This window comes from Battus philenor, unplaced genomic scaffold (genome assembly GCF_028537555.1).
Source record: "Battus philenor isolate CCGP_79_NKW_IND1 unplaced genomic scaffold, ilBatPhil1.0.hap1 SCAF_24, whole genome shotgun sequence".
Classification (NCBI taxonomy): domain Eukaryota; kingdom Metazoa; phylum Arthropoda; class Insecta; order Lepidoptera; family Papilionidae; genus Battus; species Battus philenor.
The window spans coordinates 4796148-4868236 of NW_027181687.1; the positions used below are offsets into that span (position 1 = coordinate 4796148).

General features: G+C 32.6%; 1 protein-coding gene and 2 non-coding genes across 3 annotated transcripts; 2 read left to right on the forward strand and 1 right to left on the reverse strand.

Moving 5' to 3' along the window:
- Nucleotides 1-18849: 18849 nt before the first annotated feature.
- LOC137924681 (cell adhesion molecule Dscam2-like) lies at nucleotides 18850-44945 on the forward strand. Its single transcript, XM_068768101.1, has 29 exons — nucleotides 18850-18900; nucleotides 19473-19564; nucleotides 20138-20289; nucleotides 21379-21469; nucleotides 21538-21958; nucleotides 22028-22163; nucleotides 22300-22419; nucleotides 23147-23323; nucleotides 23420-23564; nucleotides 23671-23819; nucleotides 23896-24061; nucleotides 24613-24749; nucleotides 25483-25635; nucleotides 26145-26235; nucleotides 26304-26386; nucleotides 28414-28548; nucleotides 30062-30214; nucleotides 31215-31344; nucleotides 32196-32380; nucleotides 34293-34472; nucleotides 35030-35227; nucleotides 36359-36559; nucleotides 37239-37399; nucleotides 37746-37938; nucleotides 42081-42198; nucleotides 42470-42624; nucleotides 42932-43045; nucleotides 43951-44028; nucleotides 44917-44945. The coding sequence occupies exons 1-29, from the start codon at nucleotides 18850-18852 to the stop codon at nucleotides 44943-44945; spliced, it is 4194 nt and encodes a 1397-aa protein (XP_068624202.1).
- Nucleotides 44946-66109: 21164 nt separating this feature from the next.
- Nucleotides 66110-66182, reverse strand: TRNAR-ACG (transfer RNA arginine (anticodon ACG)). Its single transcript has one exon. It is a non-coding gene; the product is annotated as a tRNA-Arg (tRNA).
- Nucleotides 66183-66790: 608 nt separating this feature from the next.
- TRNAR-ACG (transfer RNA arginine (anticodon ACG)) lies at nucleotides 66791-66863 on the forward strand. The gene has a single exon. It is a non-coding gene; the product is annotated as a tRNA-Arg (tRNA).
- The last annotated feature ends 5226 nt before the right edge of the window (nucleotides 66864-72089 follow it).

Genomic DNA, 72089 nt, shown 5'->3' on the forward strand with positions numbered 1-72089 from the left:
GCATGATTAGTTTGGATATTGCGTTCAACAGTTATAGACGTGTAAACATGGAGTTCACTAACGCCGAAATTCGCGCTATTTTAAAGTTTTCCTTCGTTAAAGGCAAATCCGCTAGAGAAACGTTCCGTGAGATTAATGGTGTTTTGGGGGATGGTACTCTATCACTTCGAACCGCGGAGGAATGGTTTCGACGATTCAGAGCCGGCGAAAACGACACCATGGATAAGCCAGCCGGCGGAAGACCTGTGACGACAAATACCGATCAAATCATGGACTACATCGAGTTAGACCGGCATGTGGCATCTCGTGACATCGCCCAGGAGATGGGAGTTAGTCACCAAACCATTTTAAACCATCTGCAGAAGGCTGGATACAAAAATAAGCTTGATGTTTGGGTGCCCGGACCGAATCAACGCCTGCGATATGCTGCTGAAACGGAACAAACTCGACCCATTCTTGAAGCGGATGGTGACTGGCGACGAAAAATGGATCACATACGACAATATCAAGCGAAAACGGTCGTGGTCGAAGGCCGGTGAATCGTCCCAAACAGTGGCCAAGCCGGGATTGACGGCCAGGAAGGTTTTGCTGTGTGTTTGGTGGGATTGGAAGGGAATCATCCACTATGAGCTGCTCCCATATGGCCAGACGCTTAATTCTACCATCTACCGCGAACAACTGGACCGCTTGAAGCCGGCGAACGACCAGAAGCGTCCAGAATTGCCCAACAGGAAGGGTGTAGTGTTCCACCAGGACAACGCCAGACCACACACTTCGTTGATGACTCGTCAGAAGGTACGGGAGCTCGGATGGGAGGTTTTATCACATCCACCATATAGCCCGGATATAGCGCCAAGTGATTACCACCTGTTCCTGTCCATGGCGAACGCCCTTGGTGGTGTAAAGTTGAACTCAAAAGAGGTTTGTGAAAAGTGGCTGTCCGAGTTCTTCGCAAATAAGGAGGGGGGCTTCTACGAGGGAGGTATTATGAAGTTGCCGTCTAGATGGAAACAGATTATCGAACAAAACGGCGCATATTTGAACTAAATCCGATCACTGTAACGCTTTTTATAAAGCATTGAATAAAGAGCAAAAAAGCGGAAGGGAGATATTTGACAACCTGTTATAATAAACTCCTTCCACGTGGACCAAATCTGTTCTGTGAAAAACAATCTGGCGTCTCCAGCTAGAAATATGCAGACGCGGCTGTCAAAACTTTTTGTAAACTAAGGAAGACGAAAGTAGTAGCGAAAACATTGTTTAGGTAATTTACAGTCAGTTGTTTAAAATACGAGTAAAACGACTACCCCAAGTACTTGTGAACAAAAAGTAATTAGTCTTTCCTTCTGCTTTTTACCTTCAATTCTTAGGTCATAACCCTTCTCTTACAAGGAACAGCTCAACATAGTTATTGAACAAGCGATCTTTAAAAAAACTTATACATTATTGACTCCGATAATATTAGTAAGGCTTCTTTGAAATCATTGACGTCGACACATTGTTTGTTGACCGCATTGTTTCCTATGCTCAATACAGTATTTAGCTTGTGTACTTTATATATTTTATTTGAAGTTATTTGTTTATATGTGTTAAACTACTCAGTGAAACTCACAGGGTTAGCGTAATAATTAAAATACTTTATAGTAATTATTAATTCAATATGACAAAAACATATATTTCTCTGTAGATAAATTGAATAACGGAACGTTCGTTTTAATGTTCGATGTCGAAACGAAAGCACGAGTGCATTCGAAAAAGTATACGATTTTAAAATAAGGTTAATTACGTTTTTATTTAAAGTCAAAATATGTAAGAAATTTTTTCCTTTTACTTATTTCATCATCATCATTATCATATCAAGACGTTTACGTCCGGAAGTAGACCTTCTCAACGATTTAAACAGGACCAGTTTAAAGCGGTCTGCATCTAGCGTCCCCTGACGACCTTTACAAGGCCGTAGGTCCACCTTGTGGTGTTCAACACTGCCCTTCCAGGCCAGTGGTCTCGACTTCAAAATTTTAAGGCATAACCTATATATAAAGTTTGTTATTTAATCAAACTCAATATACCACTTAAAAGACAAGTTTCGTAAAGATATACATATATGTATTCTAAACATTCTAAGTTTTTATATTTGTGTTATATCTATTATTTGTATTACTCGGTGACCACTCCCTCTATTTTTTCTTAGTAACTAGTCTATCTAGTTGTCCCAAAGAAATGGCTTTGTAAAAGGGCCGCCGATATACATGTATGTAGTGTTTTTTATCGTCGTTGTTATTTCCTTCCGATTTTTATATATCTTTTCTTCGTGTTTTATGATATTTACCTATTTCACCTACCTTCATTAATTTATCTCTGCACGGTCCAAGCGCGTAACTGGTTGAAAATGCCTTCGGAATTAAATTCGCCGTTATAAATGGACTGTATAAGAAGTGTTTAAATAAACAAAATAAATATATAATTTGGTATTGTAATAAACCATTAATTTTATTTAAATATTCTAAAATGTTTAAATACAAAACCATTATGATATATTTAATAACATATCAAGTATAATTTACTTAAACGGGGTTACGAATAAAAAGTGACTTAATAAGTGATGCGAATAATAATTGTAGCATAAACCCCATATATAATAAGAATTATTAGGAAAAATATTTAATATGTCTCTATTAGTCTATAGTCCTGCCACCTAAACTAAGATAAACTTATTCATAAGGAGAATAGTTCTTTGCCGCATAATTTACAAAATTATGTTATCATCGTTTTAGCTACAGGATGTCCTTTGCTGACATATGCCTCCCACATAGATTGCAAATAAGATCTGTTTCGAGTAGTCTGCTGCCTAGGCTGCACTGGTCGCTCCATGGTTTTCACTTACACACTTAAGGCTCTAGCAGCCATCTGTTCTGTCACTGCCACTTCAACTTGCAAGTCTGTCTGGCATTACTTTCGTTCGTGTATGGATCTCCTCATTCTTGATTCGATTTCGTAGAGAAATCTCAAGCTTGGCCGTCTCTAACTGTGAAGTTATTAGTGAAGCCAGAAGTGTGAGTACCACATAATTCGTAGACCTTAAAATAAAATTGTGTCTTATTCTAATGGAATATATAGATATATAAAAAAGAATATTATAAATAAAAGGAAGTAATCTAATGACAAAAATCCAAATGAATTAAACTCTGTTGTATAATATTAACTCTTTTCTTTATAAATCAAGAAGACTATATTTAAAAGATTAGGTTTAATCTCTATAAGAGTCAACTCGTTACGTACGACGCGTTAGCTAAGACATTAAAATTTTTTTGACACGCGTGTAAAGACGTTTCTCATTTCCCGTTGATTTCTTCTACTTGTCGAAGCTTATGATAGACATCCGTTTTCCACATATATGAGCTAAGTGAACGCCTTGGATAGTAAGTAATCGCTCCGTAGGAAATGACAGTCACAGGTGCGCCCCCAACGCGAACTGCTAATAGCTTTTAGACAGCAGCCTGTTTAAGTGATGTGTGGGTTTATCGATATTTTAATTATAATTAGCGGAATTATGACGACGCATGCGTGAAGCCGTTAAATTTAAAAATAAATAGACAGATGGAATTCTCGGGTGTTTAATTTTGGAATATAATAAAAATATTGCATCAATTTTTCAAAAAAAAAATTATTATTTTTTATTTTTAAGGCACATCAACAATTTAAACATGTACATTTACGTAAAAATGTCATTAAATCTTGAAACTAGTGATGCACATAATAATAAAATGTATAAACATCTTTATTTAAATATGAATTTTTCAATAAAATATGACAATAAGACAACAATAAAAGTCAAGGCAAAATAAAGAAAATAAAAGTAGGTTGAGAATAGTAGAAATTGTCCGTCATGAATGATGTGCTCCAGTCGTGAATTATTGACGAGAAATATCACACCCTGCCGTTAACAAACATTGATATTCAATTATTTTAAATAAAAACACACATAAACAAGTAAACATTTTTTTATTGTAACCGTCTAGTAAATAATTTAAAATTATGTTAAATCTTAAATACATGTGTTCCAAGTCTAGTTTTTTGTTGACAAAACTCTTGACGCTGATCGCTTCCAGACGGTCTTATTAGAATTCTTTGTGTGAGGTCTATGTTTTGTAGTGGGCATCTTACGACTGAAATGAAGATGAGGATGCGCTAATAATGAGCAATATTCGTACACGACAAATCCTGCAAATTTTTAATTCAAATTACCACAAAAAACTATTTATATCATATTTTATTATAACCGTCTACCTAACACTTTAACTCATCTTGATCCAAGATCAAGATATCTGTACGTATAGATGTAAGTATCCAACTTTTTATGGTATGGAAATGTATTCTCATCCCTTGATGTTACAACGATTATATCCAATCATCAGTATTAAACTCTATCAAGTTATTCATGAAGAAAATGTACAAGAAGTCAGATTTTTTTTTGTTATTACCTAACTTGTTTTATGTATAATTTATTTAATAACATCTCTATAGAAAATATTTTGGAGTTTGTTATAGATTTTATTGATGCTTTAAATTGCTAACCAACGAGCTTATCAAGATCGGCGCATCTATGGAAAATCTATAAGAGAGGCCTCTGTATGACAGTGGACGTCGTACGGCTCAAATATTGATGATAATATCTGTTCTAGATATGAGGAACCGTTCAAAAAATAGTAATTCAATTATATCGATATGTTCATTGAAGTATCGATAAATTTACATTGCGTTCGCATCCCTACATCGTTACAGAGATGACATACAATAATGGCCGCCTTGCAGCGCCATCTGCTACCAACGCAGTTGAATTAGCAGGCATGTGGCCGTCTTCAGCTAAAATTGGTACATATGATCTAACCATGGTGTAACTTACGTCAATGTGATTAAAATTCAAGCAATTTCAACTCTTATGTATTGACATAAGTTACCTGTGTTATACTGGGGCGGAGAGACATTTATTATTAAGATACATTATCTTATTAGTACCCTTTAGAACCTACAGGTGATTATGAAGGTTTTTGAAACCTATTAACGTCTTAAGCATGTACTCTAAGTTTAGGGTAAGTAATGTACACACATACATAGCATAAATATTTATAACTCACCACTATTGCGGCAATAAATATAAATATATCACGTTTCCGTAGGCGCGTGCGCAACTGTAAAACATATAAATAAGCCTAAGCTTGCTGAACAAATTTAGGAAACTTGCTTATATGGAGAGTAATTATCTTGACAAACTCAATATAAAAATAAATATTTTTTTTAAGTTTCGATGATCTCTAGTACCATAAAAAATAAACAGCATTTTAAAAAAAAGTTGCATTCTTATAATTATCAACTAAGTTTTATGTATAGTCATAGCTTGTTAACGTTGTGAGAAGAAAGTCGGATGAGCTCAATTTGATAAAAACTAGAATTATATTGGGTTCCCCTATAATCGAACCTTTCGATTTAAAGCTACGAGAGTTCCATACCAGAACTGAGTTGAGAATAGCCCACAAAAAACTTAGATGTGTTTTTTTTTGATGTTCACTTTTACAATATACTTAAAAGAGTAAATCATTCGTGCATCTTACATGCACTAACTACACGATTTTCGCTTTAGCACCATTTCCTATCTACTAATTTTTTTTTAACTATATGAAAATAAAATAAAATTTTTACAGCCTTAAAGTCAAAGTCACCCAGAGAGCAACAGAGAATATAATGCTCGGAGTTGCGCTACGAGCTACGAACGAGTCCGAAATTTGAAGATCTACAGCATAACTTAATCGAAATTTAAATAAGTTTAGTACATACTTTATATAATTCATTTTTTGATATACGTGATAAACTAAGTCTTTGGAAACCACAATCGCAATGTTATGTGGGAAGAATGGTCGTAAAATAAATAAATTGTCCTAAGGTATCATTGAACTTTACTGGTAATTAAAGTTATCTGTGAACAGTGGACGATCGCAAGGTTCAGTAGACAACTGAGACTTGCGATTATAGGTCGCGGATTCGATGCTAGGGAAGCGAGTTTATTTTGATTCACACTTTGTGCATTAATTACATGGCAATGCCACTGTTTAAAAAACAAGTTTCCTAAGTATAGGCAGCGTACCACAATACCACACTGCGATCGCCATCACGCCTGCCAAGTGGAGCGATTATAGTATATCCCAGTGTAAGATATCGTTTACAGGGGGAATCCCCTGTAAATATCTTTGGAAGAAACCTCTGTCTTGAGGAAGGCGTCTATGGGCTGAAACTACGACGACAAAAGTTTTCTTACATCCACATCCATTACTCTCGTTTTCTTACATCTTACATTCATTAATCCAGAAATTTGATCACGATGAAAAAAATCCAAAAATTTGACACTCAAATTTTCGATACAACAAAAACTTTAACCATATTTAAATTCTAATTAAAATAAGGGACAGTATATTTATTTATTAATCTAAAATTTATATATTACAAAATATCAAAGGTATCCATTTAACTTACAAATTGTAATAAACTGACAAATACAACATTATTTGGTTGACTGGTAGAGAATTCTCAAAAGGCAATAATTCCATCATTACATAATGTGTAATGGCGTACTTAAAACAAAGATGTGTATATATATATATATATGTGGATAAATAAAAATAAACATTATGACGTTACAAACCAGAACATGTTTTTTTTATTTATCACCATTTTATATTTAAGTAATCAATCAAGATATAAAATGAGTCCGTGCGGAAAAATCAATATATTTTAACAGAAGTCTAAAAGATGTTTTATTTTCTCTGCCCCAAACATTTTAATTACTTAACGTAAAAAAAACACACAAGGGAATATAAACAAAAATTCACGGATAAATGGTTAAAGAAGATACGGGCTAAATACGAGAATGGTTATAAAATATCTTGAGCTCGCTCGAGTTATAAAGATGATCTCTCGAAAAGCTGGTACTCGAGGGAGAGAAAATACTTAGACAGTTAAAATCTGATAACCCCTACCTTGGAATAATTTAATAATTTATTTAATTAATAAATTACTAAGACTTAAGACGTACGTAATTATATTTAATTTGTATTTCTACAAATTTGTATATTTTCACTTTTTTTCTCGCTTTCACTCACGCTTTTAATTGGGACCATATTTTACGCGGCTTGGACTTGAAAATATTTTTAAATGAGAAATAACTATAACCAATTACTAGCGACAGAGATTGGTGGATGTAGTAATGTAACCGATAAAGCCCAGTGGATTGGCAAAATGAAGTGGTAACAGACAGACGGTATACCGGTCACGTCAGATGTTTGCTAGAACGGTCAGTTTTTGGAATAGAGACCACGGATCGGCAAGCGTAGTGCCTTAAGACTGTAAGGCGCTGGTTGCAGGCTGTATGTATTCAATCCTATTGGAAATATTTGATATTAGACCCAACTCCAGAAGTGGATGTCCTAGTGCTAATGTGATGATGATGACGTTATCACATACATAATGTTAGCAAAACATACCTAAAACTAATGAATAATTTATACATGTTAATATTACAAACTAAAAGTATTATATCATTTTAAAGAGGCAGAATATTTTATCAATTTTCTTTTATTTCGATTTTCGATTAAACTGTTTTAAAAAAAATACAATTATGTATAAATAACAACATTCAGCAGTAAAACTGTAATAAAATTCAATGGAAAATATGAAAATATTTTCATTCAATTATCTTTTTATCTACGAAACCAACAGATAGGGTCATAAATCCTTATCCGTTGGCCGTTGTCTAGAAAACGAAAATCTGAAAGCGTCCCTCGCATAACGTCACCGATTTATCATTCCGGTCGAGCCATCTATCACTCCATTAAACGCGACGTAACGTTCGTAGGTCGCAGCGAAAACTTATGGTAGGGGACAAATACCCTGCTTCAGTTCGAGAGTCGACGTGTTGAGGGTCGCACGTGTGTTCGCTTCAAGAAGAGCGGGAAATCGCGGAGTTTCGTTCGAAACTTGCATTTTTTTTTTCATTTGCGGTCAACATGACAGGAAATGTTATTTTTGACAGTGAACTTTTTAAAAGTGTCTTCAAAATAAAATGCTAGATGAAAACTTTAAAGTTTTTTAGGTGTTTTAAACATGACTATTCGTTAGTGTTATAAGAATTAAAATGATTAGCTGCCGTTGGATTTTATTTTTCCTTTTAACATCATTATGCAGTAAGTATTTTATGTATAAAATACGAACGTTGACTAAATAATTTAAATTTGTAAAATCTTAACAAAAGATCGAAATTAGTCTTTTTAGTTTATATAAAATATTCAATAGTGTAAGTCATAATCATTCTCAAATATCTATTAAAATATATAAATATCAAACGATGCTTTCTTCAAAACTTTATTTTTATGGCCAAGATAATTTTAAATATAATTTGCTTGTTTTCGTCCAAGTATATTGTGATTACTACGAAGAAATACTGAAGAAGTTTCTAGAATAATATGATTCAACATCTAACACTAGATTTATATTATAAGGTATACAATAAACATTGTTCAAATTTCATTTAAAAAGATCAACTTCGACCTCCTTTTTTAACGCGTAAAAATTTATTTTGATTTTAACTGTGTTAAATTTACTTTTTTTTTAAAAAAAGTTCAGTTTCTGTTCGACCCTTCTTAGCTAACCCGCTAAGAAGGTTCGATTGCGTGCTGATAGTGGCTTACTACGAATAATTTTAAATTAATTGATGATTCAAAAATACGTGTACTTGCCTACTTTAATAAAGATATTTTGAATTTTAAATGATCAATCACAACCTAAATATATTTAAGCGAAGTCTAAGCATATCTGTACAGTAAGAGAAGTCACGGTTGATTATAATATAGTATATGTATTAAATACATTTACAATGTTGTTATAGTGAAAAGGTGCTTATATATTTTTGTTATAATATAAACATATACATACATATACAATAGAATAAAATAACATAAACATATCTTACAATGGTAATCTGGTAACAAGTTATATTAAAGCTGCTTTGCCGATTCAACTCGAAAATAACTTTTTTTATATTTTTATTTTGTGCTTGCATGTAATAATATAATTGAGCAGTCGACCATACGTCACGAGTTCACTTCCCGGAATAAAATTCTAAATAATTTTCCACTTTGATCATTAATTATTAAATAATTGCTACTGTTTACAAACAAGTGACCAGAGGATGGGCAGCAGTGACCTCTGCGAACCATAATACCACACTGCGATCGCTAATCCTGCTCAGCGTGGGTATTATGGTATATCACCCCATAGAAGCAATATATCACACGAAGATGTAATAAACAAAGACGAATAGTGTAAAGTAGGTTCAAATTTGGTAACGAAAACAATTTTTTAAGCATAATGTAACTCTAAAATTAAGGAAATTTAAACAAATTTAATTGAGAACATAAGATAGCGATATGGATTTCGAATTCATCATATCAGTTAAGAATCTGTATAAGGTTGCGGAACATATGTCTATAATGCATAAACAATAATAGCACTCAAAAATCCCGTACTAAAACTTAAAACCTGCAAGAATATACCACGAACTAAAAATTCAAATATAGAATTGGAAAAATAAGTATAATTAATTTAAAAAAAATTTAAAAAAAAAATTATAATGTAAACATTCTATCGTTTACATTTTATGGCACTGATATTAAATTAATACTAAAATAGCTTTATTTACTATTAATTTAAAAATACACAAGAAGTGATGGTCTAGTGTTTAAAAACATAATTTATAGATACCAGTAATAGTATTTACCTTGCTTCTTTACAATAATATATTATCGCCCATGATTACCAACAATGGAAGTAATTGTGGTTAAATCAACATAGAGATGTATCTTCTTTCTCATTAATTGGTATTGAGGGAGTAGTCTTCTCAATTGTCTGCCATCCTCACGCCCTCCAAGACAATTCGCGCTTAGAGATTTAGAAGCAATTCCGAGAGGATCCTCATGGAAGCAAAGCTAGGCTACTTCTGAATCTTGAGCCATTCTTGTAATGATTACTGATCCGAACCATACCTGCGTGGCGGTGTGCCCTGTCTCTGGGAAGATTTTAGTCTCAACCATCAACATCATCATTTTAGCCATAAGAAATCTATTGCAGCAGATAGGCTTTTTCCGAAGATTTTCCACAGGACTGTTTGTAAGCAACCTTCATCTAGCATCTTCTGATAATCTTAACAAGATCGCCTGTCCGCTTTGAGGGCGGACATCGTTTGTGGTCCCAATAGTAAACAACTTTATTGAAAAGACCTGGTATCAAAATCCGAAACCGTTTCTACTGCACCGGTCAACTGTAACATTACTGGACCAATAGCAAGTTAATTTTAGTTTTTATTACAGTCATCAGTAATTATAATATTAATCACAAATCGACAATTAATTCAGTGAAGGATGTTTAATTAAAATTTCAAACAGATTTATTACGATGCAAACTTCTGCCGTTATCTATGAAATATCGATGGCAAATATTAATGAATCAATGTATTGTGTGAAGTGAAATATGGGAAACGTATCAATTTATCCGCGAAATATGCGTGTGAATTATTTCCCTATAGTATCATGTTAACGTATTTTTAAATTTTTGCTATTTCCACCAAAAACAATTATCATTTCAGCCGTAGGACGTCGCGAGTTGGACCTAGGCCTCCCAGAAGATATCTAGAAGGAGCTATAAAAAGCGGCTAGTACGCCACGTCTTTTAACGACCTAAGCGAAGTCGTGTTTCCACCTCGTGGAATGGGTGGACATGGTCTCCACTCTAGAACTATAAAGCACAAGCGGCTATGTATTTTAAGCGCTATATGGCATGCCAACCATGTCAATGTAAATTCGTGGGTCTAAGACAGATTCATTCGTTCGGCTATATAAATATTCACTCCTGACTTAATATCGTAGATAAATGCCGAGTACCCAATGCCAGTTTAACAACTGCTTGCCAGTAAGGTGTAAAATGGGAGACCGCTTTTCAGTTGGTTCTGTTTTTGTTATCTCTGAAGGAATATTATTATTACCTCGAGTATGTCAAAGAGCGGATAACGATAGTTCAACCAAGCGGGCCTAAGCCCTTAGTGATCCTGTTTTCTTGTGATGTCTCCCTTCATCGTTCTAGTGGCGTCAAGCAATCTACAATAATATCTACCGGAATACTTATCCGCTTAAAACCGTAACTTATTTTATGTTAGTGAATAATAGTAATAATGTATTTTAAGTTGATGTAATTTAGGTTATTGTTAAATTATATTATATTAATAATATTTAGCTAATAATTTAAGTAAATGTCAGCACCAATACCAACAACTAGGTAATAAGATTGTAAATTTTTAATGATAAATAAATAAAAAAAAATTACAGAACGAATAGACATTCCTCTAGTACTATGGTGTATTAATACAATTTAGAAAAAAACACAAATGTTTTAATGCAAATTGAAAGTGTGAAAACTTGATCAAATAAAAGTTCCTTATTGAAACTATTAAGTCAAATTAATTTGTTATTAATTAATTATTTATATATATATAATTATATATATATATATATATATATATACATATATTTATTTATATACATATATATATATATATATATATATATATATATATACATATATTTATTTATATGTATATATGAATGTATACATATATGTATATATATATATATATTGCCTACCTTTGGCATTATCAACATCAAACTTAAACATTAAAAAGGCAGGTTTAATTTACCTACTTTATGTTACATCTCTGGATGAATGACTTTATTAATATGTCTTTAGGTTATTGTAATAAATAGGTAAACAATGGATAATTATATAAAAAAAGTTATAACTGTAAATCAATTTGTATAAATAAATTAAAAATAGGTAATGAGATATAAATAGACAGATAAATCTATTACAACTGAAATGTTTTAGTGTAAATCAAAATCGAACGAGCCTTTTTGTAAATGGTTAATAAAAATGCAACATGTCTTTTGTCCAAAATGTGAGTATTTATTATGAATATAAAATACAGTAAAATACGTTCTAAACTCTAAACGTTTTTTTTTTCAATTTTTTATTAATTATTAGCTTTAATCAGTATTTTTAAAAAAAATAAAAAAAAACTACTAGAGATTTCTATATGTTCGTTATAATAATACAACTTCAAAAAATTACATACGCAACCTTCATTGCAAATTAAAAATGTACAGAGATCTATGTAAAAGATTAAGCAATATGCTACTGTTTATTTTTATCGAGAGAAGAACATATATATCCGTCCCTACTTTATTTCTTGTTAATTTAATTTATAACATTATATGATTACGTAATTAAATTTAAAAATTAGCTCATTTTTGGTGGAAATAAAACTTTGTACACACTCTACGCTTTATTTTAGTGAATAGTGGTAACCCTATCTCGGTTATATCAAAGCGAGAACTTCTTAAGTGGAACACGTCTGAGTGACGCTGCAACATCGTTAAAACTTCAACAATTACACTCAAGTTACGTTTCAAAGTTACACGCCTCTGTACTCGTCCACACCCATTCTAACTTCAGTAAATAACGTCCTTTTTCTTCGCGCGAGAGAGGAATTCAAATTTAGGGATCCGTACATAACCAGAATTAAAAGGAAATATATTACAATAAGTAAATAGTAAACTTAAGCTAAAGGGATTGACAAGTTTAAAAGTCCGCTGGGGCAAGCCGTAGGATATCCGCCTATTAATTGAAAAGACGACCTTATTGCCCCAATCCAGTAAAATAGTAGAGCGGTCCGAACCGCGGCCGATGAAGCTATAAAAGCCAAAACGGCTAACAGCGCGCATCAACATTCGAATATAGCCAGGCTTCTCCGAGAGCCCACGGGCTACTTCAAAAAAGATTTTAGGCTAAGCGCTCTGCGCCCTGCCACCTCATACTCACGGAATCTGCAAATGCTATTCGGGCAGCAGTCGGGTCCAAAAAAAATATTGAAAATCTATGAGTGAGACCTATGTACAGCAGTGGACATCTTACGACATAAATCATCATCATTAATGTCGTATGATGTGTGTATGTGAATATTGGGTTGATATATTAAGCTAAGTGGTCGTATTTGAAGTAATATAGTCATCGTGTTATAAAACTGCTCAGATATGTAAACTGTAATTTAAGATGTATATGTGTTAACAGTATTTATGAATTAATCATTGTCGCTTTCTTATGGAATGTATTGTCAGAAATAATAAGATACGCAAAATCTCTGCTAGTTTTTTTAAACATCGATCTCCTGTTAAGTGTAGTTCCGTCTTTTACAAGACTAATATTGTCATTTCAGTTTAACTATTTTAATTTCCGGGAAAAATTTCCTAAACCGCATTTAATGCGTGTTGGTGCGTGTAATTGTGCCAGTAAGAGTTCTTGTGCGCTATCTAGTTATAAGAACACAAAAATGTGTGATGAGTGTGTGTTAGTCAGATAAAATAGTGGGTTTTTATTATACATATACATACCGTTGTTCTATATTGATGATCATTTGAACCAATATAAATGTGTAGGAAACACAAAATATGTCGACACTAAACTCTATGGTAATAAATGTTTGGTAACCTTTAGCTTTTTAAATGCGTATATATTTTAAATTTGTACTTACTACATACTTAATTTTAAACATTTTAATTTATCATTAAATTTTCCTCAAAATTTAAGTGAAATAACACCTTTTATTTTATTGCAGCAGTTATAGCATCTTCGCATAGCTTCAGAGCTGGGGAAGAGAAAAACAATGTTTATGTTTCTCTACAAAACAAGTAAGTAAGAATATATGTTGACTTAAAAGATATTATTAAAATTTTAGGTAGCACAGGTTGAGCAGAAAGTTCCTTCACATTTTACACAAATTACTTTTTCAATTTTTTTGAAAGAAAATAAAAAACATAAAAAATAACTCCTTACCAACTCTATTCTTGTTTATTGCCACCTTATTGATGTCATCAAAACTAAGCAGATACATATGATTTAACCAAAAATATTTTATTAAGTTTCCTTTTTCCTTGACTCCTACACATTCACGATTCTAATAATGCTAGAGTAAACAGTATAATTTGTCCCTCGTAAAGAATTACCAATAATAACAAGTTAAAATTAGACGGTAGAGTTGAAGTTTCAAACAAAGCACTACCATATGAGTAATTTTGTTTTGTTGATCGGATCAAGCTTCTTTCATATCTAAAACAAATTGTAGAATACCATTTCAAACTTATAACAACAAAGAGGACCGACTGGAGGATGCAATAAATCGCACGCTATTGTTCGAAAGTGTTGTGTTCTGAATAAACAAAGCGACATGCCAGATTGATATCTATTGTCTAGCCACAAGAGCTTATTTTGCATCCGTTACTCTAGAAAGTACTATGTGCATTACAATGTTTGAGAAGAAAATTTATCCCAGATATGCATAAACTCTTTTATATATACATACAAAAGAGAATATTCACAAACATATGAATCTAATTATTAAAGCATACTTTATTAAACTAATTTATAATAAAATAAAAAAATAGGTTACAATAGCTGATGAACCAAGCTTAGCGTTCACGCTCCGTATTCCTAGCCACCACGGCCACAATATTCTTCTGCTAAATTATCTTGCGCGTACAAACTCAATTTCGAACATGGACTTGAATTTGGTAGCCGTCAGTGATGCTATATGATGCAGCCGTGCTGAAATGCACGACAAGAGGAAGCTAATGGAAAAGGCGTAAGGAATTGCCCCCTCTTGTACGGGTGTGAGATAATATGAACATGTAAGATAAATGCGCCTACGCAGCCGCTGGCTGCGTATTGCTCAAAGAAAGCTGTCGATATCAGATCATGTTCAGGTCCCCAACACGCAATTAGCAGGTGGGCGTGACTTACAACCCGAGCAAGCAAAGTCCAGAACTTGAGGTGTGACAGGATTAAGATGTTTAATGGGAATATTGTTTAATGACTCTGTGTTTGGCACTAATCGGTGTAACATAACTCCTGAAGATGCCCGGTGGAGGGGTGAAACACGTGTTGAGTAATTTGGCGGTGGCGGTTGTGTGATTCGCATTGTTTGCCGCATACGCATTTATCAGCGGGCTGGCGGGCGGTGCATTTTATTGCACGACTACCACTGCATGTGCGGAGGTGGCTAAATATTGGTCCTTTTCTTACTTAGGATCGAGGCGGTGTATTCACATACTCATATTTACAAAGATTTTTAACAATTAATACAACACATAACCGTAGCCGCTACATGACTGACGCCTTCCAAATTCAAATACGCGTTCGAATTTGAATTCAAACGCAGGAATAATGTAACACAAAAGTGTTTTTGCCGCAGTAGTCAGCAATACAGAGTGTCAACGCCACATATGCATTTACAATATAAGACAGTGAATGTCCTACTTTATATAAAAGAATCAAGATTCACTCTATTCTCATTCACTACAAGAAAACTTGATTCACTCTTTAAAACATTTATGATTAAAAGACTGTCTTGATTTGTACTTGGATTATCGTAATAAGTGAAGAAAAACATTGATAAGTGAAATAATAGACTATATAAAGGTTTACTTTAACAGTCACAAATATGCACTGCAATTAGAATAATTTGTAAAAACTTTAAAGGGTTGAATGTATAGCAATGTATGGACAGTCTATCCAAAAACAAATGTTTCAGAAATAATAGCGTAATGACAAAATAGTAAGAAAAACCCAGATAGTTAAAATTATTTATTATTTACTATCTGCCTCTGACGAATTTGTAAAGTCAGAAGTTATAAGGCTATCGCAATTCAATTAAAAGAAAATAAAATAACATGTATCATACACATCAATTTGTACAGTGACTGGAAAAAGGTGTAAAATCTTTAAAGGCGCTTATCAACGAATGTGCTATTCATTAAACGTTTGAAAAATTTCACTACCTGTCTCCAATCAACCTGTTTGTGATAATAAAAAAAAGATTTTCTATTTATAGTATTTCAATTAATTTTTACCGCACTATTGTTCTCCATAATTAATATGAATAATCATGACGACTCATCAAAATATCATTGTTAAGTTTATAATTAATTAATGTTGTGATTTTCGTTCAGAGAATAACCGAAATAACGTCGGCGAATGCAAACGAAATTGCGTTGACTTTTCCACTGTTGGTTTTTCGATTGATTTCATTGAAACAACGTGATAACTACTGTATTGTTTGTGCCCACCGCAAAACCATTGATGCGTTTACATTTTCGATCAATCTTTTCTTCTTTTTTAATGTATTATTGGAGTTATTTGGTAATCAATATTTAAATATTTACAAAAAATACTCGCTTATGTACAGTATATTCTTTTGAACATTTTTGGAGTCGGCCATTGTTTAATGGCATTTTGTACTTGTCATCCCTAAGAGTGACACGATTTTGATAACTATAAGTTTAAGTTGTAATTATATCGTTTATTTATTTATACAAGTATACTGTTTTTTTGTGTAATACCACCCAATGTAATTTATTTATTTTAATACATCACTATTTTTCTTCCTCATTTGTTTAATAAATAAAAATACATTTGGTTTTTCGACCATTTCAAAATAACCATTTAATAAAAACTTCGACCTTTCCACAAAATTCCGATATTTATTTGTTATCATGTTACCGATTTTATGCTGTACAGCGGTTGTTTCCTTCCAAATTTAAAATCAAAACCAATAATAGTAAATATTTAGTTTGTTTAAAACTGAGTATAAATTTTTTTTTTTGATATACTTTTTAACCAATAAATGTTTACATGCTAATAAATTATGGAAGCGGTTTCAGTATCAACCTGTGTACAAGCAAATTTAACTTGACGCCTTATTCGCACAAGCAGTAATAATTTATTTTACTAGCCAGTTCGTCTATATGATTTTATTATATAGAAATGCTTTCCATGTAATTCCAACACATTGGTTTTATAAGCATGCAATAAAATTATTTTTCAAGTCATATTTTGAACTAAATAACGGTCAGTATTAAGACTTGATTTATTTAGAATTTTAATCAAATTTTGACTTAATTTTACTTATAGATATAAGTACCATCATAAAGTTATTGCTTAAGCCATATGAACGTTTCGCATATGAATACTTTAAACATGCTATAATACTAACTCTAAATAGCTTTATTAGAAGTAGTAAGATAGCTTTGCTAGAATTTTAACAGACGTTTAACAGTAGTAAAAGTTAACAAAGTCTTGTTTAGCGTATGTAGTGTATAACAATCCCTTTGACCCATCTAATGTTAAATATTGTGTTGATAATGTTCTAATTTAATTTAATTGGGCAAATGACCTGGAATCGCCGTAGTCAATTACACTTTATTCATTAAAAATAATTGCTGCCTCGGGTGTTCTACTTTCAGACTGACAACTGATACTGCGAAAAATACAACCGTGTACGGAAAAATAGACGTAAAACAAGTTTCGGGAAATAATGGTAAGAAAAACAGTAATTATTATTATTGTACTTTATTAATTCACTACTACTTCAAATATTTTTGTTAAACAAATTTTGATTGAACAAATGGTGTTATCCAGAAAAATAAGCTTTCAAAAAGCGAAGTTTTTCGAAATTGGTTATTGACAATCTCATCAATTAAATATCTTTAGTCGTAATAAAGTAATAAAAATTTATTACCGAAAAAAGAAAAAGAATTTTTTAAAATGTATTTATTGATTTATTTTGTTCAATGTAACTAAAAATTTGCATCACAAAAATATTGACATTTGTGATACAATTTTTTTTTCGGAAACGTTAAAAGTCTTAAGTTTCGCTGATCTAAATAGTTTTATAAATAAAAAAGTAAATAATGTCATAAATATAAAATCATTGTCAATTGAGTGACATTTTTATGGGTAACTTATTTATGTTTTTAACTAGTCTTTCCCCCATCTCCTTTTAAGGATAGGGATATACACCCCTCTTCTTTTTCAGCTTTCTTCTTTCATTCTTTACAATTTCTCTCTTTATTCCCTCTTTCATTCTTTTAATTTTCTATCATTCAGCAAATATTCAACATGCCCATGCCTTTGCCACACTTCCTGTTACACAGTTTTCTTTTGCCTAATTACGTGGCTCACCACTCTGTAACAAATCTGCAAGAAAGTGTGGCAGCTTTCCTTCTCTTCCAAAAGCATAGCGATGTTGCCGCAAGCAATGTTCCTGCCCATTTCCAGATCGCAAATTACTCTATGCCCTCCATATACGGGACAGCAAGTAAATGCGTGCAATACGGTCTGGTCCGTTGGGTCACAGATGCAGGACTCCCTTTGCGCTTAAACCTATACAGGTGCTCTGAGAATCCCCCGTGCCCCGTGAACATTTGGGCCAGACGTATGTCCAACTCCACTGTGCGAATTTATACATAATACTCTGCCGTATAATATCTTTGAATTATCATTGATATAAGGTATTGAAATAAATATCTGATTATTGTATTACAGATAATTGAGAAAGCGATTATAAATAGTCGTATGAAGGCGCACTTAGAATCCTCGTAGCTTTTAGTAAAAGGATACCCTTACAGAGAGACAAATTTTCTTCTGACATTCTTTTTACAAACACATTCATTATAGTGAATATTAATTTTTAGATATAAATAACAACGATGTTATAATCACATTTTAACTTAGATATTTGTAGGAGAAATTAATGCGCCAACTCCCTTATTTCATTATTTAGCTGTTTTGTACCAACTAAAGGTAGGATTTATTTTGACAGACTCTATCAGCTTAGGACGAGGACGGTACAAAAGAAGGCTTCAGATGGTGATTTCTCAACACTTTAGCGAAACGTCTGTTACCGTTGGTGTGGATGTAAGTTGGATTTCTTTTAGTAAATTAACTCATTATATACTGACGCAAAGCGATAATATAATTATAAAAATATCTGTGCTATAAACATTACATTATCATTAGAATCTGATAGATATAGTAGTCCTAATGGCTTTCAAATTATGTTTGTTGGAATTTTCGTATCACACATACAAACATATATATTTGTGGTGAAATTTATTTTCAAACTTCCAAATATTTAAATTTTTATACGCTAATGTTTGAGTTCATATTTTTGCCTTGCGTTTATATATTGTTAAACTGTATTGCTAAAAACTTTCCCACAAACGTAGATGTTGTGACTCACTTTAACGAGTGTTCTAATAATATTATATTTGTTCTTGATTCCTATTCTCATTTATCTGTAATAATTTTTACCACAAATAAATAATAAAATCATTTTAATTATTTCACGTGAATTCGAAATATAAAAACGTATATTTGTGTAAATTTATTTAGCGTTGTTTATTTGATTAGTTACGTGGTGTATACATTTACCTCAAAACAGGAATAGCACGTTAAATAAACTTAATTTAAATGTTTTGTTTTCGTAGGTTAGTTTACAATGTATTGTGAACGGACCGCATCCGGCAAGGTTTGTTTGGGAAAGAGACAATATAGTTATATCTTCTAATACTGATTCTAGGCAAGTATTTGTTATAAGTTAAATATGTTTAAAATAAATATTCAATTTTTACTTTGTGTTTTTGACAAAGAACTGCGTTTTTTTAAACGCCAAGCCTTCATACCAAATGAATAAATACTAATCACAAAACATCGCTTGTGCAACGGACGACTGGAGGCTGAAAGGTTGAGTAGCGATCACAAACCGGTAGACGTGATGTGGATAGGCCAGGCCCCCTATTAGATACATCGACGACATGAAGGTGGCGGGAAGTCGCTGATGTAAGCAGCGCAAAACCGGTCATGGTGACGATCTGAATAGGAGATCTTTTCCTTGCTTGATGATTCTCAGTACTATTCTTAAGACCTTTTTGTTTAACGAAAACATAAAAATAAAATTAATTTCATTATTATATTATTCTCCATAAACTATCCTTTATAATTATTCTAGTAAGTACATACATTTAGACGATGATCAGATACAATAGGTCTAGATTATCATAAGATATTGTGCAATCTACCATAAAACCTATATCAATCAATATACTGGTAATGGCACTAAGATTGTGATTATCATATTCTGATTTGATTTCAGATATACAATAGGTCAAACAATGTCACCCGAGGGAGGAGTTACAACTCAGCTAAATATATCACATATACGAGTTGATGACGGTGGTCTCTACGCGTGTGTAGCGCATCATGGAGATACAGTGGTAGCTCATGAAGATAGGGTTAACGTCTATGGTAGGCTTTATACTGCATATCATTTATTATTTAAAAAGTAATGCCATCATTTATAGTTATCAATGTTAAGTTAAACTCATAAAAACTCACATATCAGTATATTATAAATAATTTTGGAAGTACAAATATAAAAAAAACTTGCAAATGAATTGTTCCAACTATAGTGTTAAAGATATTTGTGAAACTAATTACAAAAAAACTTGGCTAAGTTAGCACTAATCTGTGTAACAACTCCTGAAGATGCCCCGTGGAGGGGTGAAACACGTGTTGAGTGAATTTACGGTGGCGGTTGTGTAGTTTGCATTGTCTGTCGCATGCGCATTTACGAGCGGGCTGGCGGGCGGTGCACTTTCATGCACGACAACCACTGCATGTGCGGAGGTGGCTAGATATTGGTCCTTTCTTATTTAGGATGGACTTCCGCAATGTAACGCCTGAATCCATTAAATATTTAAGATCAGATACTTGCTCGGGCGATAGCATACCTCCATCCGCTAATCGTCTAAATAGTTTTTAATGTATACAGCAACGTCAAACAGTTTTAGTTCATTAATATGTACGGCGTTTATCAATTCAAAATGAAAGTGATCTATTGTTATTAATAAATTTTTACGTTTTATTACTGAAGGCAGAAGTTTGAAATTGCATTAAGATATAACGTCACTGTTATGGAATATTTTTTTATGATTATTTTGAAATAAACGGTACCATATAAAGTACCGGGTGTAAGAGTATTAAAAAAGTCGCAAATTTAACAAAGGAGATTAGATTATGGAACAAAGAAAGTTTTTTAAAAGATATTCACGCTTAGACGATGACTGACACATTTTAATTTTGTGAATACTCTTAACATATTACAATTAATAATGTATATACATTAAAGCAAATATACACTAATGCTAATATACTTTACTAAATTTTATTACTACGCGTAATCCTAATACCAAATGTTGCATTTTTTTAATTATTTAAGGGATCCTCTGTCATAACTTAAAATAAATCAATGAATATTAAACCAGAGTTGATTTTTAAAAGCATAACTTGCTAATTTAACTAACAATACTTAAAAGTTTATTTTTGTTTCACTAGGTCCTCCCTATATTAGAACATTACCACCGTTTAAAGTTCAAAGTGGCCAAAGTGTAACACTCCGTTGCCCATACTATGGCTATCCTATAAGGTAAATTATAATACATACAATAACTTTGTAAAATACCTTAAATGTAATATTACTTACTTTTTATCTAGAGATATCTCTTGGGAGTATAAAGGTAAAGAAATTGAGAAGGACGGGTCACAATCTCATCGTTATAAAAGATTTATCAATGACACTGCGTATAGTATAGAAATATTCGGTCGCAAACCTAAATTAAGACAGAAAAGAGATGCAGCTAGCGTAACAAGAGATGGAGTACTGAGTATAGCTAAAGTTAGTAAAAGTGACAACGGAGCTTCTTACGCCTGCATAGTGAGAAGTCCTTCTGGAGAAATGGCGAAGAGATCTTTTGAACTGCTGGTGGTAGAAGCACCACAACTAGAAGAAATACTTCTAGCATCAGATCTACATGAAGGGCAAATAGTTCAAATACACTGTAACCTTAAAAGTGGTGACTCACCAGTATATTACTCTTGGTTAAAAGACGGGAAAAAGATACCAACACATTTGAAGGTATTCATAAAGGTCTTCATTTGTTTCTAAATATATACTGGCATTTTAACTAAATATTACAATTTTCAGATCGTGGAACGTAGCCTAGAAGTATTTAGTGTACTTATTATCAAAAACGTTTCATTGGAACATTGCGGAACTTACACCTGTGTTGCTGCTAATCATGTCGCAAAAGTAAACAAAACTGTTAATTTGTATATAAAAGGTAAAGTATTTTGTAGTGAACAGACCGAGTTCCTCATAAAGCTATTAAAACTTTCATTTCTTTTGTAAAGGTTATTATTGCAATTCATTATTGGTAATTAAGAGTAAATTTCTTAATGATTTGAGTAAATTTACAGTTGCTCCAAAATGGAGCGAAGAACCTCACAATACTTCATTACTACTGGGTAGAAGCGGTCATATATCCTGCAGTGCAAATGGTTATCCTCAACCTCAAACCCATTGGTTAAAAAAGGACGGTGAGTTTTAATTTTCAACTTTAACGAAAATATAATTTGTCTTGTTAAAAGCACCAAATATCGCGGTATACAAAATAGACATTGATAAGTGTTTTATTAGATATTTCCATAACCCGATTCACTAATTAAAAATTATTATAATAATAAATTGGAATATCCATGCGAACTTTGCTTACTGCAGTACTAGGAGTTTTTACCTTGTATAATAATAATAATAACAAATTTTATTTCAAAATCTAGTGAGTTTTATATATATATACATATATATATATATATATATATATATATATATATATTATGGATCACTACCTCGCTACTCACTACAGACCTCATTGACGTGTGTTGGATCGAAATGACTGTACTTGCGATTATTGGACAAAATAGAAATAGGAATGAGAAAATCTGTAGATAAACGAAAATGAAAGATGGCCCAATCGATTTGCAACTGGAATTAGATAGTGCATCGAACAAATTGCCGCTGGGGCGGTTCGGTAAGGCTCTATATTGGGCGCCACAGACCGACAATTGTAGCGTACGGACATCATTCGACGAGATGCACAGTTGACTTTGATGCTATGACGATACCATCGGGAGACATTGGATAAAGGCCGCGATGTGAATGTCCTACGACTGAAATAATAATGATGATTATGATAGACCCTTATGTAAGAAAATTGTAAAGTACTCAATTACTGTTTTCAATATTGCACATGTAATTTTGTTTAAGTGATATCCGACGCTTGGCGACCAGTGCTGGAAGTTGCGGGTGGTGGAGTTTTGAGTTTATCTAACGGATCTCTGATATTTGATGCGGTTGCTCTGTCGGACGCCGGTTTATATACGTGTCACGTCGAAAACGGAGTCGGCGAACCTTTGAGCAAAACTATTTGGATATCTGTGAATAGTAAGTAGTTTATTGAAAAGAAAAGTTAGTACTCTTTGAAAGGAGGATCATTAATCGACATTTTATTAAAAAAAACTCCAAAACTGTTTGTTACAGAACCAGTAACATTTGATATGGTGTCTAGAAATATGACCGCAAAACTTGGACAACATGTGACTATAGAATGTCAAGCTAGAGGTGATGATCCAATTAGAATAATGTGGACTCGTAATGGAAAACCTATTAATCCGTTAACTCAAAGGTGTTTATAATATATAATAAATGATTTACTTATTTATATAAGTCCAGATTTATTTGTCAAAATACTTTATGGTTAATAATAAACTCAAAATTTATCTGTCAACCAGGGTAAAGATATCTGAAACGAAAACGGATGAAGGTATGACTAACGTTCTAGAAATACTTCAAACCGAAACCACTGATGGCGCTATCTATCAATGCAGAGCAGGAAATCCATATGGTGCTGATGTATATAGTGTTTATTTAACTATATTAGGTATAAAATTATCACTGTTTTTGTATAACTTATTGTCAATTGTTAAAAATTATTTACAGTTGATATAATTTTTTAGAGCCACCAATACCACCATCTGACCTATCCGTAGATTCAATAAAAAGTCGTTCAGTGAAACTATCTTGGAGAGATATGGCTCGATCTTTAGCCCAATTTTATAATTTGCAAATTGCAACCAGCCAACGCCTATCATGGAGTAACGCTAAAACAATTAATGTTACTAGGTAATGCTTACTTTTACTAGTATTAAAAATATACTTTTTTATGTTTGTTTCTTCGCTGTGAGATCCAATCAGAATGAGGAGATGGCAGAAAAACCTAGGTCACCGACGTAGCTCGATGAATTGATCGTTGGAAGTGACAGAAGCACATCGCTCTTGTAACCGACGGTCGTTGGAGTTGGAAGGTTGTCGAGTAGTCACCACCAGCCGATAGATGCAGTATGGATCAGCTCACCGTTAGGGAGACCGAGGTCATGTGGTGGTGTACCCACAACGGGTTTACTGACTCGTGCTGTGTATGTCATATACGCATGGGAGAAAAAAATTATCGACGAAATTAAATGGTTACATAACTTATTTTATCTAATCACATTAAATCTGCCAATGTCACCTGGTGAAGCACTAATAACAAAGAAACAGACTTCTGACGATAATTCATGGACTTTTTCAAACTTTTGCGGACTATAAGCTAATACGATGATAATGAAGAACATTTATTTTGTAAGACATGATCTAAAAAGTCTTGTTACTTATGGATACTATCTCTTATCTAGGCTAGATGAGATACGTCACATGATAGAAATTGGAGATTTACTCCCAGCAACAAGTTATACAGCCAGAGTCGCTGGTGGTAACCAAGCTGATCTTAGCTCCTATTCCACACCTGTAAAGTTCACTACAACTGAAGAAGGTAATGATATGAGTGCAAATAATGTACTTGATAAAATTAATATTTATTTTTAATTACAGGTTAATGATTTTTTGGAAAGTTGTTTGCAACCTTACTAGCTATAAAACATTTAAACAGCTATTAGCGCTCGTCTTCCTAAATTAAAATAATTCAAACTTTAGCCATGACGTCACGGTGCGCTTGCACTGGGCGTCAGCTGATCCGCGTTAATTCCAAATATCTGCTCCGAACGTACGTTATATCAACGCGCTAGCCATCACTCTCGTTTACTTATTTATATAACTGCTATTCACCACCATTTTTATTTTAATAATGAGTTTAAGGCAATTACTTCGCGTATCTTTTCGCATCGTTCCATCGCCTGTTTCCATGTTTATAAAAAGACCTAACATTAGTAACCCTTGCTCAAAGAACCTGCAATCATACATGCAACTGATATTTATTAATACGTTAATTGTGTTTGTGTTTATGTGTATATGTTTGTAAAGTTTGTTTATGTGTATTTTAAGTGTTTAAACAGTTGCAATGCTACAATTTGCACATAATCACAGTGTCGTCATAATTTTTACTTAAGTAGCCAGGTTCAAAATTTTTCCTTACACTTATTTGTGGTAAGCGGTTAAATATTGCAGAGTATTTTCTGTTAAAATTTATCGTATTCTGTACTTAGATTAAATTATTATGCAAATTGTGCATAGTACGAGGTATTGATATTTAAAAAAAAATTATGCAGCTCCATCATCACCACCTCTTGGGGTACAAATAGAACAAACTGATGCACCAGGAGAACTTAGAGCGAAATGGCTGCCACCACCTGCCGATAAACACAACGGTTTAATACTAGGCTATAGATTGAGAACTGTACCACAACTGAATGGAGTTAAAGGTTAGATAATAAAATTTAGAAATGTATTATACTTTTTAAGATCAACTTTATTATTTGTTTTGTTTGTGAAATTGAAAACTGTAGATTTTTATTTGTCGATAAATACTGTAACAATATAAAAATTAACATAAATTACATTTCAATATGAAATTTCTCTATTATATGAACATTTAGTATATATTTTACGATAATTGAAGCAGTGTGAATGTTTATATTACTGTATATTACATGAATTGTATTTATATCTAACCTCTGTTCATACATAACATCAATTGCTCTCTTCGACAGTACGCTTGTATTCTCACGGTAAAAATATGACGATGATCGGCAATATTGATATTTTAATGTTAGTATTCAAGAATTTTTAGAAATTTTAAATTCAAATAGTTGATGTCGTACGTCCTATGTTTTACTGTACTATTAGTTTTAAAGCAAATTGAATACATAATACATAAGAAGGTAGGAAACGTACCTTACGAAAACTAATTCTATATATTTTCCACGAACAGAAAGTCAAGAAGTCAGTGACAAAATTGTTAAGACTTCATCGCTATATTCGAAACAAGAAACTATTATCACCGGTTTACTAAAAGGAGTAAGGTAAGAATATTCTATCATTTTAAAATAGCATACTTAAAATGATATTTTATTTGTAATATCTTTTCCAGGTATGCAGTTTCTATAGCGGCTTTTAATAGCGCTGGAGTGGGACCCTTTTCTATAACGATATTTCAAGATACTAGAGAAGGAGGTAATACCTGCATAGATTTATTATTCCTTAGTTCCTAAAATATGTTATTTTATTCATTAATAATATCATTATACATTAATATTACTTATACATACATTTATATATAATAGTGAGTAGTGATAGCACAGCGGTTGAAGACAGACTTGCGATCGCAAGTCGTAGGTTCAATTCCCGGTATACAATATATAATTCACGCTTCGTGCATTAATTTTATGGGATTACCGTTATTCATAAAGTTTCTAGGAAATCGGCAGTAGCGTCCTTTGTGTACCAACCCGTCTGCCAAGCTTGGCGATTGTGGTATATGCATCCATAAATATCCTTGGGGGAGCCCTATGCCTTGCAGTGGGCGTCTATGGGCTGAAGCGACGACGATATGTAAAAGCACTCCTGATATTACATGTCCTGGTCCACACTAGCTTAGCTACTTATATTACCTAGGTTATCTATCATTTACGGTCGTAACCACCAATGTTTATGTTGTGACCGTGTTGAATAATTTTTTATTATTACTTTCATTTAATATGTTTGTGCGAATTAAAATTCGAAGAATATGTATAAAAATTATTTCAAACATATTATTTAATCAAAAAAGACTACAGCCTTTATTTAAAGATTTATGCGATTATTTATTAATTTTATTTATTCTTTTTTAAATTATTACTGCTTATATTTTACTTTTTTCAATGAACTTCTTCGTATTTTGTATTCATTTATTTATTTTCGTTATAATACTTTATCTTTATTAATGTATCTACATCCGGTACACTGATTGCTTAAGTTAAACAAGTTTAAAAGTTTATGTAACTTCAAGCTACCAATTGTGACATGTAAATTTGCAAATGTAGCTCCCTTTGCTAGACTAAGTTCTCTCGTAAATTCTTATCACTTTCTCTAATGTTTCCAACCAAAATTATACTTCTGTTGTAAATTGTTACTTACTGTTATACGAGTATATATATATATATATATATATAACTGTGATTTAAAACTAAGTTTAGTAGGCTATTTTGGTAGGACTATAAAATTTGCCAAGCATGTGTCTAAAGTTGGAATATCATTTGGTTCAGCCCAAACCATTTTGAAAGATGTTCTGTGTCTTGACCGCTTCAATTCTCAATTGTCTCAAAAAATCGTCAAAAACTCGATTTATATCGTTTCGTATTCACCGTATTCGCCTGATTAGGTTCCGTGCGACTTTTGGCTTTTTGGCAAACTCAATTGAACAATGCGAGGTGAGGTCACTGTATTGTCACGGTTGAGGAGATAAAAACCGAATCCGAAAAAGTCTTAAAGGGTATATCGGAAAAAGACTACTCCGGCTGTTTCGAGGACTGGAAATAGCGTAGCCTTTTTACCAGCCCGGACAAGAAAGTCCGGAATAATGAATAGTGTATTACTTATTTTGTCCTATTTTTTATCTCATAAAGACTATATTACAATAAACTAGATTAAAATATTTGTATAATTGTACTGTAGGTTAGTTACACATTTCTATAACATTTTAATTATCTAATTTTGAGTCTTTTGCTGGGTGTTTTGATTTTTAATTTCAGCAGTTCACATATTTCAACAAGGTTTTTCATATATAATGAGATCCACAAAATAACCAGGGTTACATAAGTAGCTTGAAGAATTTGTTGACTGAAGTGGCAGGGGGCGGGGCAAATCGCTCATGCAACTGAAGGCCGTTATGAACATGAACTGAAGGGGATGAAAGGTTCTTGAGTGACGACTACCTTCGCTTAGTTACGGCTTGGGAAGGTTCCCCATTAGGTGGACCGACAGCTTAGTCAAGGTTGCTGAAAGTGTCTGGGTGCAGACAGCGCAAGACAGGAAGGCCTACCAGTTGATATAATGATGATGATGATGATAATAATAGATGTGATTTAATTAATATGGGCTGAACTTTGAGTGGTACACAATTCAATGATTTTCAAAAAGCACCCAATATTGATTCGTTTTATTCCGAACTTCTTTTTTTCTTCCTTTTTTATTTTAATTTTTCTGTCTCTCCTCGGCTTTAGCTCCAGAAGAAGGTCCTTCGTCAGTGGAATGTGGAGGTGTTACTTCAACTGCTCTCAGAGTGAGCTGGCAACCAATTCCGCCCCACAGACAAGCGGGTGCACTTATTGGTTACACTGTGCTTTACGCGGCTCAAGGTAAGGCATTATTGACGAAAATTAAAAGGGAATTAAACTAATAGATTTTTCAACAAGAAATTTGGTTTTAAAGCTAAAAGAAAACTGACTCTTTCGAAAACTGAAACCCTTTGAAAACGAGCAGTTTTTTTTTTTGTTTCATTACAAATAATTTTATTTTAAAAGTCAAAGTAATAGTGGACAAGTGTCCATCGTGATCACAAATACATTTGTCAAAACAATTATTAAAATATTTAATGGAATCAGGCGTTATTTCGCGGAAGTCCATCTTAAGTAAGAAAAGGACCAATATATAGCTACTTCCGCCATTCAGCAGAAGTCGTACAATAAAATCAGTGTAACATTATTTTACGTTTATTGCACGACTACTGCTGCATGACGGAAGTAGCAATATATTGGTCCTTTTCTTAATTATCAAAATATTTGAACACATTTTGCCAATTATGATTTGTAATATTTTTGTTATTTTTGGATTCGGTTATTGAATTTAAAACTGGAATCACATCAATTGGTTCTGTATGTATATACAAAGCCAATTGATGTGATTCCATCTATTCTTATGGTAAGTTGAAGTGATAATGAGTAGGCCACATAGTACGTAGAACAGATAACCGCTGGATATTTAACCAATTCGGTACGGTGATTGTCGGCCACAAAACCAAAACCCACAGCCGACTGACGACTTTAGTCGACGGTCATAATATGAACGCGCACGGTCGAGCATCTTTGCAATTACAGTTTATTATAATAACATCAGGTGAACGTAATGCGTCGTATCTGTATACGCTTGTAATGAAAAATAATCATCACAAATGTGTTAAAGATCAAGACAGGCTCTGTGTCGTGGCAGGTAGGAGCCGGCTGTGGGTATTCTCGTGTGCCCGTTGACTATAATCGACACTTGTAACGAAGTGGTTAAGGTTCAACAGTAAGACTATGGACCGGCAACCGCAGCATAAGATGTAGGACATTCACCTGTGCACAGTCCTGTTTTGAGACCTGTCTACGGTCTATTGTACAGACGACCTCGTTAAGTTCAGAAGACGCTTGAAGAACACTGCTTTCTGCTGGTCCTATTGGAAATCTATGGATGCTTATATTCACTAGTGGACATCATACGACTGAAATGACAATTTTTTATTAAAAAATCTTATGTAATTTTACATATGTCTACAAAAATAATACAAAGGTATTATATGTCATAATCAAGACTAACAGTTGAATTTCGTTATAAAGAAATACGAAAATTGGTATACAATAATTTCATTGTTTCAAGGCTTTGTAAAACCGCACGTCATAGATAGTCATATCTGATGTAAAACACTGTTTCTTTTGAAACACCGCGTACATCCAAAACGATACTTTGTCTCGCATTTGCGCACGGAGTATTCGATTTGATTATGAAAATGTATATAAGTTTTAACTAAAGCTGAGAACTGGCACCGACGTACTCTGAATCCTTTGAAATGCATTCTATAGTTGAAAATTTATGTAAACTAACAAAACTTTGTAGCACGACAATGGCAGAACGCCACGTCCCTCGTGACGGAGCTGCGTTTGCAAGGATTGCACAAATACACGAACTACACGGTCAAAGTCGCGGGCTTCTCAAACTACGGCACCGGACCGTTCTCTTTCCCCATTGTATGCGCAACTCTGCAAGACGGTAAGTTTTACCAAAGTTGTCTTTAATAAATTCTTTAGCACTTTTCTCTCTAATGTTATATGTAATTTTCTTCATGCATTTCAGTTATGTTCATCAAAAACTTAAAAGTATTTAAATTTCAATTTTGCGATCGCGTGTTGTAACAATTGTTTTCCGTTTCGAAAAAAAACTGTTTGTTGTTATTTAAAATATTGTAATTTACATTACCCGACATAACCTGTCAGCTAACATTATAAATGACTACTTCATATTTTGAATTTAGTCTAAATAGAATCATTTTTTTATTTTTTAAAAACAATGTATGACCTTTGGGGCCGAAAAAGCAATCAAGTTGCGACGATAAGCCGGTAGAAGCGGCCCGTATAGGCCCCCCTAAACTAGTTGGACCGACGACTTAGTCAAAGTCACAGAATGCAGGCTGTTTGCAGGCAGCGGAGGACCGATGGTCGTGGTAAACTTTGGATAAAGCCTATGCTTTGCAGTGGGCATCTATCGGATGACATGATTATGGTGATTATTAAAATATCAGCAGCATCACTCTTTACTTCGTATTCAATGATACTCTGGTCATAAAGTTAACTAATACATATACAAAATCCAACACACTAGGACTGTATATATACTTGGCTCTGCTCGCCCATAATACAGCGGTACTAAACCTAGTTAAAGTTCAGAAGTGGCGACTAATTACCAGCGCGCCCAGCGAAGAAAGTCGTCGGAAGACGGGATGTCAGCTGCTTCCAACCAGTTCTTACATTTTTTCACTGTTAATAAATAATAAACGTTGCATTTAGCACAGATTAAAAAAAAATACATAGATATGTCGAGACGACGAACTCAAATATTGAAGTTTGATTATTTGAATATAATTCATCTAAACTATTGTAACGTAAGTAACATAATGAGTAATCGTCAAATACTGTTTGTACATGTATGGTCAGATAGTCTTTAAGATCGCGTAAATATTTTAATTGTACTAAATTATTTATATTAATTTTAGTTCCCGAGGCCCCAGCTGAGATCAAATTATTATCTCAATCGTCTAACACCCTCTTGGTTAGCTGGAAGAAACCAAGACAACCGAATGGCAGATTACTACACTATACTGTTTATTGTAAACCCACTGCAAGGTACTTGCCCAATTATTTTATAAGTTTTTTTTTTTTTAATTAATATTGATATCAAGATGGAATACGAAAAATTTTACAAGAACAACCTACAAATTGACTATATTCTTGTTCTATTAAAATTAATATTTTCTTCAACGGATACCTTGATGAAAGACGTGACGTACGAGTATAGTTTATACCTGTTTTTTTATAATTAATTTATGTTTAGAAACTTAAAATTAGTCAATAAATTCTAATTAAACTAATTTTTAAAATTGATATTTTATTCATTGTCTATTTAAAATGGTTGCCGTTAGATTTACAAGATTTACATAACAAGGACATGCATCATAAATATAAAAAAGCAAAATTTAATATAATAACTTCAAGTGATATTAAAATATTAAAAGATAATAAAATGTTACAGTAGAACAGATATATAAATTTAAAACTAAACAGAATATTAAAAATATAAGCAAAGCATTACGTATGATTTTTATATCTAGTTAACTTACACATATAATAAGTTATTTGTGTAAGTTTTATGACAGTATTGACAGAGTTTAAAAATTATTAAAATTGTCGAACTGTTAGAATCTATTAAAGGTAAACAGTGGTAGTGGAGCGGTAGAGAACTAAGACTTATTATATTTGGTCGCAAGTACGATTTCCGAGTTACAATCGTATATATTATTCACAGTTTGAACATTAATTAAGATTGCCACTGCTCACAAATAAGTTTCCAAAGGATGGGCTGCTTCTATAATATCACATTGAGATCACAAACCCGTCTGCTTAACGTGGCGATTATGTTATATCCCCCATAGATGTCTATGTGCTAATACGACGACTAAGAATAATAAAATTTTTAGCAACGATGGTCCACAAATACTTCGAGTAGACGCCGAAGAAACTATTGACGTGTATGAAAAAACTCAAACTATGGAACTGAAAGCACTGTATGAAGGCCGACAGTATGATGTATGGGTCACCGCTAGCACTGCTGTCGGAGAAGGTCCTGAAAGTAAACATGTTACAAACACACCTTCACAAAGAGGTATGTATTAGTGCTATATTCTATCATTAAGAGCTATTAGGCAAAAACACCTATTATCGTGGTGAAATCAAAATCAATTACCTATGTGCGCGGGAGCATTGAAATGTTTGTTATAAAAATAAAGTTCCGCTGAACCGATAGCATGCTTCTACGATTCCACGCCACTTGAGATGTACCATGCCGTGCCATTTTTCAAATAACTTTTACTGTATTGCAATTTATGTGACATTTCATATGTTTATGTATATAAGAAAACGGACTAATATATAGTTACTTCCGCTATGTAGCAGTAGTTATGCAATAAAGTGCACCGCCCGCCAGCCCGCTGATAAATACGCATGCGGCAAACACAACTACCACCGTTAAATTACTCAACAAGTGTTTCACCCCTCCACGGGGCATCCTCAGGAGTAATGTAATATTACTACGTTACATTACTCCTGAGGATCTATTTATCAAGTAACTATATATTAGTCCTTTTCTTACTTAGGATGGACTTATGCAAAGTAACCCCTGAATCTATTAGGTGTTTATGTATATATTTTGTTAAGATTTTGATAACGTGCAACGTTACATCAGATACATTTTTATTCCGATTCACAAAAATAATCCTAAAAAGTCATATTGGAAGTGGAAGGAGGAATCCCACGTCCATCAGTGGGTCTCTAAATTTATAAGATAATTCTGTTTTCTTGATTATAAATTATAATTATGCAAAATTTCTCATAGACAACAAAGTTACAATAAGCGTTCCAGCAATTACTTTCGATCGCTTCAACGGCCCTCAGGGCACGTTCAATCGTTGGTCTACAATAATTACTTCGTCTCTGCCCATAAATCTCTCACCGGTCTATATTACAGGTACCCTTTATTGGAAAATGAAATGGTTTGATAAGGAAAATATAATCAATCTTTTGAATAGAAACATATTTTAGAAAAATGAGCTATGCGAGCTTTTTATAACTTAAAAACTAAAATTTTTTTGATAAATGTTTATACATAAATTGGAATTCTAACAGTAATTTTTCATACATATTGATTTACATATTATTTATGCGCTAAAATTTAAATTTTCATATAAAACAGACAGACATAGTTAACTAATCTTTCATGAGTATGTACGCATATATATATAATAAAGTTGTACAAGATATCTTAGATACTTTTTAATAGTTTTACGTCTAAAATTTAAAGTGCTTTATTAAAAAAAAATTATTATAGCATCAAAGAGTTTTAAGTTGATTGAAATGTATCGGACTTGGATCATAGAATTGTTTACATGGTTGATGAACCATGTATTCATTATAATGTATGAAAGATTGTTAATTTTTTTTTAAATAGAGCAACTGTTTAGTTTCTGGCTCTTCTCAGCAAATCAGTATTCTGAGCCAGTGGTAGTTTACTACTTATAATGTCAAAATAATTCTTGATTCAAAAGCTCATTTATATGCCCACTTGAATGAATATATTTGAATTTTGAAAAAGATTTAGACTACAGATAACTTTTTTATATTTAACAAGTTACATACATTGATATATCCACTATTCACTATACAATAAGGTTCGTTGTTAGTATTGTCTTTCTTATTCTAAATGGTACTATTTTAGTTTACGTGAACAATAAATATGAAAATACGAGTATCAATTAAAAATCAAAACAAATAACCTCCGTGTAATAAGTAAGTTATAGATATTACTAATTTTCAAAGCAAACAAAAATATTTCAAATTCTCATTAAAAATTACCGAATTTTAGCGAAATGTTTTTTATTACATAAATTTACTACGCCAGCCCCTTTTTTTTTCCTTCCGGCTTTTGTTTTCCGTCCGGGATTAATAACATTTTTTAATAAAATTGTAACGTAAAAAGTTTTCAATTTCCTTTGTTAAATAAAAATATAATCTATTACTAGTGGTAGCGGGAGTGGCATCATTGGATGGTGAAGTGACGGTGGCAGTACGTAACTCATTGTTGCTAGAATGTAGAAGTGTGGGTTCACCACCACCTAGAACTGTGTGGTATCACAACCAGAACATTATCACTCATCACCCGCGTTTCACGAGAAATAGAGACGACAGCTTATTGATCAAAAGTAAGTAATTTTTCACTTACTCTATTAGATTTACGCTATTAGACTCTATTAGATTTATAAAATATATTTCTACATTTTTTAACTTAATAAAACTTAATATGTATTTTATTTTTATTTATATTAATGGTATAAATAGATATAATGTTATATTTATGGAGCATTATATTTAGAAGTCATTTCCATATTTCGTCGTCTTTTCAAAGATATCTATAGGAAAATATCGTCTGCCAAGCGTGGCGATTATGGTAATCGCCACGCTTGGCAGACGGATTGCGATCGCAGTGTGGTATTATGGTACGCAGGGCACACAGCTGCCCAACCTCTGGAAACTTGTTTATGAGCAGCGGTAATCCCATATAATTAATGCACTAAGTGTGAATTATATAAGACTGTATTCGAAAAACGAACACGCGACCTACGATCGCAGCCCTAAATTCCCTACCGCTGAGCTACCACGGATCTATCTATAACCAATCACGTTGTATAGCTTTGCATTTGTCTAAATTAAAAACTAAAAAGTTTGTTCTACAAGTATTACAAATTATTTTTATTTTCAGGCATCGATCAGGCGTTGAGTGGAAATTTTACTTGTTTAGCTAAAAACCTTTACGGGTCCGATTCCGTAGTTTATACTGTTAGAGTATTACCCTTACCTGATCCTCCTACATTAAGAGCTACGCCGTATAAAGACTCAATCGTAGTGGAGTGGGATGAAATCAAAGTACCTGGAAACGATTCTTTTACGTATGGAATAAGTAAGTTATACATTTAAAATAGATAAATTTTTCTTATTATAACCTTTTTCTAATGTAAAGAGATTGAATTTTTTACACTATTACTGGATATTACCTTCCGTCAAGCTCAGTGTTAGACGTCCACCGATAAGATGGACAGTCGAAATTATTATGATAGACGGAAGACAGAGGATACAGACAGCGCGAACTATAGAGTAGGCTGATGTTCATGAGTAGACGACTGAATAATGATCATGATGATTTGTGATTAAGTGTTTGAATTGGGAATTATAGGCGCATCACTTCGTACTCTTACCAAATCGTCAATTGTGGTGAAAATGAAAAATATAAAGAAAATGTAAATCTATGAGGTAGGCATATGTCTAGTTGTCTGTGGACGTTCGATAGTTGAAATAATGATGAAGACAATGACTTTACCATTGAAAATAACTTCATGGAAAAACCGGGAACACCTACATTGCACACTTTGGGTCAATCACAATTCAAATCCCTTCAACCCGCTGTAAACTTTTTGATACTACTTTCATAATGCGCACAGTCAAGGTACGGAACAACCTACCGCCTTCGTTCTTTCCAGCTAACTGTAACTTGGAAGTTAAGAATGAATAAGTTTCTTCTAGGCGAGCATGTATAATCGTAGACTTCGTCATAACTTAACATCAGGCGAGACAGAGCTCGAAAGATTTGCCTATAGTCGATAAAAAAACATAAATGTTTACATAACACAATACACGTTTTATTGTTTAATTTATGATGATTTACACGGATCATATAATAGGTACACACACCATTATACTACACTGGACTATCCACAAGTACATATAACTCTTTCCACTGATCAGCCGGTGATGGTCTGCAAGGTGATGAAAGAAAATCACTTTTTCCTCCTCTGGGTGATTCTTGTCATATAACGAACTATTTCACACAACAGCACATCAATTTTACCTGCTAAAACATTTTTATTAACTACAAGTGTTTATTTTATCATTTTCTGTTTTAGTGTAGGTTTTGGTCTTTAGTTTCATCCTTTAGTAGTTATTTTACATGCGTAACTATTAGATGATTTGAAATTAATGTTTATCTTATGTTATTTACTTAAAAATTATAAATACGTGTTAAAAAAACTTGTAGGTTATAATTTAACTTGGCGCGAAGGTGACGGTCCTTGGCAAGAGGCTTGGCCGGTCGCAAGAGAAACACGTCTGCCGGGCATACAGCAACATGCTTTGGCTGGTTTAAAATGTGGAACGAAATATTCAATAAGAGTGACCGCAACTGATAGTGTTGGAACATCAGCACCTGCGCATGTTGACGTCACTACTTTGGGAGGAGGTATTCTTTTCTATTTACTCTTTTTTCTTTTTTTTTAATACATGGTCAACGTTAATATATAATTAAATATTAAAGTTGCTATATCTTTGATGGTATCTTTTCTTGTAATGTAAAACTTTAATGTAAGGGTAAGTGCTAATCACCTACTCGGGTATGTAAGCATCAGAACGGATAAGGCAAACGACAAGTCTGTTCTTAAATATCTCGTGTGCGTCTTGTCAATCAAATCCTCCCTAGTTTTACCGCTTACTTACCTCAGGCAGCGACGAGTACTTCCGCGTCCGCTTTAGTTGTAAATCAACATTAATATTTTGTGCCCATCTGTTCAAAACCTTTACATGTTTAGAAATCTAAATAGGCATTATAAATTTGATAAGGTTGATCATTACATCTTACAAAAACGGTGACGAATTCAATGTATGTTATTCTAAAAATAATTAAATAATTAAGTTAGTTTAAAATTATTATAGATTTTAACAAGTAAAGTTATGTTTTTAAAGTTCGTATGTTTTTTACTAGAATCAAAATGTCCAGCAGGTAATTAGATATTTTAATAAAAATGATCTAAAAAAAAACTTATGAACATTTATGACAGACAAAACGACAACTATCAAAGTCACTTTACATTTGTATACTTATTATCTTAACCATCCGTTACATTTTTTTTTATTCAATGTAGCACCTGTTTCACCACCAACTACTGACTGGCTTTGGAGTAACGCAACCCATATCTACATCCAGCTAAGCGGATGGGATGACGGTGGATGTGACGTCACAAAATGGGATGTAGAATATAGGTTGCTTGGATCCAACTTATGGCAAAAAGCGGAGAATAGAGCGGTAAATATATATAATGAAAACATTAATGACGGGCATTTTATGCCGCTTTTCTTTTTTATTGAAATTTGGAAGTCCGTAATTTTTTGTACTCCTTGCTTATCACTTTTTTGAATGAAGAATCAAAGTGAATTACTATTTTATCTTTTAAAACATAATGTCCTTGGAAATAAAACAACATTAAATAATTTTGGTTACAGGTTTTTTTTCAAACTCTTCTTTTTTTAATTAATTTACCTGTTCCTACAAAAAAGGTCTTAGTTATTGATTTTAATATCTGAGTATATATATATGTTCATATGAGTATGCGCAGCTATTGGTAAATTTCTAATTAAATATTATGTTCTAGCCTATGGAGTTAAATTTAGGTTGGGGTTTTATTGATGAACATTACCGAGCGCCTCCTCTGCGGTCTATACCAGCGTCTTACGCAGTTGGATCCCTCGCACCAGGCAGTTGGTATCAGCTAAAAGTTACAGCTGCCAACGATGCAGGAACTGCTTCCACAATATACACATACGCTACGAAAACAATAGATGGAGGTAAGTGTTTACGGCATTCAGTGTGAAGAACTTTGAGAGCTCTCTCGTTTATTTACTTCAAAACTACACAAAATTGTAACAAGGGGCGGAATCTCCTTAAGGCATTGTCTTCCGTATAAAAATAGGAAAGATAAAAAAGTTTCATGCGAAAAAAGTATTAGGTTTTAAAGTCTATAGTAATAAAGCCTATTCTGTTCAGTTGAGGCAATAAATTAAAGGCCTAACGGTTACATTGTAACGTAAAGTTTTCTGCAAAATCTGATATTTTTTTAAAATAATAAGTTTAAATATCATCCGAATTATTGAAAATAACTGAATATATATGGATGTGAAACGGATAGGTATTGAGGTTCCTCACCCCTGGGTCACGTTAGACCCACCGGTTTTTTTACATAGTGTATACTGAATATTTCCACTTAGGGACATGACAATATCTCTGGAACCATATGGCAGAACCATGAGACTTAATCTTTGGTAGAAATATATTTTTTGACAATTATATATATATATAAATATAGAATGATTTAAAGAATGGATTTTTCGAAATTCATATATTAATTAATAAATACATTACAAAATTAGTGTTTTCGAAGTATAGGTCTTTCTTATAGGTGTAAAATTCTGGCAAAATAGTAATATATATAAAATTATCACATCGTGGCGAAGATTGGGTGTAGTTTATGCCTCCGACCATGTCCTGCGCTGCTAAATCCACTGACTTTCTGCGATCTTGACTATGTAGTCGGTCCATTCGGTGAAGGGGCCGACCCACGCTTGTTAGTCCTAGTAGCCATCAGCTGCACGAGCGATATGCTCGACGCGTTAACTTGAGTTTAATATTTCGTATCTATACATTGTTTGAAATTTTTCGTAAATAAATTTAAGTAATGTCTAAGATTACGCGTGTCGTTATGTCAAAAAGGCATTAATAGAAAGATAAAAGAATGGAAACACTTTTAACATTGTTTATTCCCACTGAACTGAGCTACTTGGAATTTATACACAGCATAGGGCTTTATAATAATTTTCGGTTGAATATATTTTTAAGTTGAATAACTCTAAAATAATGTAACAAATGATCGTTGACATTTCATTAAAACTGTAAAAGCATAACAAACACGAATTTTGTTTATTAATATCTGTACAAAGCATAGCATTCTGTTCAAATAGCTTGAATAAATTTATTAAACGTTTTTATGTTTAAAAAATAGCTATGTGATTATAAATCGTCCGCATGTAACTTTGCCGCTTAAGAAAGCATCGTGTATCAAAAACATTTCAAATGTTACACGAAGACGCTTTTATTTCATTTTACTAAGTTAAAGTTTTTGCATGTTGAGGTAGGTTTTTATTTTGACTGCTACTATAATTAATTCATTTTTATATTATAAATATAAAAATGAATTAGAAAGCAAACCAGAAGCACATTTTATCGGTTTATTGATCATTAAAATGCTACAATAAACCGTTATAAAATTTAAATATCCTCCTACCTTTAATTATTTCAAGACAACATTGTCAATATAAAACAGTAATAAGTCAGCTTATACTTATATACTTATGTTTGGATATATACATTGATTAAAATTTACATACACCATATGTTACAAAACAAATTTAAAATCAAATCATTCAACTTTATAAGCCAATGTGTCAAAGCTTCTTTGCGGAATTTCCATACCAGTGACTTAGCGTTTTGTTTTGAATTCATGGTATATTCAGCAAATATTAATTATGAGAGAGTTTAATCCTTTTTGGTACAGTCAGATGACGATATAAAAGTTTTTTGTAGAAAAACTTATTATTTCTAGGTAACAAAACATAAAATATAACCACACGTAAACAAAGGATCCAAGAAGTCAAGTAACACAGTAAAGTTATATAATATTCAAAATTATTGCCAACATAGAAACGAGCGTAATTTTATACGAAGCCGCTAAATTTTAGTCAGCCATAAACAATTTTCACGCTATGACTCCTTCCCGCGATAAAGTTGTCGAAATTCTGACATCAAATGAATTCTGACAGACTTTATCATTGTTGATGGAGCAAAGTTGAGCGTTCTGCGCTCATCAAAACTTTTGTTATTACAATCTTTAAAAACTTCGTCGGCTTCTGACAGCGGCGCGGTTTTGGCGGCGGAGAAATTTGAGGCAATTGGCTTAATTTCTTTTAATAAGTTGTACCGTGTCGTGGCTTTAGATGAAACATTATTAAACATAAATGTAGTCATAAAACCATCAATATTATTTCTATATTGTTCTTCGTAAAACAAAGATAAATTATAGTGCGCGTATAGCGATCAATTTTAATTGACTACACCTATTTTTAAACGGTTTTATTTAGTTCGACCCGTACGGAATTTATTTGGGTCAAAATTAGAAATTGAAATTTAAGCACCTTCCCGTTATCAGATTAATCTGAAGTTTGGTACACTCATTTTATTTAGATGACAATACAATATAATAAAATCAATAACGTTATAAATCCAAGATGGCAGCCGATACAAAATGGCGGATTACATATTTTTCCTTAACCCCCTCAATATGGGTATCAAATGAAAGGGCTACACTAGTAAAACACGATGATTATGTCAAAAATTAAAATTCAAGATTGACGCCGTTCCAATATGGCGGACTAGGTACATATTTTTCCATAACCACCACAATATGGGTATCAAAAAACCGTTTAACTTAAAAGTTTTTTAAATGTATTTTTATCAAAGAACTCTACATCATGCGATACCAGAGGCTTTGCCTCATCTTCGAGAAAGACGATCAAAGAGTTTTACTTTTGGGCCTGAATATTAACACCTTGCACTGGTTAAATCATCAGTTGCTTTGGTCTTTTTCAACTTATATCGTTGCTATTTTATTTTTATTTTATGTAAAACGTCTACAATAATTAAAAAATACTTTAATAAAATTATAGTTTTTATGAAACAGTTTGTTCAAGCTTGGGTAGTGGCAATGACGAATGCTAAACGACGATGGCATAGAAATGTCATGTATATTTTATACGAATGAGTAATGTCACAGAGACAGCGTAAAGAGAAATAGATAATATCAAAACTCTTATTTTGTTTATTTCTTTCCCTCGCCGCTATTGATCCGTAGCAGAAAAATCGAATAAAGTAACGCTGTTAATTACCTATTCCAATTCCGCGCGCATTGTATTATAAAAGTTATGGATGTTTAGCTCTACGCAAGACACGAAATAAATGTTTATAATTTTGACAAAATGCGTTGAAAGAGTTCTATGAGGTTTTACATGGTAGAAGTTCGGAGTAACCTCTTCGATGCTCCATTATTTGAAAAGAACAAAACATCTATAAAAGAGCATTGAAGTTAAAACAAAAATGAATTGTTACAATGTAATTAAACGATAACTAAAAATCGTTATAAACTAAAATTATTTATTTATCTTTCTGTTCAAATCATCAATTACATTTTTATTACATAAATATATAATAGATTTGAACTGCAAAATCAGAATATTAAGTCGTAACTTGTGTTTATTATATCAAAAACTAAAATGTGAAATTTACTTGTGAATTATTCTAGTATAAATTTGTTAACAATAATTGCTGTAAAGCTAACAATGTAAACTTACCTTACGCTGCCAGCGTTTGTAGATCAAAGGCACTAGAGTTACCAAGATATTTATGTTTGAACATTGTTAGGATAACACGTACCCGTACCCTTCTAAAATATCTCGATAGGTAAACAAAGTGATGTACGTAAAGTTGATATTATTATTTATTATTAATAATAAAACCGAAAATAGTTTACTAGTGTCATAACCAAAGTCACCAAGAGAGTAATGAAGAGAGCATGTTTGAAATGACAGTGCGCTGAGCATATCGCTCGTGCAACCAACGGCGTTTTAGGTCGGAAGGTTCTAGACTTAAGACCACGAGCCGGTAGACGCGGCATGGGTAGGTGGACCCAGGTCATAGTTGTGGTCGCGGGAAGTCGACGAATGCCGGCAGCGCAGGATGGTACGATATACATGCACAAAAAGTTATTTTCAACGACTTTTAATTTAAAAATGGAAAATAATTAAATTAGTGCAAAAAAATAACAATGTATCAATGTTTAATGATAATTGTAAACCAATTCATAATTTTCTCCTTGTTACAGAAGAAATAGGTCCGCCTTCAGAATTGTTAGACCTTAATATGCTTGTGATCATCTGTAGCTCTATTCTTCTTGTTATATGTCTCCTGGCTTTCATTTGCATTTTGTTCCGTAAACACAGGTGGGTTTACCCAATCTTTATATTTTAAGAACACTGTATTATATGATTAGTTAATAAAGTGTTTGAAATTTAATAATTGTAGTCTGAAAAATGCAAGTTACGTTTTATTTGTGAAGTGTAACTTTCCTAAAGAACATTTCAAAGTTTCTTTGATGTCCGCCAAAGTAACCGAAACTGTTGTTTGAATCAATTGTATAAACTTTTGTATGGAACTAAAGAAGGAAACAAGAAAGACGTTGGAACTTTTCTATGCTTAATATTTTTATTTTAGACAAAGTTATTCCTCCCAATATCGCCACTCCATTGCGGATGAAGTAAAATCACGTAACGAAAGCATAGCCACACATACAGAACACAAAGAGCGGTACGCACATACACCGAGAATTTATACCTCGCCAATACATCCGAGGAAACCAACGAAGAATGGTAAGTAATACAAATTAGACTTTTTTAAGGCAAAAGCATGTCTTTTGTTTTGTAACTTTTGCCTTTTTTATTTAGTAATATTACCAAATTTGTACAAATTTGAACTGAAGATAGGTTTATTTATCAATATCCCTTTTTACAATTTGTGCAATGGCGGACTCAGTGCCTTATGCGCATTCTCTACCAATCAATCCAATTTTATCTACCATTTCATTTGTTGCATTGTCACTTATTGTATCTAGCTTCTTTTTAAACGTTGTTTGGATTACTGTAATTCGAGGACTTATAATAATATCATTTCTTGTAGAAATGTTCGAAATAAGCCCGTATGCAGAATTTGCATTAGGTTTCCGTACATTTGATCACGTAGAAAATCAAGACTTGCCAAGTCGGCTCCCAGGAAGGCCAAGGTTTGATACAGGTAACTTGATGTATTATTTATAATGTTATTAGTTAACAATACCTTTCATTAAAGCATTTATAAATACTAGATTACCTACAGATATTTTGTGAAATAGACATAGTGGACGGATCGTTCTAGGCGAAATGAATTAATTGCATGATTTGTGTCAAGATTCGTTTATCTTGACCAAAGATATATTTTGAAACAAATCTGCCAACATCATCCGGTGAAGCACTATTAGAAAAGAAACAGATTTGTGATAATACTTTATGGACTTTAGTAAATACTTTTTAAATAACAATGAAAAAATAAATTAAAAAGACACGCATAAAAATACCACCGTAGAATTTAACTTAAATACCATCTCGGAATATTGTTAAAGTGGGTAGGTCTCCATTTGTGGACCGACCACTTAATCAAGATCGCGAGAATTCGCTGAATACAGGCAGCGCAAAAACCATTCTTTGTGACTATAATAATTGATGTTTATCGTCTGATATAAATGAATAAGTAAAACATTACTACATAAGAATAGTTCGCTTCTATGTTTGAATATTAATAGATAGCATTCCATTAAATACTCAGGGACTTTTATATACAGCGCATACGAAAGCCGTATCATTCAAGAAGTTTATTGAACACTCGAATGGCAGACTTCGTCTACAAATATATTCGGTTTACGAGACCAATATAGTCTATGCTTATCACTAACTCTTCATTATAACAGCGTCAAAATCGCGTAGGTAAATGGGTAGATGGAAAAATTAGATGTTATTATTATATTCCTGAATTTAGATTAGTTAACAATAGTTCAAGAGTTCGTATTAAATATCCGTATAGGATTCTGTAGCTAAAACATATTAAATTAAAAAACGACTACATTTGGTTGTAGCCATGACGATATTAAAATAATTATTTTTCAGAAACCAGTTTCCAGAATCGCTCGGAGTCAGATGATAGTGACAGTACTTCAAAGGCGACAGTTACTGCCGCGCCAAGAAGTAAGTACTTTTTAGTACGGGCCAAATGTACGTAATAGATATTATAAATCATTATCCTTTTTTCACTGCTGAGGATCAAGGTTCCTTAAGTCTCAATCCACCAGATGCTTCCATTGCTTTATTTTTACTAGCAGTTCCAGATGCAGCTATACAAAGTCTGACTTTCGTTTAAACTTCATTTTTACGGTCTCTTTTCTTTAACTTTTTTGACCACTTTTAGGTGTACTTAGTTATAATATTCCCTACGAACAATGAGACCTTCGGTTTCTGATTTTAGTATCTGTTTCTGTTTTACAATATCCCTAAGTGGCTTAAGACGAAGGTCTACGACCAACCGTTTGTTACATGTTACTTTAAGCCATTGGTTCGTGGTACTTCAGACGTTATTCGTCAGCTCATAGTCGTTTGACACGCCATGGTGAGGGCTGAGCTTTCTGTGGGCTGTGCTTAGGATTTCTTCGCGAGATCAAATCAGTAACGAAGAGATCGGTAGACTAACTAAAGCAACTGATATAGCCCAGCAGATTGATAAGTTAAATTGCGTAAGCCACACCGGTGACTTGTATTCTTACGGTGCTGGAGTGTAAACCACATACTGGCAAACGCAGCGTAAGATTTTCATCCTTAAGGCGGAAAGACGACCTAGTTAAAGCTGTTGGCAAAGGCTGAATATAAGTCGCTTTCATCCAGTCTTTCTGGACAGCAATGGGAGAGGCCCATATTCAGAAGTGGAAGTACTACGGTTAAAATGATGATGACTATTGATGACATCACATACATTTTGAAAATTAGTATGGTCTTTTAAAGCCGGTGTGATCCGCGACAATCAAATAAACAGACAAGGAAATGTTGATTAATAGTAAAATAATGATTTAAAATTAATTACAGGACACTGCCGTACACCACATCATAGATAACAAGATATAAAAACATTGTGAGATATTGGAAGGTTTATTTTATAGTGAACATTTTGAAATAATCATATCATAATTTAAAGACGTATGTTGCCAGATAATAGGGTAGAAAGTTAGTCACTGTTAAAATCGACTTTAATTTCTCTTGTTTTGAGAGATTTCTGAACTGAACAATTTTTGCCAAATATTCTCTTTGTTAAAAGACTGATGTTAATTAACAAAAATAAGTTGAATTGTTTTGTGCCAAGTTATATTATCTTTATGGCTGCCATGTTTACTCGAAGTTATAAATTTAATGCAATTTTTAACTTGTACTTTTCCCTGTGTAATATTAATGTGAAATTTAATTTTATCGCGGGACGTGTTTTCAACGCTGACTTTTGTCAGTGTATTATTACTAAAGTAAAATATATCTATGACATATTTGCGTATGCACGTAGTTGTAAGAAGATTGAGTGTTTATCAAAATTGAATTTTTAATTTTATTAAGTTAGAGATGTTTGTTGTTCTGATTATTTTATTTATTGACACGTTTTAAGTTATTAAACAACTATTTTGAAATGTTTTCATGCAATTTTGACTATGATATAAATTGATTTCCTACTTTATCGTTTGCTGCTGTAAAGCCACTTGAAATAGTAATCTTGTCATAGACTGTTAATTATATACTGTCTTATTATCGTAAATAAATGTTTGCAATATCGATGTTGTTTTCTTTTCAATCTTCGACGTTAAACAAATTTCCTGCTAATAAATTCTACGTATATTCGAGAAAGAAATAAATCGTCGAATTGAACTTGGTTCGACAGCGTTCGATGAACTGCAAAATTTTTCGTGAAATAACCATATACCAGATATGATTTATATTCTAAGATCCAGAATGAACGAACGAAGTGAAGAGACTGGAATGTCTCTCACTCTAGATCTTATAGGCGAACTCGCAGTCGCTCAACGGACAATAGAGATAGCCATGCTCGGGATATCTCTACCATGTCGAAACAGGAATGAGGACATTCCTATAGGAACGATATAGCCCATCGAATTGATAAGTAAATGGCAGGGGGTATACCAAATGGCCCAGAGAACGAATAGTCGCTGGAGCTTTAAGGTTCTGGAGTGGAAATCACGGATCGGCAAGCGCAGCGAAAAATATCCAACATGACAGTGTCGTGGAAAGAATGCTGGAGGCAGGCCGCTTCCGACCGTTCCTATCGGAAGTCGAGTAGGCCTATATTCAGTAGTAATAGTAGTAAAGTAATTTCATTTCAAATTAAGTCAGCTTTAGATTTCATTATAATTTATAATCAACAAATTTCGCACGCAACATTACATTACTGCCAATTTAAAATCTTTTAACGCGCCTTTGTTATTCAAATGTAAAAATTTAAAAGCAAAATGTCATTAGATAAGGCTTTGAAAGGCAACAAGCTCTGGATATAGGTTAAAGTTGATTTACTTCGTATAAAATTTTCCTACAATTTCTTCGATAGAAGTTTCAGGAAAATAACATTAATCATTGTGACGTTAACAGGAAAACTTTTAAATGAGATACGGAAGTAAACGACCTGACAAACTTGGGTCACTGAAAGAATTGGATTTTTTGTTTGTTAGTATTATACCTATTATATATAGCCTATAGTAGACCTATAGTAGACCTATTGTAGACCTATTCCTGATGCTTCTCAGCGTTCGACAAGTAACGTCACATATATTTATTAAAAAATTTATTAAAAAGAATCATATTCTTTTTAATGAGTTCAGGTTGTAAAATATAAATATATTTTAAAGTTTTTGCATCGCTTTCAAGGTTAAGGAAATTCGAAATGAAGACAATCTATCTTTCAAAATCATGCAAGTAAAGAAATATAAATTTATGAAACCGTTAATAAAATTATCAATAAATATCCGAGCGCCTTTTCATATGCTTTATTTAATAAAAAAAAATCATGTAGATGCACTTTTGGATTGTCAATTACTTTAACATTGTAAGTATTAAGCTAAATAAGAAAAGGACCTATATTAAGCCACTTTCGCACATGCAGTGGTAGTCGTGCAACAAAGTGCACCGCCCGCCAGCCCGCTGATAAATGCGTATGCGGCAAACAATGCGAATTACACAACTGCCACCGTTAAAAATCACTCAACGCGTGTTTCACCCCTCCACGGGGCAACTTCAGGAGTTATGTTACACCAATTAGTGCCAAACACAGAGTAGCAACACGCAGTGTTTGGCGCAATTAGAGGATTATTTTATTGAGTTTTTAGCAACAGCAAAATCAGGACAGGTATTCAAGGGACGTTAATACTGCTCAACTCGTATATTTTACTTATTTTCATTGCGTTTTGTTATTCGACCGAAATTAATTAAATATTTATTTCACAAAAAAGAGCTGTGCGGGCTTTTTATAATTTAAAATCTAGAGATTTCTTGAGAGATATCTGTATAGAATTTGGTATTCTGACAATTGCTTCTAAATACAAATTTAATAACATCTCAATTGTACGACAAAATTTAAATACTTTTATAAAAATTGTGACAAACTTTCGATAAATTCAAATAATAAAGATAAACCCGTAACGGTCAAATTTTCGCGTACAAAAATTGTTAAATTTGATCTGTTGAGTTTCATGCCGGCTCTTCTCAGCAGATCAATATTCCGAGCCGGTAATAGAATCACGGATTGACTAGACTGAACTTTTTATAATGTTAATAATAAAAGAGTACAAAAAGTTTTAAATATATTAACGATTCAAAAATACATGTATATGCTTACTCAAATAAATATAATTTAGATTTCATTTGATTTAATAAGAAAAAAATAATAAATATTTTTTCAACGCTGCACATTCTTTCGTGTGAAAAAGAGAAAAAGTAAACATTTTCGGTAAAAGAATGTCGCTGCGGAATTTTATTTGAAAGAAACCACTAAAGGAGTCAACGACAGGAAGAGCCAAACATACTGCGGGCGAATCCAGGCTGCGAATTGTATGAATGAGATTCATAAAATATGAACCTTATAACATGTCCCACAAGCTTTCTTTACTTGAATTAAAACTCACGTTTTTTATCTTTCGTCTAAAAAAGGAAGCTTACATAAATTGTGAACTACCAAAATATATCCTTTATATATGATACTGAACAGCTTATATGTTTTCCACGATTATTTTAATTCTTGGAATTTTTTAATCACTCACATTAAATCTTTTTGGTGAGATTTAAACATGACTTTTTCAAAATTATGCATTTTAGTAGTAGTTGGTTTGGAATATTATTGAAAAACATTTCCTTTGAGATATTTACTTTTACTTTTATGTGAAATATAATCAAAAACATTCGTTAGAAAACATTCAACAAACTCGTAACTAATGGTTGAGGTATTTAACAAAAGATGCGTTCGTGATTTACGAAATATTTTTTTGGTTTCGTTTTTTTTTGGTCAAATTTCTTGCCTGTCCTTTGGGGGAAGGACAGGGTTATATGGTATTACAGAAGCTGGTGACCGACCTAGGCAGCACTGTTCGAAATTCTTTACAGTTTCTCTAGCGCTGTGCTATTTTGAATAACTATTTTCCAGGTATGTGTCATTCAGGATATTCCTGAAACCCTCTATAAGCTTTCACGATGATTGGATACAAGAGCAATCCATTGTCCGAATTAGACCTTTCGTCATACCGAATGGTTCGATTATGGTAGAGGGAACACTTATCCGAACGAACGTCATGAGATGCATCTCTTGGCTGACCAAGTCGTCTTCGAACGGGGTCTGTCCTCTGTAGATCCTGTTCGACTACTGCTTTTCACAATGATAACATAAGGAAGGTCCTATTTAATCTCATCCTGGTGGATCCGCCGCCCAACTGCTACGCCGTTCAAACAGTTTGAGACAGTTTGGCGTGACTTTACTGTCAATCTTACTCAGGTAATCGACGAAGCAACTATGTCTCGTGATAAAACTTCAAAGTGAGCCTTATGTTCCGACGGTGCATTCAAACCTCGAAGACGCTCTTTTGCGAGCTTATCATTTTCGCTGTCTATAGGTTCAGCTCGTTGTCTAGGCGGAAAATGTAATTTCGTTCGCACTACTCTACCCAATGTCCCCGATAATGACCAGAGGCGAAAATCATGCCAATATTTCTGAATGATTTACAATTAGTCAATCTGAACACGGATTTATAATTTACTATAATGCAACTAATTAAAGTACTACGGTGACAACGATGGATCACTGTTTTCTAAAACCTATATTTAATAAAATACGAACATACCATATTGTTTGCAAATAATGCCACTGTATCGTATCACTGAATACCGCCGCACGTGTTTGTGTAATCTTATCTTTAAATGTAAAAACTTTTCTCATACATTTTTGCAAGTTAAATCAGATTTTGTCCTCTTGTTGTTACAAGTTAGCGAATCTTATTTTGTTTTGTATAAAGGTTAAAATAATACGCTATAAATTCATTTGATTTAAAATATCAATCAAGAATTACCTCGACTAGTTATTGTGATAATAATAAGCACAAACAGAGTTATAGTTTTTGTAATTTATTTCTTCTAGTTCCCTATGATATTAAATTTACAAATTCATAGTAAGCTTAACCAAAAATCAGATTATCTTGAGTAATATTATTTAAAAAATTGAAAATGACAACGTAACCGCGTTATAAAATCTTTTCAAAGTAGAAAATTAATTGATTATTGTACCACAGAGCATAAATATTTTTTTTAATCCGGAACGTACATAATTAATTGAAGAAGGTTTAGGACTATTTGTTACCTTTAATTTCATTTATTGTATATCTTTCTTACGTCACTGGCACTGGTTTTAGCACTGGTTTTATGATCCATTTTTTATTAAATGATTTTTCATTAGTCATTTGTCTACGCAAAATACATGCAGTCTAGATATAAGCAAACCATTTCATGCATTTTTTTTTCTCCGTGCTTATTTGCAATCAAACTATACACAGATTGATCCCTTGTCTTTTATCAGGTTTAAGACGCTCCTCAGTAAGAGATACTTCATCCATCACCAGCTGTCCCCAATTTTTTGTATATTTTTACGTTTTCAGTTGTTTATTATAGCTAATAGTTCCTAATGCGGTAGCTTAGTGGTTTAGGTAATTTTCCAGATATTGAATTGCATTTTTCTTTAAACATTCGATATAAGATATAAAACGCAAATGACGTTATTGAAATAACTTAACATTGTACTGTGTTATACATACATATATTTTATAGAGATTAATTTTACTACTTTATTTTGAAAATTCAAATAATCCTTAACAGCATGGTGTATGATGAATTGCTTTTATTTAGATCGCTGTATAAAAGCAGTTACTTAGAAGGAACGCAGTAAGGAAAACTAAAATATAATATGATATATACTTATTATTATATACACACATATTTTCTAGTTATTATAGCAGTACAAATACAATTTTCGTGGCAAACGACGTATATGCGATATTGTAGGAGATAACTAAATGAGTGATTAAAACATTAAAATAATGAATTTTCTTATTTATTTATATGGAATATTAACATCTATAGGTTTACAATTATAGGTAGCAATAGCGTTGTTAAACAAGCGAATTACAAGTCTACACTTGAATTATCAACATCGTCATAATTTTAGTCATAGAACGTCCACGGCTGGACATAAACCTCGGTTACAGATTTCTGTTCGTTAATAAGATCGTTAGTTGATTTTGTTCACGTCGTACATTGCGCTCGCTATTTCAGTAGCATTAGGTCACAGTTATTTAAATGATAGTCTGCATTCAAAATGCTTTTCTGCAATTTTCAGCCCTATTAACCTTTAACTGAGGACGCGCGGTCTCACAGACCGCTAGCAGTTTGTAATTTTTGTGTTTACCCTTTTCCCCTTGCTCCCCGCGTTTAATGCTCTCAGTAGCTTTAGTTTTAGCGCCGAAACGTATATTGAGATGATTGGTTGTGTCGGCGGCCCCAAATTAGGTGAGTTATTTTACTTTATACTTTAACCGCGGTCTGTCGGACCGCACGTCCACAATTCCTGCGTAAATAACATAAACTGTGATTTCGTTTAATTTGACTGTTTTATGTTATTTTCATTCAAAATGTCAATGAATATTGAACGAGAAGATGGTCTATGCTCATTTTATATCGCATTCTTGACTTGTGCGGTATAAATGCTCATATACTACACAATGAGCATCAGAGCAAAAAAATAAAAAGAGGAGTATTCCTAAAAAAATAGTCCAATCTTTAGTGATGATCTTCCGCATATGCAAAGACGAGCAATAAAACCAAATATACCAAACGAATCGAAAATGACAATGAAGCGAGTTTTAGGGGCAGATATGCTCTTAGATGAACCCCCTAGCCAGGAGAGTGATTCATTAAAACGAAAAACATGTCGTCTTTGTCCAACAAAACTAAAGAGAAAGTCCAATTACACTTGTATAAGTTGTAGGCAGGTCATATGTTTACAGTGTTCCAAGCCCTTGTGCAAGGACTGCCAATAATTTTAAACAATTGGACCAATGTCAAAAAATTTTTATTTTAATTTGAGAAGACTTTTATTCGTTTTTATATTAGGTTAAACCTTAGATTTTAAGTTTTGATTGTTATTTTTTCTAAAAAGTTTAATTCATTCGAGTTTTTCGTCCTACAATTGATCTCTAGTAAATGTATGCCAAAAAGTGCCTTTAATTGTTGGTATGCTTTATTTTATTTACAAATAAAGAAAGATTGATTAAAAGCCTCGAAATTATTTAATTTTAATATACCTAAAAAACAATAAATACAATAGTGTACAAAAAAAATTAATATTTACGTAATATTTGGACTTCAGAACATAGCGGTCCGAGAGACCGCGCGTCCATGGTAGTGTGACAAAAAAATGACGTCCATAGTTAAAGGTTAAAAAGGAAAAAATATTACGCTTATAAAGAAAGACCTTATTTTTAAAGTTTGGTGATTGAGAAGAAATATCAAGCTTTTTCTTTTTATTGTTTCTATTTAACTTATTCACTTATTTAATAAAAATATTTTACCTATAGTTAATTAATGCAACAATGTATATATATTTACAATTAGATGTCAGAAAGCTTAAACTACTACATTTTTAAAAAATTTAAAAGAAAGTTAGTGTGCTGTTACTGCACTGTAAGTGACTTCATAGAAGATAGCACGCCTTAGAAATAATAGGTTCGATTCTGAGCTATTTCAGTTTTTATTTTAAAAAAAATACATAGCCATTCTGAGTTTCTTTTGCCTGTATAGTGTAACAGGTGGTAGACTAAACTTGACGTCAACAAGAAATGTAGTCTTATTGTACAAAGATTTTTTTTTAATTTGAGTTAAATCTTCAAAAATAGGTAAGTTATAGAAAAAACGCTAAAAGGGTTATTGTAAGATATTTTAAGTTATTTGCAATATTAAATCTGAACTCAAGTTTCTGATACATAATGGCTTCATACTTCATCATTGTTAACGAAACAAAGTTGTTCGTTTTGAGTTCATCAAAACTTTTGTTATTAAAGGTTCCATGGAACTTGCTCGGCTTCTGTTCGATGTGAATGTATGAAATATAAAAATTTTGGATGGATTTTTTCTCTATTAATTTTTTCTGTATCATTTCTTACAAAAACTTCCATAGTCAGTATAAAAATATTTTAATTCAAGTAAGTATTAACGCGCACTTTTGAATCTTCGATTATTTTAACATTATAAGTAAAAAGCTACCGGCTCGGACACTGATCTTCTGAAAAGAGACAGCCAGAAACTAAAACAAATTATTCTTTTTAAATTACAATTAAACATTTTTGATATATACTAAGGTATAATAGTAACTCAATAAAGTTTTAAACATATCACAAATAAATTTACGACACTTGAAACATTTTGTTGGCACTTTTTTGTCGTCCTTTCTAGGACATGATGAACAGCGCCCGCGCTTAGCTGTCGATTGATAAACCGTCTTGTTCACATTATAAACTTCATGGAGCCGTTTTTTTGATGTCGCTGGTATAGCACGTAGTTGTACGCGACGTTTTTGGTGATCTTCCACAAGTGCCGCAGCTATTTTCTTCAAGAAAATCCGTCTTGAATATGTCAAAGTCTTCTCAGTATTCGCTTTGTGTATGACAAATGCGTTGATGCCAGGTATGTTTATACTCCAGGTAAATGTAAAATAATATTTTGTGCTCGGATCCTTACTGCGTTCGATGGTGATACTTTACACCATTTCACTTTCGGGCCATTTCTCTGAGTATGTCGAGATAAAAAATAATTATCTTCATGATGTCTTGGATATGTTCAGACTCCTCAATTTCGCTTTCTGAATTATGAGCACTATCAATGACAGCATTGTTTAAAGTTTCGTCTAGCGAATCCGAAGCATCTTGCTCTTCATCAAGCACTTCATCCAGCCATTGCAATACTTGTTTGTCGTTAGGCATTTCAATAAAAAAAAAGAAAAAGCATAGAAAAAAAAACCAAAAATACATAAAGAAATCATATTGTATCAAAATACACACATTCAAAGATAAATAGTAAACAATATACTAATATAAACACAAAAAAAATCACAATAGTAAAAACTTACCTTCGCCAAAAAATGGGACGTAACTGGGCGAATGGGGTCAGCTCTCTAAAGGACAGCGATGCATGCACATGCGTTAGTGATCTGGATGTGACTAATTCGCGTACCCCGGGGGGAGTTAGGAAGCTAGAAAGAGCATTAGTACGTTCTGAAGACTGTAAGCCATAATTTTTTGAATTTCAAGTGGCCCTGACCCCATGCGCCTAATTAAGGGTTGAAAGAAAGAGTCTACAACAAACTAAATTCGGCATGACATGACATGACACGATATGACACGTCATGACATGACAAGAAATGACATGACACGACATGACATGACACGACATGACACGTCATGACAAGACATGCCACGACATTACACGACATGACACAACATGACTGACTTGAACGGATTTGCAATCTTTAGGTTAATTATAGAACTTTCAACAACCGGGTTTTAAAAATAGTTAATACAATGTAATATAATTGGTCTCAATTTAAGTAACACCATAACTTTCATTGGAACTCTTTAACCACTTCTGTACAAGTGTCTCTAACTCATAACTTTACAAACCTAAGAAAACGTTTTTAAAAATATATCCAATGGAATCTAAAATTAATTCACTTTTAATAGGTTAGAAATCTTCGTTTTAAAGTATTAAGATTAGAAACTCGAACCTTCTTTATTTCATTAAAATTTTCTTCAGTTCAGAAGGGAGTTAAGGTTTTTAAATACAACTTTAAGAAATAAATAAAAAATCGTATTGACTACACAGCACTCCTAGAAATCCTGTCGCATAATTTTACTATAAAGACGCCTTTCGTTCCTGCCTTAATAAACAAAAAATAGTCTTGGAGTGATAAACCGAAGATTGATAAAACAAAGACCAGAACTGGGTAGATGAGCCTTACAGACGTGCATTGTTAGTTAAATTTACGTTGATGGGTATTAATTTAAACTTAATTTATTACTTTTTATTGCGCAGGTAACACTTTTTTACGTCAAAAAGATATAACAATATGATAAAAGCTACAATGGGCGGTCTTATCTCTGAATGTCTTACAGGCAACAATACAATGGAATCAGAAGTTAGATGAGTAGCCTGTATTTGATATGCACATGGTACAACAAACTGAACCTATATTTTAAATATAGGCTATTAAAAAGACAAATTCACTTATACATATATTTATTTATCTATAATTATTAGTAAATTTATTTAAATATATCAACGATAAACACGTTTAAATGAATAACAAGTATATGATACGGATAAATACGTCGAAATACTTATATAATATTAAAGTGTTACTATTCAAACAAATAAATAAAATCAGTAATAATGTACCATGAAAATATATAAACTTGAATCAACTTCGAGCCTGAGAGAGACAGGAAGAAAAAAAATTTAGTGTAGAGATTTTATAAGTGGTATCCTATGCTGTTGATGTAAAGTAGTTTTAATTCAGGATTAGAAAGGTCTTGTATGAAATACACAGCAGACGTTTTATTAGCTTGCAGCTTGAAGTGATAAATAAACATTTACTTGATTATAATTAAGCTTCACCTAAATCACGGACTCTTGTCATTTTTAATTAATTACATAGCGAAATGAGCGCTGTAATTTACGAAAAAACGTGATCCTCCTACTCAATGATATTAGAGTTTGTGAAGAACGCTGTAGCCGATGAATCGTTTCTTGTGATTAAATTGTTACATAGGGCGCCATCTCTGCTTTGATGGTCATGTAAAGAAAGAAATGTTACCCGCCTGGCAAATAGTCAAAGTAGACAAAAAGAAACACTAATAATTAATACACAAATTAAAAAAAAAACGAGTAATTATGGTAAACATATCTTAACTATCATAAACACATTATGGTCACATTATGGTATTTTACTACAAACGTGTAAAGAAAAATCTTTTATGAAGTCTTTTCAATCTCTGCAATTTTTTGATAGCATTGTTTTCATTAAAGTTCTATCTGTAGCGATAGATTTTGTACTATTATTACTACTGTTGCGTTTAATAATAAAAAACAAATGAATGTTACAGAAATGTAACATTTTAATTGATACATGATATTTATTGGTTAAATTTGAAATAAATAATTTAATTTTGTTATTGATTGAGACTAAACGATGCAGCTATTAAACGACTTTAAATATAACATTGCTTGCTTGGTTTCGGTTGATTTTACAGCTTAGTCGGAACTTAGTTCACGGAGCGGAAGAGTCCGTGAACTTAAAAATAAAACAGAAACTGGACAGACGCTTTCGAGTTACACGATGACGTAGTAAGCCGCTCTACCCGTATAGAGCTGTGTATTGTTGATGTTGTGTATGCGGCTTGGAACGACAGCGTGGACTACAGGCGAGCCAATGATAGATTCGGATCTAACCGAGGTTCGAACACGCTATTCGCGGTTAAGGAGCTGGTGGCCACCTCCTAAAAACGAATGATGTGGTGTAGTGAGTAGTGTTTTGTTTTATTTTGAATGACGCGATGTCCTGTTCGGAGAGTCGCAGGTGAAGTGGTCGCTAGTGCTGTATGGTCAGGGCTTGCAGTGCTGTGAGTGTCTGCAGCGGGTGTGGTGGGTTGTGTGTTCAGTGGAAACAACATTGCGATGCGTGAACTATCAAACGCACGAACTTCAAAGCGAACTGTCAAACGTGCGAAGTTCACAACGAAATGTTAAAATTTTTAACATTTTTGCGCATTTTTCTTTGTACAGAAAGTCTTATATAGATATTTATTCCACAAAGCATCATAGATAACACCTTTTTTATGTTTCGGGTATACTAAAAACATGAATATCCTCTTTGCATAACAATTTTTTAATATTGTAATATTGACGTTTATTATCCAAGAGATCCTTCTTTTACTATGATCGTTATATCTCAGTATACATTTATTCATGAAACAATGTTCGCGTAATGAAAACGGGAATTTCTTCTCTGTAGCTAGAACATTTAAGTTAAGATCTCAGAAAACATTTTTTTTAAACATTAAGAATATAAGCAGTAAACAAATTAATTGACGTTAAAGAAACGCAGCGTTTGACTTTCACCCATAAGAAGGATATAAGAAATTAATGGAGAATAGATAATAGTATAGAATAGAATATATATAATAGAATAGACCGCTTCCAACCGCTCCAGTTGAAAATCTATTAGCGAGACCTGTGATCATCAGCAGACGTTCTATGAATGAAATAATAATGATGAAACTAAACAATAAAAATGATGACGACCTTTTTGTTTAGCTTATTTCAATCCCGATAACCCATAGATTAACTATTTGTACAATATGTTTTCAGTTCGTTAAGTTATATTTAACTTCAGCTGGTTATCTGTTAACGATTAAGCGCCTAAAATTTTTGTCTAGGTTTCATATTTATTCAGTTCGTTTTTGCAAAATAGTTTCTAGTGCAATTTCTTTTCAAATATGAGTTCTTTAAGTATTTGTTATTATATTTTTGTTTCTCAACTCCAGTTTATGTTTGAGCTTTAATTTGAATCGTAATTATTGCTCTACTATAATGCTAATAAATGTCGAAAATGATAGATGTTGTGACTTTTTGCTAGTGTAGTACAATAATATTTATAAATAATGATTGTCGATATGTAAAATATAAAACATCTGATTATTCTTGGATCAAATTTTTTCTACATTTTATAATTATTTTTAATTAAATTTATTATTTAGCTAAGCATATTCCGTTAAAAGAAACAAAGGCTAATTCATCAATTCGAAAAGCACTTTTGTTCTTAACATTTTACAAAGCAGTAATTTTGTAAGGTTCGTGCCCAGTAATTACTTTCGAAACAATAGACTGAACGACGTCTTAATTAGTCGTAATTAAGTAAGTTCGCTGAACATTGCATACTGTGTATTACGATCGTAGATCGAGGTTTGATTCCCGATAGACCGTAAACATTGTCTTAAATTTATAACACCGCCATGTTTACAAAAGATCAAAGAAACAACGAGAGAACCGACATATGAAATAATCCCTCTACAACGCGATAAATTAGTTCCGTGTTATAGAACAATAGGTGAAACGAATGTTCTGGCATGACGCGGAACTATATCTCCTTATACGGGGTGTAATTTACAAATGTTTGGCATTTATTGCGAAGTTTCAAATCGACAATTTAAAATTATCTAACAGTTAACTATGCATAAAATTCGTTGTGAACTATATAAATCACTATAAAGAGTACAAAAATATAAAAATAACCTACGCTTCATAGAGGGATCACATCGTTATACATGAGATGTACAACAATGTGATACCTCTATGACGTGAAACTCTTTATAAAAGTACCGCGTCAAGAGAGGATTTACCGTACCAAAAATTGATATGTAAATATGTAATATGTACATGTGACATTATTCCGATTATTATTAAAGATAGATGGAATTAACAGAATAAACATTACAATACTATTACTACAATAATTTTTTTTACTAAATAATCCATAAAATCCAATTAACTTTGTTTTCATTAAATATATAGTGGAAGAATATGTTACCAAAATACTTTAAATAATACACCACATAGATTTTTTCTCATAGAATCTCTTCTACCAATATTTACAGAGGATATAAGAGCTTCTAATTTGGTTAATAAACTTTTCTAGAACGCACGAAGTATTTTAATTTTGGTTGCAAAACATACTCGTATGTCATTACGATCATATTCTTGAAAATGAAGTAGTAAATAAAATTCTCGTATTTTATTCAACTATAATTTTAATAAAGCTAATCGGTATTATAGGATCTTAAATTTGAACGCTTTTATTTATATTAATATTTATTATTTATCATAAAATAAATATTTTTTATGTAACACTATGAGAGTGATACTCACCTCCTTAATTTCAATTGCCCATTTGGGCTATTCTTAGTTTATTTACTTAAGTCTAGCACTACGACGTCATATCGTATCGTCTATTATTCCTCAGTGGATTAAGTGTGACTTGCGACACCGAAACCTGGTTTCTCGCAATGGGGCTCATTGAAAAGCTCTGCTAAAGGGGACTATTAGGCTCGGACTTTCTCTACGCGATAGATAGCAGACAATGCGCAGCCGATTGACAAGTTTAAATTGGCCCAAAAATTCTGAAACGGAGACCAATAACTGGCAATCGAAAAGCAGGAAGTCTACCCACGAGGCGGACACACAGCCTTGCCAAGGTTGTTGTTAAAGGCTCTATGCAAGCTGTTTTCAACCAATCCTGTTGGAAGCTTATTGAAGAGGCTTATAAACAACAGAGGACGTCTTGCAATTGTAATAATAATGTTGATGACGTACAAAGGGATTAAATATTTGTTGGCATTTGGAACAGTTTATGTTCAGAGCATAAGAAAATACAAAGCAATAGAATATATTTAACAATAAAGTTTAATATAATTTGGATAATTAATTTATCCAATATTGTAAATTTTTGCGAAACTCCAACGCCCATGTTACGAACGTAATTTGGTTTTTACTCCTGTTGTGTGAAAGCAAGCAGGTATAAAATGAATTCACCTACTTTTGATATAGCCGCAACGATCCTCCTTCGTGAAAATGTAATCGCTAAGCAATTTCAAGAATCTATTTACTTTCAGCAGGGCTGCCTCCATTGCCACTTAGCGGTACATTGTGTAACAGAATTCATATCGACAAAATGTTGAAGCTAATAATAAAAGAAGTACTATGTACTACAGAATTTTCTTTATAACTCTTTTAAACATTGAGTTAAAACTCATTTTTGTATAAAATTTAAAAGAGTTTACAAACAGACAGTAGGTAATGCAATGTATAATTTATTTTATTATTTTAAACCTAAAATTAAAAGTATATTATTAAATAAATCTTATTATAGGATTCAATTGTTTATAGTTAATCGAAATATGTGGAACTTGATTTGGTGAATATTTCACATGTTGTTATTATAATGGACACATGAAAAATTCATAATTTTCATTTAAAAGAGCAACTGTTGAATTTTTGCCGGATCTTCTCAACAAATCAGCTTTCCGAGCTGATGGCAGCTTACTGCTTATAATGCTAAAACAAACGACAATTCAAAAGCGCATATCAGGGCCTATTTGAATAAAGATATTCTGATTTTGAATTAATAAATATTTCAAAACTGATATTAAAAAAGCAATGCATGTGATTCTAAAAACAACTGCTTATTTTTAAAACTGCAATAATAAACTGCAAAAGGCATATATGAAATAATAAGGAAGCAAGGTTTGTAATTATTTATTCAATTATTTATATTATTACAAGCTTTGAGTCACAGGAGGATGAATAATGATAATCTAATCATTAGTTGCATCATCATTAAGATAGGTTTAGGTGTTTAATAGGTAAAGATAAATTAGCCTTGCCTTAACCAGGAGCAATATCGGAACGGAGTCTTCCAAGCAGTGATAATTTAATTTCATTTACAGGGATTTCTTTTTCAGTCATGAGAAGAAAGCCAGAAGAGCCCAGCTTGGTAGAGAAACCATACCAGTTCTAAATGTGCCCTTATATGTAAAGATCTTAAAACAGATAGTTTTTTTTTATCACTTTCACAATATTCTTTATATAGGAGTAGAGCAATTAATAACCAAACATTATTATCACTTATAATATCTAAATAATGTTTATTAAACAAAAAGTTTTTTTTATTGAACTTTTGAAAATGAATACATGAATATTTGGGGAAAATAAAATAACATATGAGTAGTATCTCACTTTACGTATATTTTCTATATCAGTATCAATATAGAACAAAGTATTTTTAAGGTAGATTATAAGACACAATAAGTTAGAACGTACACTTGTTGCCAACCCTACTTCGTAAGCGATATTCAGCGGTATGCATTATTCAGTTTCATTACTCTCTCACGGCTACTATAAATCGAACCGTAACCTTTTTTTCTCTTAATGTATCTCGACTTTATTTTAATCCTTGACTTATTATATAGAAACAAATCTGAGCACTAACAAGGTAAAGGCAGCGAAATTGATTGGCTTAGTGTTAGAATATATTACATACATTGAATATGAATTAGTACATAAATAACAACATTGAATATGTTACATATAACATACTTCCTTTAATCCCTGGTAGACGCAGTTTGGGTAGGACCCATACTAGGAGAAAGGACGACATAATTAAGGTCGTTAGATGCGGGCAGCGAAGGGCCTATGATCGTAGCGATCTTTGGTGCTGATATGATAATAATGATGTAATTATTGATTTTAATTCAATACTTTGGTGTGTCAAATTCAAACCTGCCACTCAGAACATATTAACATTTGTTTATTATCGTTACGACTAAAGCCTTTATTGTTAATTTTAAATAATAATCGCAGTAAAAAAAAGTAAATTGTAATTTTAACAAAATCATAATATTTTAAAAGAAAAAAAAAATGTTTCAGTTAATTAAACAAAGGTAGCTTTAGGCTCAATGAATAAATGGCGACTAACGAAGTCTTTTGTGGCGTTAAATATAGAAAGCTCCAGTGAAAACAGTGAAGAAAAGACCTAAATGAAAAGTCTTTTCAATTAAAAACCATTTAAGCTATTAAACTAGGTAAACTATCGCGTTCCAGTTTTCAAAGTAGACCCAGTTCTGTAGCTAGCGCTCTAGCCAGTTAGATACCTCAATTGATGTTGCGTTGAAAAATAAAATGTATCTTTTTGCAATCCGCTATTTATCATAATTTCAGCAATAGAACGTTACCACCAGACATATGCCTCCTACATAGATTTCCAATAGAACTGAGGGGAAGCGGCCCGCATCCCAATGTCTTCTGAAGTATTTACGCCGCGCTTTTCAAATCAGTCAATAACACTTCTTAAAAGAATAACATTCATTTAAAATATTATTCGAAATAAAATGGTTCCAGTAATACAGACATTGTACTATACATCTTTTTATCCATATTTTTGATTAACTACAAACGCTTTAAGCTTTAAGGAAAACGTTATACTTCTACACCCAACTCTTTTCCTACACGGTAGAGATATTCCATAAAAAAGTGTGCCAAAATCGTTTAGAATAATACATGGGTCTTATGGTAAATTGGAGGAAATGTCCCACAACTTTAAAAAAATGTAAAGGATGAAAAAACTCTTAATATTTTCTCCAAAAAAAAAAGGTGAATAATAAGTAATATTGAAATTCATATTACGTAAGTATTTATAAAACTGAAACAGTATATATTTATTAATAAAATACAAAACTTAAAATTATTAAGTTCTTAAAATTCTAATTAATATCAATATGGAACTTGCATTGCTACTTAATAACAAGTGTACATATTTATTACGGACTGAACAATAACGTTATGATCGGTAAAGTCTAGCATAACCGTCGGGATTGATTCTAATGAAGAATTTTAGCTTATATTCACCAGTTATTGTAATTTTTTTGTTATAAAGTAGATCAAGACACTAACACATCTATAGGCATAAATTAATTAACGGTTTGTTTATTTATGTGTACTTGGAGCGGTTACGGTATTCCCCCAATAGTATTTTTTTGCTGTAAGATATTCAAAATTAGAATAAGAAAATAGGGATACGTTCCATAAAAAAACCTTTATTCTTATTGTTGAACAGCGTTATTTTAAAATAGTTTAAAGAAAACATGTTTAAAAAGAGTTAGGTGTAATAGCAAAGTACACGAGCTCAGTACTAGAAGTAAAGATATGTTTGTAACATCCTTCTCTAGAATCCATAAAATCGTAGTAACTCTTTTGTAAGCACCTGTGTAAAGTATTACAATACACTCTCTATATGCATCTGGATAATTCGATTTCACGGAAGAAGGAAGAAGCTATTGAAATGTAGTGCTGGCGAAGCAACCCTTACAGTTGACTGCAACGAGAATCAACAAATCCACCAGGCATTCCGCTATCTGCTATTAACAAATTCAAGGCTGCTTCGACCAAATAATTTGGAGGTAACAAGAGAGTTTTGATAATTTGGCTGTCGTAGGAAAAGTATAGGGAAACAGACCAAGAGGGCGATCACCAATTCTATGGATAGACTCTATGCGATTGGTGACGGATTTAATAATAAAGGTGAAACTCAGAATAGCTGGTTTGGAGGCAAGGCGACCTTTAGCTCTGAAGATAAACAATCAAGAAGGAGAAGATTCATTGCTATTGTTACATGTACAAGGATGATAGAAAAAAAATAAAAATAAGTATACAAAGTATTTAGCAGCGATTTCAAAGAAAAATGTAAATGACAAATTTCATTTCAACATTGAATAATATACAAAACAGTAATATATGAAAAAAGTCTTCTAGCAATATAAAAGCCAGTATAAAAGCTGTTCAGCTGTTCTTGAGTTTTAAAGCAATGTAAACTGAGGCACTTTTGTATATAAGATCCTCGCAAACATATTCACAGTAAAAGAGCTTGACATAAAAAAACGCCCAGTGCCAGTTGTTACTTTAAGAATTTTAATTTATTTTGGAAATCGAAACACCTCAATAATACATTAAAGTTCGTCCTGATGATAGTCTGACGATGGACAGACCAAGTTCTGTGTCCAGACATTTGTTTTAGTTGCAAGAAGAATGGTAAACCTTACTGGATACAAATTATAGATGAAGATATGCGGTCATTAGATAGTGGAAGTCTCAATTCGCACCGATGAGGGACTAACAGAGAAGAAAAAGATTAAAAAGATTTAAAGAGGCCAGGCCGCAAAGCGTGCAGAATGGCGCATCGATGGCGTCTTAAAGAACTGGTGTGAAAACCACGGACTGACATATATAGAATAGGCGATCTTGTCAAGGAGAACGGAGGATGCCTTCTTTATAGAGATAACGAAACTTATAACAGAGGCTTACACGCAGAATAGATCGTCTTACGATTGAAATGATGATGACGATGGTAAAAAGAATTGAAATTGAACCATAGATATAGATTTGATAAAAATATCAAAATAAGGAGTGATAAAACTATGTGTATCCAAATTTTATACATACAATTAAAATGCCCCTTCCAATCAGACTTAAAGGAATTCGATGGGAGAGGCCTTCGTGATGATGGCTGAAAAAATAATGATGAAAAAGAGGAGAAATTAAATATCAAATAGGCAGCACTTCTTCATATGAAAACAAAATGTTTTCATTCTTTTCCCTTCAAATAAACACGTCTCAAGTTGAAATTCGGGGATTACTTAGTGATAAACACACGCTCAAGTAATCCCTTTTAAACACGACTCTCACATTAACTTCACTTTGTGAACAATACAATTGGATTAAAACCTTTGTAAAGTTTTTGGACGAGTACTGAATTCTGATTCAAACAATATTGACTGTTCAATTGATGAATGAGGACCTAATAATTAATGGTCATGGTTTTTAACCTGGCATTAGCCAAAATTAATTTTTTTAACGCCCGAAAATATCTTGTTGAGTCTACCATATGTTCGGGAGATAAATGTATATATATATATACATACATACACATATATATATATATATATATATATATATATATATATATATATATATATATATATATATATATATATATATATGTATATATATATATGTATATAAATCATTTAAATGTATTTATTTTTATATTTATATATACATGTATTTATACAATATATTCCTCCGAAGCAATGTAAGTGATCGGCGGCCACCCAATCCGATGAAATAGTAGTACATAGCGGCCCAAGCCGGGGCTGACCTACACGCCCTCGTTTACTGTGTCGTCCTCGTGTTAGGCTTCGCGCCTTCTGCATTCAGCAACCTCATACCTGTGGAATCTGCAAATTCCACTTGGTGCTGACAGTTCGCTCCAAAAAATATATATCTTTAACATTTGCGATCCTATTGTCATTGCCCATTGAATATTTTTTAGTTTCGAATTTAGTAACTGGATGAAAACAAAATACGTAAACAAAATGTGTTTTTGCTTCAGCTTAAGTTGCAATAACACTTATTGGTTCCGCGATATGCATTTATAGTAGACTAATTACAGTGAAAAAAAAATAAAAAAAATAGAATTAGAATGTGTACACGCTGATTGGAAATAGGTGTAAAAGCCTAAAGAGGTGAATATGTAACTTATTTACTGACGATTAATGTATTGTATTTACAATCAATGGTTCCATAAATCGGAAAAAGGTTTCAGAAGTAATAAATAACTAGAAGAAGTAAGAAAATTCTTAGTAATTTTTCCTTTTCCTGATTAGTTAATATTGATCAATGTGTATATTTCAGGAAATTTTGAAGTGGTTTAAATTTAATAACACATTTTCACAGCTTTTACAAATACTCGTAGCCAAAAATAACAATAGCTATGGTTCCAAATTCATAGTTTTACCCTTCCTGTGATGGTTGAATATATTTTAATAATTAATTTTATCTGCCATATTCACGAGTCTTAATAAATTCATAGGTGTCTGTCATCTGCATTCTTTCAGTCCATAAACGCCCATTGCAAGGCATAAGCTTCCCCTAAAGAGGGGGGATATACCACAATCGCCGCGCTTAGCAGACGGGTTGACAATCGCAATGTGGGATTATGGTACGCAGAGGACGCTTCTGCCCATTCTGTGAAAACTTATTTGTGAGTTGCAATCGTACATAATCAATGCACAAAGTGTGAATTATGACACTGTATCGCAAGTCCCAATCTTCTAATGCTAGACTATCACAGCTCATGTACTTTTGATCTCTGCAATATTATCTTTTGCTATAAATATTAGCTCGTTAAACTAGGACCCTATATGAATTGTATTTAATTTATAGTTGCTGTACCATTACAAAAGAGTTTAAGGAATTTATGAATTCGAGTACGGAATAATCTTCAAATTTCCGGCTCGCTCCTAAGCCGATTAGGTATGTTCAAGGGGTTTCATTTGGGAAGCTTTATATAGCTACCAATATTTTATAACCATAGGCTTAGTTCATGCTCCTTTTTGGCGGCAGAATATTAAACATCATACAGGCCAAACATTACGTACGATTTCAAAATCGAGATATGCTACACATCATATTTTACAACAGTATTATAAGAATTGTTAAAATTATTAAAAGTGAGTAGTTTTAGCCCAGCCGTAGGGACTTCTTGCGATCGTAAGTCGCGGGATCGATTCCTGGGATACAATCATTGTTATTCACATTTTGTGCATTAATTATATAACATTGCCACTGTTCATCAATAAGTTTACAGATGATGGGCAGCAGTGTCTTCTGCGTACCAGAATACCACACTGCGATCGCTCAACCGCTTGCAAACCGTCGCGATTATAATATATTCCCTGTATATATTTATTTATGTAACATAAAGATATAAAACATATTCACCTTACGATACGTGACAAAATATACAAATTTTAAATTTCCATATTATAGCCTTATTTACACGTAAAATTTTTATAAAGACAAACTTTCTAGAAAACCTTATTTTTCTCTGATCTTTAAATAATTCTAAGTCTCACATTACCAAATGTTTCTCAGTCTGTAAATAAACATTCATTTTAATAGTAGATACAGAAGTAAATCATGGAACCTTGCGCTTTGAAAATTATATAACACAAAATTTAACATTTAAAAAACAACACGACCCTGCCAGGATTCGAACCTGGAATCTTCTGATCCGTAGTCAGACGCGTTATCCATTGCGCCACAGGGCCGATGCTTTTTTATTCCTAAAATAATATTTGAAATCTTGTTACCTTTAAAATTATTATAAATATTTATAGCTATTATTACTTAAGATACCTTAAGAAGCATAGAAGGGTTTTCTATCTTAATCAAAATAAAACACTGTTATGTTTGTGTAGACAAAATTACCCAGCTATTTATATATCCGAGGAAATAAAAGCGCTATGGGATCCGATAGACACGCAGCTTATCAAATGGCACGTCGTTTGTTGTGACGACGTTTATCAACGAGATGTCCTGTTGCGGCGACGTTCTTGAAGGCGAGTCGCATGTCAAACATGACTGATGTTATAAGGGAGTCGATTTCGCTCAAAGCTCGATGTTCGGGGCCCATGGGTAGACAGTTTTGCGATATGTAGGTTATACTAGTTAGTTAATTTAATATGTAAGACAGATTGTTATATCTCTTTAACGTCTTTAAGTTTTACATAAATAAATAAATAAAACGTCTTATATTTCTCCTTTTAACCAATCTACATTAAAAATCGCTTTAATTAAATGTGAATGTTATATTAGTTTTATTTGCACTTACTATGTTTGTTAAACATTTGTACTATATTTCACAAGAGTTTTGTCAGGCCCTGTGGCGCAATGGATAACGCGTCTGACTACGGATCAGAAGATTCCAGGTTCGAATCCTGGCAGGGTCGTTGTTTTTTAACTGTGATAAATGTCGAAAAATATTTAGTTTTAAAATATTATACTAATAATATAGTGTACCTTACATAATGTTAGAACAAATTTAGCAGTAGTACCTCAAAAAATCTTTTTTATTAGTAAAATTATTATTTATTTGGATATTTACGAACAAGAACTAATATTATCAAAAAAATTGTCTGATCCGAACTTGAAGAACCTTCTTTGGTATTTTCGAACGTCCAATACGCTTGGGTAAACATCGCAATGGTTTTTTTCGCAGCAGTTGTGATATTACCCTTGCGAAACCAATAAGGCATACAATTTTAGAAATGTACTTCTAATATATGGCTGGCCATTTCACCCCAAATTGGAAAAAGAGTATTATACTTACATATTCAGAAGCAAATATGATACAACAACCTCATAATCTCTTTGACACGCCTTCCAAGTACGTAACGAGCTACCAATTGGCAATTAAATATCGACATACGCAGAGCCGGCATTACTTTCCCCTTAATATATTAGCGTTGATACAAGAATTTTTTTGTGAAATATGTATATATATATATATATATATATATATATATATATATATATATATATATATATATATATATATATATATTTATATATATATATAAATATATATATAACTATACCTATCCCATATATACATACCGGCACAATTAGGGGAAAACAAAACAAGGGTAGATTTTTTTAAAAGTTTTTGTAAATCTTGAGATCTAGTTTTTATTTACGTGTACGTACCCTGTTTAGAAATAACATACGATAAAAATATTACAATTTTTAAGTGCGGTGACAGGTTTTATGAATCACCGATGTCGATACACCCAATGCGGTACTGAACGGTAGGTATGCCCCTTCTCGATCATGGTTATTACTCTAGCCGCTGAAGTTGCTCGTTTTTCGCACTCATTATTTATCAGAACAATATGCACTATTGAAACCAAACAGTTAAATGATCTGCAGTCACCACATACACACTCGATGTCAGCAAATTCTTAAAAGAACTATAAAACCTGTCACCGCAGTTGAAAAGTGTAATAGTTTTACCGTATGTTATTCATTAAGAAGGTACTTATACGTTAATAAAAACTAGATCTCAGAACTTACAAACACTTTCCAAAAAAAATTACTTTTGTTCTATGTTCCTCTGATTGTGCCAGTGTGTGTATATACACAACAGGCCTGATTGGAAACAGCGTCTTCCGGCGACATTAACAAAGTCGTCTTTTCACCTGTAAATGGACATACTACGCTTGTCTAGCAAATTTATATTCCACACCGAATCCACTCTAGAACCTTAAAGCCACAGCGGCCATCTGTTGTGAGCGCTGTGATCTGCCTTCTGTCACTTTAACTTGGTTATTCGCCGGGCTATATCAATAACTTTCGTTCGACTACGCGGATGATTGTAACACAGTGTTTTTCAAAGTGCGGTTCACGCCCAATTCAAAAATGAACTCGGCACAATTTTAACCCTTTAGCTTTAATATAAAACATATGTGTTACATAGTGAGGCCTGAGAATTTTAGAAAGACTAATGTTGTGCATGGCATATAAAAGGTTAAATAATATTGTTGTAACGCTTTAGACCACACAATGTTCTATTAGATTTCGTCTTAAAACGTCTGATTTGATTTTGATTAGCGTCAAATGATTGACAGCGGAAATTGAATATTTAGTTTCCATTGGGGTTCGAATGAAAAAAGGAGTGATTTTTTACCTACTTTTATACAAATATTATACTTTTATACAAATATAGTAAGTAAGAATGTTTTATTTATGTATCAGAATTTGTTATTAAACAAGCGACAGCGAAAAAAACAACACAAGTCCTAGATCTTTGCGTCAACGTTAATATGTAAAGAGCTTGGGGTTCATCGTATAAACCTTTGAGGCGTACTCAGCAAGGGTTTTAAGAGCGTGTTTCAATAGCAAGCCGTGAGATGTAACCTAGATAAGGCTTTGTAAATCTTTTGAGGCTACGCGCCACGTCATGTCTATAGGTTATTAACTTAAAGTGGATTTTAGTTTTAGGTGTAGATATTAGCCTTTGTACATTTTAATTATAATCCTCATAAATGTATGAACTATAGCTTCAAGATTAAAATAAATTTAAAAATTTATCATAAATTATTCAAGTACATTAAAGTTAAGTTAAATATCTTTTGGAGGGTTTTGACTGCGATGAATAATAAAATATTATGTAACATACAAAGGATAAAGATATAGATATATATTAATGTAAAAATTACTAATAAAAGATAACATATTCAATAAAAAATACCTTAATAGAACGTAAAACGAACGTAGACAAAATATAAAGTCTGAATCTAAAGATTTTAGTTTTATTCTTTTCGATGAAAGTCTACGATGACAGTAAGACATGTTCTTTCATAGATTACGTAGGTTTGAAGCAGAAATGCGAGAGAATTCTTAGTCTAAACCTCATTTTAAGTAACTTATCGGCTCAGGCCGTTACATATTATTATTACCAAAACAAGAGTCCGTCAAACTGTTGGACAATTGCATGGAGTAACTAGCATGAAATTTTAAAACGTTAGCTTAATTATGCGTATAGCATTCCTTTTCAAACGTACCCGAGAAGACTGAACATGGACTTGGTCGGTTGTGTAGCGTTAGCAATGGAAGATGTAGTGGTAGAAGAAAATCCAGCGAACCGTTTTTTACGATAGAATAATCCTATAACCACATGTTACTACCCGTGTGATAGAGGGTGTTCAAAGATAGAAAAAAATAATAGTTAAATAAAATGATAAATTTTTACGAAAAGCAAACACATGATTTGTGATATACAAAAGGAAACAAATATTTTGTAAACACAACAAATCACACGCTATTGTTCGAAACCATTGTCTCCTAGATAAATACTGGTTCGTGCCAGAATTTATATCCCCGTCGCTCTTGCTTTCGAGTATTAGGTCAATTTTTTAAATGTACTGTAATAATAAAAACATTTTTGGGCAATAAATTTTATTCTTTTTTAAATTACTTACAATGCCTCTTTTGTTTATTATAATAAATTATCTGGAACGAAATCATATTTTAAAAAGTCATGGTTAGTCCACATGGACCTGGGCAGACCACATAGCGCACAGAACAGATGGCCGTCAAGCACAACTTAGGACGTCTGCACACGAGACAGACAGACGACTTGGTAAAACCTTCGGAAGAAACCAGAAACGGGCCTTTTTTAATCGGTTTATTGGAAATTTTTGGTCCTGCATGCACTCGTATCGTCCTGTTGGAACCGCGTATATGATAAGTTTGGATCAGATCGAAGATTCAGCAAAAAAATTCAGACGTCGATAATTCTCATTATTACCATTCTTCGCCTGGCTTCGAGCACTATGAAAACAATTTTCCCATTATCCCTTTCCCGAATGTTTTCAGGAGTTCTTCAAGTCCTCTCCCAGTCGATCTCTGGACTCTGGCAGTGGGGTGTTCATAGCCTGCAGCCAGAAACGAATTAAATTCACTCAGTCCTTCACTTATCAGTCGAATACCAAAGTGTGAACAAGAATTGACGAGCAGTTATTTTCTTAAAAAAAACTCGACGGCGTACGCTAACTCGACCACTGCAATATCGAGGCTGATAAAATGCGCACGGTCAGTGATTCCAAAGGCACTATCCATTACAGCATCATTAATTACTTTTTGAAATAATAGCATTTAAAAACATAAATCATCCACCTGACGACGTCAATATTACCAAATTGTCTGCATACTCAAAACTACCAAAAATCTGTTTGAATGCCGCGTTCATACGAAATTCATGCCACGGTCGACCTGTAAAATTTAGACTTATTCTTACACGTGGTTCAAAACGATTTGTGAGATATACCGTAATCGACATACATAAGTTAGTACATTTTTCAATTAACTGACAATGTTCTTATAGACCAAAAGTATCTTGTCCTGTTTGTGCTTCATAATCATAATCATTTCAGCCGTAGCACATCGTAGCAGGTGTATATAGGCCTCCGGCGTCGATTTGCAAAAGGACAGGTTGGAAGCGTACCATTATAGCACCCTGCGATCGCGCCCGGGCGACCAATTGACCACCGGTGATCCCGGATCCGTAAGTTAACCTTTGTTTTCACATATTGCGTTGTTCTGACGAGAAGATCTTTCGGAGCTTTTCGAACGCTGCCCGTCCATTTGATTCCAATAAGTAATTTTTTTCTCGAAGTTGGACTTTACATGCTGGATGGTTTGTTACAGCTATATATATTCATAATCCAGATTGTCATGTAAAGACTTGAAAATTTTATCAAATTTATTACATAATTTATATAAGATTAACTATGTGTTGATAATGTTTTTCTTCACAAACACTGTACTGTAATGTATTTTTGATGCCATAACTTTCATCCATCTTTTCAATAAAAAGAAGAACATTATACTAAAGTTACATTTATTATACTCCTCTACTAAAATACATGTGATGTAGAGTGAACGAAATCAAAGAGCCTGTATGTTTGAAATAAATAATATAAAGTTGCATTTGATCTAACCTAACTTAAAAGAATCTAATTTAAAATGACCGTAGTTTATTTATTCGTATAGCGAATGAAACTTTTTAATTAAAAACTGTGAAGCCAAGCTTTATAGCTAGACCATTCAATTTTTTTTCAATGCAATACTAACGTTAGATTTGCAAGATTGTTATTTAGATCGAGCTTTGAAAACGATTTCTTTTGTTTCTCTGACACTTTATTACCAATATCGTAAACTTAATTTTTATTTATAAATATATTTAAATTATTTATTATAAATTTATTTATAAATTATATTTTTTATAATAATACACAATTATTACGAGTATAATGTGATCATAACTTGAGTTTCTTATACTTAATTTTGTATATAATGAAAAACTATAGAAGAAATATATATGCAAATGAATATAAATATTGTATACAGTTCGATTGTTTATAAGATACAAAAATGCTTTGAAATGTAGAGTTCTATTGCATTCATTTAATTTATGGTACACTTTGTGTACAAAAAGCATTTACCAATTTAGATTTACAAAATATTGAACTTAGTTATTGTTCGTTAGATAGTAAAATCTTCAGGAACAGATGTCCCTATATATTTTTAATGCCCGAAGTTATTGGCTTTTCGTATTATAATAGGGAAAAATCCATATTTCAGTGATTACTTAATAGAGAATTTTGAAAAAGGTG

Excerpts from the sequence above, each read along its gene's own strand:
- LOC137924681 (XM_068768101.1), top strand. The coding sequence starts at position 18,850 with ATGGTGATTTCTCAACACTTTAGCGAAACGTCTGTTACCGTTGGTGTG. Across the intron at positions 19,565-20,137 it reads TCTTCTAATACTGATTCTAG|ATATACAATAGGTCAAACAA; the intron begins GCAAGTATTTGT and ends ATTTGATTTCAG. Across the intron at positions 32,381-34,292 it reads AAACACACCTTCACAAAGAG|TGGTAGCGGGAGTGGCATCA; the intron begins GTATGTATTAGT and ends ATCTATTACTAG.